Genomic DNA, 72,089 nt, shown 5'->3' on the forward strand with positions numbered 1-72,089 from the left:
GGAGAATCCTGACTAGCACAGAGAGGAAGTCTTTGGATGACTCCGCCCCAGCTCACAACCTCAAGTGTTTTAGAAACCTTCAGTAAAAACCTCCCTTCTGAACTGAATCAATTCACAGAATTATGAGAGAAAACACTAAATTGTCATTTTAAGCCACTAATTTTTAGATGGTTTTCAACGTGGCAATAGATAACAAGAACACTGTAATTAAGTGTTAGATTTAGACAGTTGCACACAAGACCTCTGCAGGGAACCTACCATTTTCATAATACTAAGTCACCCAATAATGTAATATGATATTTGCCTTTTTCACTATGTTGACATTTGCACTGATGGTGCCAAACCATTGGTAGATAAAACTGGGTATGTCTTAGCCTGAATCAACGGAGTGACACCAAATGATATGAATAAGCATTATGTTCTCACTCAGCCACATATAACTTTTTAAAATTTTTTTAAATCCAAGTTTACTTAAAAATGTGCTAGAAGAAAGAGTCAAAATTATTAACTTTATAGAATCTTGACCCTTGTGTATATGCATTTTGAGTATTGCGTGACAATATGGGAGGACCCAAAAAAGTCTCTGCTTTATACCTGCCATTTTGAGGAAAAGCAACTGGTGATTGAACATGGAGATAAGCTAGCTGCATTTTTCATGAAACACCATTTTCACTTGAAAGAACAACTGACAGACAAGCTATGGTTATTCAGACTTGGGTATCTGACAGGCATTTTCTTGGAAAGGAATGAAATAAGCTTGTCACTTCAAGTCAAACAACTGACACTATTTTTGCCAGAAATAAAATTCAAACTTTCAAGCAAAAATAAAAATTTTGAAAAACTTGTATCTGCCATAAACCTGGCAGCTTTACAATACTTACAAACTTTTCTGATGAGTTCAGTGATGTTATAAACACATGTGATTTTTTCTGTATTAAATAATGAAGTGTGTTAATATAGGGAAGGTCTGCCTAATTCAGTGAAGCAATATTTTCCAATTGACCAACACATGATAGCAAAAAAAGGTCACATAGGAGTTAATACCCATTCAAAATACAATATAGTTCAACAACTTTTAAATGTCAGAGAGTATGCAAAATTTACCAATTTGTTTTCAGAGCCCACATTGCAACTAACCATAAGAAATACCCACTTGTTGAGTTTTAATGTAGTATCAAAGAATTATATCCCTGATTATCTGAAAGGCTGTTAAGACACTCTTCCTTTTCCAATTATTTGTCTGTATGAGGGCACACTCTCTGTATACTTCAACCAAAACAACAGATTGCTATATTTTGAACATAAAAGTGGATGTGGAAATTTAGCTGTTTTCTATTAAGTCAGGCATTAAAAAGATTTACAAAAGTTTAAAACAGCACCACTGTTCTCCGTGAATATCCTTTGTTTTGGAAAATAGATTGTTTTCACACACATACACACAGATGCACACAAATATGCTATTTATGTTACCATGTATTGGCTGTATTATTTTTATTTTAAAATAAATACATATTTTTAAAAAATTCTTAGTTTTTACTTCTCTTTTTTTCTCAGTTTTAACTTCTACTGTGGTAAATAGCAATACCTATCTAATCCACATAAATGAAAACACATTGAGGTTTTCAATAACTTCTTTTTATTAAGATTCTCCTATTTACTTATTTGAGAGAGAGAGCATGAGAGGGGAGAAGGTCAGAGGGAGAAGCAGACCCCCCCACCCGAAGCTGGGACCCCGATGCGGGACTCAATCCTGGGACTCTGGGATTATGACCTGAGCCAAAGGCCGTCCCTTAACCAGCTGAGCCACCCAGGCGCCCTAGCTTTCAAGAACATAAAGGAGTCCTGAGAACAATTTGAGAGCCACTCCTCTAAAATAAAACATCACTTCACTCCATACACATTTGATCTGATTATACATTTACTATGAGGTAAGAGATCATATGACCCAGGCAACAAAGAAATGGGCCAAGAATCAGAAACGGGCCTATTAAAAATCATCTACAGTTGGCATCATAAGAGAAATTACAAGTGTATTCAATGTAGAACAATGTAGAATGCTCTGATGGTCACATATCAGAGGCAAACCCAGAGTAGTGCTCTTTAATTTGTTGCATCTACAATGTTATTGATTGCTGATAAGCTCTTTGTACTAATTATACACAAAGACTTCATAATTTATATTTATACCCAGAAACATACAGTATTATGTCACAGAGTTGTTATCGGATGTTAACCCAGAAATTTTATCTTTTGTTGTACCCTATTGTCACTAAGCAAGAAAACTAGATAATAAACCTCTCCTTCACATTTATAGCAATGTCATTCTTGGCTTGACAGCATGTCTCCTGAAAAATGTCACCATTAGTTCCTGTCTGGAGAGTGGATTTACTATTCCCTGGCTCCAGACACTTAATGTTCCATAACAACATCTTTATGACATTTTTACAATCTTATTATTACATGAATGGCAAAGTAAGACTACCAGTAATAGGATGTATGGGGAAAAAATTAAGTACTTAAGAAAGATATTAGAAAAGGTACAATTCTGTGTTATACTTGGATTCTTCTTTAGAAAAATTTCAAACACCAATTTTCATCTGAAGCTTTTCTGGAGCAGGGCCCTTGGTGAGAAGTCTGTTGGTAACTCAGAGATTTATTTTTAGTCTGAATTATAGATAACCCCTTTGTTCTGTGTACAGCCCACACACTCATGAAACATTCCCTCTTTTCCTAACACAAGAATCAGTTGCTGCAGTGCTCTGGGAAGAGAGTCATATTGTCACTACCAGAAGCATGACTCATCTTGATAAGGAGCCTGCAGCATTTCATCAAGATAGTGTTGCCATGGCAAACAGATACAGTATCTAGTTCCATGTGAATCAGGGAGAACAGAATTAACACCTCAAGTGTATAAGGAGTTAGACTGACATAAATGCATGCATGCATGCTAAGTCAAATACTACTAGAGTTATGTCTTCCTTCTCTAAGGGGCTCAAAGGAAATGTTATCAAAACAATTTTTTTTCTGGTTGTTTGAGGAGTGTCAACTGTTTCCCAAAATGATGAAATAGCAGTATTTTAAACATACATTTTCTTACTCCTTCTGGCAAGTGAAGAATATTTCTTACTAATAGTACTTTCAGACATGGGAAATGACATACCTTTAAATATTTTATGCTCCTTAAAAATTCCCATGACTATATCACCCACTCTGCTTCAAATGTGTACTTACTGAGAGACCCTTTAGGCTAAAAGCTTTACTAATTTAAAAAAGAGTTTTCCTTTATTTTTTCAGAATAAAAAATTGTTAATGAGAAAGCACGGACTAAACTTGTGCTCAAAAAGAACTGTATATTAATTATGAAAAATTGGTACTGTTTATAACTTTAATGTTTCTTTGAGATCATTGTAAGTATTAGTCCCTATCTGCTTTCCCACGGGTATATCCACAGACATTAGAAATTGAATTTGGTTCCCTGGGAATGTTAAATAGATCCAACAATGATATGGTTCAGATTATCTATGAAAGTAACATGTGAAATAATAAAACCCCGGAAACTAACTTTCTCCATTAAAAATATTGCTTTTAGGGGTGCCTGGGTGGCTCAGTGGGTTAAAGTCTCTGCCTTCAGCTCAGATCATGATCCCAGGATTCTGCGATCCCAGGATTCTGGGATCTGGCCCCGCAGGGGCTCTCTGCTCAGCAGGAAGCCTACTTCCCCCTCCCTTCCCCCTCTGCCTGCCTCTCTCCCTACTTGTGATCTCTCTCTGTCAAATAAATAAGTAAAATCTTAAAAATGATCTCTGTCGGTCAAATAAATAAAATCTTTTTTTAAAAAAATATTGCTTTTAATGTAAATAAAGTTGCTACATTTTGAAATTAAGGTTTGTCTCAAAAAAACAGGAATATAGTTATTTCTTGATTCCCTGAGGTAATGGCTATAAGGGAGAGCCAACAAACTTAATATACTTAATATAAATATATTTGGTTGAAATGAGATATATCATTTCAGTATATGTGCTGCCAAAGCGAGCGCGAGATATATCATTTCAAAACACATTTACAGCTCTATAAACATTACACCAAAAAATAAAAATAATATGGCAGTTTAAGTACACTCATTATCGCATAAATTATTTCAAAAATGGCCAAAAGCTTACTATCTTGTCCCAAGTATTCTGTCATTCTTTTTTACCTTTTAGCTTTTTTGTCCTTATGGGTCCACTTTGGTCTCGGGTAAATTATCTTTCCTTAGCCCTTTCTCTGGAGACTAATTTCCCCAACTTGACTCTGCAGTGTTTATATCCACAAGGACACAATCTCCGCTTTGCCTTCAACACACATTCAGTCCCAGGGTCTCTCAAAGTATTGGCAGAGAGCGGGAGCTGCTCAGCTGCAACTAATTTGAATGGTCAGAGAATAACTATTCTCTGCTGCAGTCGACATAATGTAGCATCTGTTGATCACTCTGTAGTCCCAAGTAATAGACAGATCTTCAGCTGTTGATGATTTGGGGTCTTAATTTTAAATGATATGTCGCCAGATTGTTGGAATTGAACCCAAATAGATCATTCCATTAATTCACTTATACTTTCATTTGGCATTTACTGAAGGTCTATTACATGCCAATCACTAACTTTAGTGACGTCTTAAATAAATCCACACATGAATATCAATCATTTTACGTAATGTTTGAATGTCATATTTAAGGTTTTTGGGGGAAGGGTTTGAGCTTTGGTTGCAGAATAATGGCAATCAATTCCAGATAGCTCAAGCCAAAAAAAAAGGGGGGGGGGGGGAGCAATTGATTGGAAGCATAGTGAAGTGGCTCATAAAATTAAAAGAAATGTTGAACAAGCAAGTTTCAGAAAATAGAGAAACCAGAACAACCCAGTAATCAGCAGGGGTATGTATATGTCCCTTTGAGTCAGCAGCCTCAGTCTCTCATAGCTCAAAATGCCCCATTTCTAGGAGAGAAATGCTGATTATTTTATTTGAGTGGACAAAGTCAGGTGGTACAAGCAGGGCTGTTAAAAACCCATCTGGAAGACCTAGTTGTATCTGGGCATGATCCCTAAATACAAAGTAGCCACTTGAAGATCAGAGCTAGCCCTGGACAAAAATCAATACCCAGAGAAGAGCCACAAACAACACAGCCTGGGAGTAGGAGCTTGGGGACCCTAACCAGAGGAACTGGTTAGTAAAGACGACTGAGTTTAGAAACACCACTGGCTGAGTAGTAGTTTGCTAGATGGTTCATGACATTAAAAAAAAAAAAAAAAAGGCATTGAGAAAATGAAAAATATAGCACTTCTGAGAACACTTGGTTCATTGTGTCTACATGAAGAGTACTTGTTGAATAAGTTGGGGGATTGTTAGGATGGCGCAATTAGGATGGAAGGATTCTGAATGCTATGAAGAAAGTCAAAAATATGTTTGCACATCCTAGAGCATTTGCCCAGAATATACTTGAAAGAATCCTCATACCCATCCTCTTGGCAAACTTAAGCTAATCTTTGAAACCCAGCTGGAATCCCCACACTGTGTACTGGCTTCACAGATAAGCCATGTGCTACCTATATATACTTTTCATTCATACCTTTTATTGCACTTATCATGTTTTACTGTTATAATTCTGTTTATATGCCTATCAGAGTAAACTATGGATGTGTGAATGGCCCAGCATATAACTTAATTTCTTGTATACAGAGGTATTCACCTAAAATTTTCTATAAATCAACTGAAGACAAAGGGGAAATCAAAGGATTATGAGATGGGTCTGACAGACTCCAATTTGTATGAAGTTCTGTGGTCATAGATTAGAGCAGGGTAAGACTGAAGACAAAAGAAGAGGTTTGTGGAAGAGCCTGCATAAAAATGCCGTGAGCTACAATGAATGCAATCGAGAATGGTGAATTGTGAGTAAATCATATTAGAACTTAAGAGGTAAAGAAATGCAGATTTCAGAGTTGGTGAGGGGATAAAAATGACAGTAACAATGTTTAAGGTAGCAAATATAAGTAAGGGGGCATGTGGATGAGGAAAGCAATAGGTCTCATTTAGGAAATGTTGTATGTGGGATGTAACGGGGACATCCTAGCAGATTCAAAGCCAGACCAACTGGTTCCAGAGGGTGTGCTTATAGCCCCTAAACTGTGCAGTTTAATTCCTAGGGATGTTGTGAGCGTTAAATGTGTTAACAGTTATAAAGGGCTTAGTATAGAGTTAAGGAATTGCTTATTGAAGGTTTGCTGCCATTGATCTTAAGAGTGGGAGACTGTAAATCTTCACCAAAAATATCAAGATTGTGTTTCCACTGCTCAAAGCCAGCTTTTGATGACTTTGATCAACAAAGGACATGATAGGACTTCTTTAAAAATCTGGCCCCAGCATACAGCTCAAAAATGCTTTCTCTTTTACCTTAAGTTAGATCCATCTTCAAGGACAATGAAAAGCTTATCAGGTCAGAAGGTGTGACCAGAAAAAGAAACTCTAGAAATGATGAAGTTATTTTTATAAAGCTTTTCCTCTCATGATATTTCTATTATATTCTAGAAACAGGAGTATTAAGCAGTTAAGCATAAACATTCAAATATAAGATCTAGGAATGTGGCTCAACTAAAATTTTCAAACTTTTATAATCATTAGTTTGTACTGAGATTCTATTTCACATTTATAAAATTCAATGATGAGAAATAAAATGAATGATCAGTCAATCTTTTCTTGGAAGCAAGGTTTATGTGTTATTCATATTAGTAATTCTAGTGTTGGCACATAGCTATCACATAGTGGGTGCTCAAAAAATTGTTTCTGAATTATTACTACAGAAATATTTTTGAAAAGGCCCTTAAAAAGTGTATCTAGCTAGCTAATTTGTTATGCCCTGCTTCTTATGGAAATTTTGTCTTAAAAGTATAGAAGTTCAAATAATTGGGGTGCTTGGGTGGCTCAGTGAGTTAAACCTCTGCCTTTGGCTCATGTCATGATCTCAAGGTCCTGGGATTGAGCCCCACATCGGGCTCTCTGCTCAGCAGCGTGCTTGCTTCCTGCCACCCACCCCCCGCCTGCCTCCCTGCCTACTTGTGATCTCTCTGTCTAATAAGTAAATAAAATCTAAAAAAAATAAAAAGTTCAAATAATCTAAACACATAGTAACTAATAGTATAACTTTGTTTGTCCACCTGCTAAAAATTATCTAGTTAACAGGGGACTCAGGCAAATTCACATCCTCCTGCCATTGCCATGGCACTCACATAAGAATAAATAAAAACAGGCAAAGAAATACTAAAAACTAATAAATGATAAACATAATAGGCCATGTCCAGTTTGGTCTGACATTGATCACAAAAAGAAAGAAATTTCTTTGATTTTGCCCTCTTCTTGCCCCATAGATAATAATAAAAGAAAAGATGGTTAATCAAACTGGGTTGGCTTGGTATAAAGCAAGGGGCTGAAAGCTATAGCCTTCTGCAGGGTCATATAAGGAAATGAGTTCAAAGTCTACATTTTCAATTAATAGCTCCAGCAATTATTCATTAAACCTGAGTTCTGAACCACCTGAACCAAAGCAGGCACCAAAAAATAATCCATAAAACGTGATAAACAAGATTGATCCATTTTATCTAGCACAATAATTCTCTGAACCATCTTTGACTTGCTAAGCAATAAGAAAAAGTATTTAAATCATTTGGCTCAGTTGGTTAAGCGGCTGCCTTCAGCTCAGGTCATGATCCCAGTGTCCTGGGATCAAGTCCCACATTGGGCTCCTTGCTTGGCAGGGAGCCTGCTTCTCCCTCTGCCTTTGCCTGCCACTCTGTCTGCCTGTGCTTGCTCTCGCTTCTCTCTCTCTGACAAAAAAAAAAAAAAAAAAAAAAAAATCTTTAAATCATTTCTCATAAACACTCAGATTCTCAGATCTGCAAATCTTACCTACAAGCTTCTGAGTTTCTTCAAAATGCAATTAAAAATTTTTTAATGTGAAATATGTCCTTTTGCTTTTCATTTTCTGCAAAACACTGTGGTATGAACAGTCTAATATTCAATGCGCATTCATTTCACAATCTAAAATAGCTAAATGCAATTAACTCTAATATGTTTGGTGAAGTGTTTTCCCAAGCGGAACAAATATCATCCTACAGATTAAGGGATGTAAAATGAACTACCAACCTTACACAGAAATATGCTGATTTGATTTTTTTTTAAAGTTTAATGGCATTTTATTATAGTACTAATCCTTCCTCCTTTTATTATCTTTAAATATTTAACTGTCCACTGTCATGATCTCTCCAAGTTCTTTGAGCTTAGCCTCAGCACAGCTGGGCCACTCTAAGAGCTCCCAGTTGTATAACTAATGAGTAAAGACTATGGGAGCAATGATCTCGGGAATATGTTGGTCTGCTGAATAAAGAAAATAAGCTCGAGCTCTCTAGGTACCTATTTCCTTTCCACAGTACTTTCTGGACTATTATATAAGGAAGAAATTTAGGTTTAGAACATGAGTTCAAAGGAATCTAGGCCAGGACACTGTCTTCAAAAACCCTGAACTTCGTATCTATTTGCCCAAATGTATTTCTATCTTATGTCATCATCTCTCCATCTATAGAACTACTCTACCACCAGAGTTCCAATATCTGATACATTCTGGGACAATGCCTACATTGTCCCTATATAGACAGGCAGGTATTACGTAGATACTAAAGTAAATAAGATAGTCTCTGCCATACATGGCCAGGGTCTAATGTGGAAAACTGATGTAAAAAAAAGTCACAATACTTTACAAGATATAAACATAGTCTTTACTGTGTTCCAAAGGTATCCATTTTTCTTCTCATCCTAGAAAAACAAATCAAAACAAAACAAAAAAACTAACATCATCTATAAAGTCTTCCTCATGAAAGAAAAAGGAAAATAAAAGATCTCCCCGATCTAATGACCCATCCACCTCTCACCGAGATTTTAATCACTAAACTAAACCCATTGATATTCATGGTTCTGTGTATACTTTAACTATGTAGGGTTTTTGGTCTTATCTCATATTTGCTCACTGTGCATATGGCAAATATATAGCATGACAGTTAAAAACTGAGTCTCTGAAGTTTTCCTCTCTGCTTTGAAACCCAGCTTGACCATTTACTAATTGTGTTCCCTTAGGAAAATTACTTAGTCTGTCCATGCCTCCATGCTCATCTGAAAGTTTGTATAATAGCAATTCCTACCTCATGAGGTTGTGTGTTAACTGTGTTTTAGAAAATAATTTCCATAGTTTAGGATACTTTGACATCTTGGGACCTAGTGCACCCAAGATGGGGCTGACTCTCCTAAGGTTAGCTAATTCTCTGAGAGCAAACAACTTCCCTGTGAGCACAGCTTTGATATGCAAACCAGCAAATCACAAATCCATCCATACCTCCACCCACATCCTTTGATCAGGCTCCTGCCATCCAGGACACTATCTGCCAGCCTTAAAACACCACAGGGCGAGATCCTGAACAACTAGGAATCACCCCTAGAATCCAGAGCCTATAGAAATCATTCAAATTCTCCAATCCTAAACCTGCTCAGTCTGCTTTACCTTGCCTTGCCCATTATTCCTGTGAAAACCGTGATAAAGGCTGTTGTCCGTGCTTTCCCCTCACCCCTCTGCCTCCTGACTGGCCTCTGTACTCTCTCATATGGCCCTGAGTGGCACTGTGTACTCCTTCCCTCTGGGAACTGTGGGTAACCAGCTATCCCATCAATGACACTCATCTGATCTGTTGGCTTCACAATACCTGAATAAAAATAAAACCCACATTTTAAGTAAGTTATTAAAAATATTCAAGGGGCACCTGGGTGGCTCAGTGGGTTAAGCCTCTGCCTTCAGCTCAGGTCATGATCTCAGGGTCCTGGGATTGAGCCCCGCATCGGGCTCTCTGCTCAGCAAGGAGCCTGCTTCTCCCTCTCTCTCTGCCTCTCTGCCTACTCGTGATCTCTGTCTGTCAAATATATAAATAAAATCTTTTTAAAAAATATTTAATTATATATTATATTCATTGCATATAAACATCTTAGGACAGTGCCTCACATTATAAACACTCAAATATCAACTATTTTGCCCGGTCTTATTTCTACAGCAATACAAGCATATAGATATTAAATAGCCAGCACTTATTTTCCTTTTACTCAACTTACATTATTCAACATTTCCTATTACCAAGAACTATCTTGGGCATTGAGGCAAAACAGTGAACACATGGTATGGTCCTTACCCACATGCTTACAATCTTGTTAACAAATGTAATATTCTATGCTGTTTTCCTCTTGTTCCTTAGTAATAATTTCTAACTGCTGGGTTGATAGTCCATGCTTAAAAACTTTTTAAAAAATCAAATCAACTTTAAGGATTACATCTTTCTAAATACTCCTCTTTGTATTATTCTAAGTACTTTTTTCACAGTATTAATTTCTGTTGTTCATCTCTATACCAGTCTTTTTCTCTTTTACCATTTGATGATAAGGAGAGGAGCCTAGAACAATATGGTAAATGATAATCAAGAGAAGTAGTTATGGGGCGCCTGGGTGGCTCAGTGGGTTAAGCCTCTGCCTTCGGCTCAGGTCATGATCTCAGGGTCCTGGGATCGAGCCCCGCGTCGGGCTCTCTGCTCCGCAGGGAGCCTGCTTCCCTCTCTCTCTCTCTCTCTCTCTGCCTGCCTCTCTGCCTACTTGTGATCTCTGTCTGTCAAATAAATAAATAAAATCTTAAAAAAAAAAAAAAGAGAAGTAGTTACATAATATCCTCCCATTCACATATTTCAGGCATTGAAATTTCAAATGGCAACATTATGCCATTGGTTCACAGCTAGTCATCAAATAGAATCCAAATAATTTTGAGCCCTTATTTTTGCATGGTCAGTCTCCATTTGTATAGTTTGATTTTGTTCTTAAATGTCTGCTATGTTATCTGTCTGTGAACTTCTCAGCTCTTCCTATCTGGTCACCAACATGTTAAGTATACTTTAGAGTATCTGCCATGCCATTCCCAATGTCACTAAGTCTCCTAAATGACGGTCACTCCTGCTGAGGAAGCTTCACACCCAGTAACCTTGATAACTCCATCCACAGAGATGAAAACATGATGCAAGATTAACCAAATCAGAACCTTTCTCTTCTCTCCCCCTCTGTCTCACATATACAAAGACCACAGCCAGCTGGTGCTGGGCAACAATTGTGTGTAACCCCTAGACTGGCAACCATGTTCATTTATTCAAAAATATTTACTGAGCACATGAGCCATCCAAAAGCTTTCCTGATGAAGGAGAGTGATCATAAGCAAACAACTGGAATTATTTCTGGATCTAGATGGCCTTGCACAAAGGAGAAGACTAAGAAGGGATGTAAAATGACTGGACCTGGGATACGTTTTGCATTCACGCCTGTGTGCTTTGAGGGAAGGAACTATAGAGAAAAGATCCCTCAAAGCAGTAATTCCAAGCTTCAACTTAAAAAATCATAGTTGCCCATGCAAAGGGGGAGGGAATGAACAGTTTAGGAAGGAGGCACCAGATGTGTAGAAGCTCTGAGATAGGAAGGAGTTTGTAACATGAGTAAAATGGAAAACCATTCCACCAGGCTGGACCCTGCTGAGGAATGGGCGGACCAAGCCTTGAAGGCAGGCAGGGGCCAGATCAAGACCAAGACCAAGATCAAGACCAATCTTATAAGCTGTCTTAAGGAACTGCAACAATGTATAAAAATATGAATCAGTAGAAAAATAATAAGGAAGAATGAAGCAAGTATAAGAGACCATGAAGTCCCTGAGCCATGCCCACCTTCAGTTCTCTATAACCTCTCCTCTTCAATCTACTCTCCACGCTACCACTACTGTGATCTTTGTTAATACACACCTTTTTCAAGATTTTATTTATTCATTTGACAGCGAGAGAGAGAGATTGAGAGAGAGAGAGAGCAGCGCACAAGCGGGGGGAGTGGGAGAGGGAGAAGCAGGCTCCCTGAGGAGCCAGGAGCTGCTGATAGGCAACTTGATTTCAGAACGCTGGGATCATGACCTGAGCTGAAGGCAAATGTTTAACTGTCTAAGTTACCCAAATATCCCTATAAATACACATCTTCCACCACTTCCCTGTTTAAAAAGTACGATGACTGTCCATGTCTTAAGGATATAGTCCCAGTATACAATACACTTTTCTAGAATCATCTTCTGCCACTTCATCCCCTACACACTATGCTTTAGTTATACCAGGCTATTCATTGTTATTTAAAGATGGCATTATATCTCTTCACTTTTGCTTATGCCCTTTCTCTTGTATGTCTCGTCTACGTTGGAAGTTATCTGCAAGGATCAGATGGCATCTCATCCATGAGGTCTTCCAGACTATATTTTCTGTACTCCAATAGCATTTTATCCATGTTTTTATATGAAATACAGCATTTTAAGTTTATGTGCATATTCTACCCTCAAACTATGAGTTTTGCATGTTTATTTCATGTTGATTTTTCACTGTACCTAGAAACTAGTCCATAGTATTCAAAATGCTTAATGAATGAATACAGACATCTTTTGGCTAAAACTAAGACTTTTTATGCATTCCCAAACTGAGTTTTATATATAATCATGATTAATGACCTTTTTCCCACTGAGTCATCCAGTCACTAAACATTAAGATGCAATAAGAATAAAGAGAGCTCTAAATTATATATTACAGATACATAATTTTTGCTGGTTATAGATTTTTCTTACCTAAACTATGTGACTACATTGAAACTATTTATATATTTAAAACTATGAGATAATATATGAAAAATGTTAATGAATCTCTTTCTCTAAAATAAGTGGTTGAAGAAAAGTAGTGAAGCAAAAGATAGGTAAGAGATAAAGAAAATCATTTCCCTTTCATATTTAAGGACAGAAACAACAGAATATCCTGGGGATCTTTAAAGACAATAAAAGCTACCTATCCAAAATAATCTTAGGAAACTTCTACAAATGGGAGGTAAAATGCAATAAATAACCTTTAAGGGGTCCTAGCAGGCCTCTGATACTTAGATTGTGAGCCCTTACAGAAATCAAATACTGGGGTGCCTGAGTGGCTCAGTAGGTTAAGCATCTGACTCTTGATTTTGGCTCAGGTCATGATCTCAGGGTCACAGGATCAAGCTCCATGTCGAGCCCCATGATGAGACCCCAGTTTGGGCTCCCCACTCAGCAGGGAATCTTCTCTTCCCCCTCTGCACCTTCCCACCTACTGCCCTCCTGCTCATTCTCTCCCTCCCCCCTCACTGAAATAAATAAATCTTGGGGGGAGGGGGAGAATTCAAATATTGTCAGAACCAGGAGACCTTATTCTGGACACAGTTCTGATACATATAAATTCCTGGATCTTGGAATTCACTCATCTTTCTCAGACCAATTGTCTATTTGCTAAGTAATAAAGAGAGATTACACAAAATTACTTATAGTTCTTATATAGCTTATGACTGTACATCTCAAAGACAGTATTTTTGTAAGACTCAAATATAAACTACTTTCCATTAAAATACTGATAAAACTGACCATAGAATATTTTGATACTGTCTTACACATACGTACGATATTGTAAGACACTACCCCTTTTGAAAATTGACCCTCTTTGGCGTCATCATTCCACATTCTGCTAATGCCCACTGGTTGTAACATAAACAAAAATGCTGACACTTACAGGCAAGCTGTTTCAGTAGGAATGGCCTCTGTGCACATTTGTGCCACTCTTTTTGAAGAATTCCAATAGCAAATTTTCCTTCCGGCTTAGCATCTTGCTGACCCAGTTTTCCACACAATACTGCCTGCAGCTCCAGTCTGCTGAAATAATGATTGTACCCCTATCACCTTTCCCCTACTAAGTGAGGAGCTCCCTCTCTGCGAGGGTTGCTGTTAATGAGAGGCAACGATGTGCGTATGCGCTCCCACTTCCCACAGCGGAGGCCGACATCTTTAGTCGATCTTTTACAGAGAACTATACCAGACTTCACAGTTCTCCTTAGCAGAGCCTTACATAGAGCCACTAATAATCAATTAGGGTTGGAATCTGCGATGGAACTTGCCACTGTAGGCCAGATGGTCTCAACATCTACCTCCTACCTTTAATCTAAAATAACTGGAGAATAGATTTTAGAATCTATTCTGAAATCACTGAACAAGTTCAGAAATATGTTGAAAAAACTAAGCCTAATTTGAGCTGGTTCTCCTGGTTTCATTAAATGTGTATAATTAGAGGCTATAGGATATTAAGAAATCTTAAAAAGGGCTATCTTCTTTTCATTTTATAACATGGACTCAGTATTGGAGGAAGATAAGATCCAATTGCCTTCCTTTCCTTCCTTAATGATACTATTATTGACTATATAACTTCCTTAGTCCATAGGTCTAGTGCAGAATATCTAAAATTTAGCAACAGCTATGGAAAATTTAGGCAAGTTTCTGATATCCATTAGGATCATAAAACAAACATCTCTATGACCTAATCCTAGTCACCTGGGATATAGGCAAGTGAAACAAAAATTCAAAAGCATTAAACTTAAGCTACCACCATGTTGTATTTCTTGTGACTAATAACCTCTCAGGCAAACACTTTTCAGACCAAAAAACAGGGTGACCAAAAAATAAAGTTTGCTCTCTAGTCCAGAATAATTTGGGCTACATATATACCATATATATAGACTACAGACTACAGACTACAGACTACATATAAACCATTTTTTTAAAGATTTATTTATTTTTTAACAGTATGGAGTTATCTCAAAAAAGTTGAAAATAGAACTATCCTATGACCCAGCAATCATATTCCTGGGTATTTACTCTCAAGATACAAATGTAGTGATCCAAAGGGGTACATGTGCCCAAATGTTTATAGCAGCAATGTTCACAATAGCCAAACTATGTTAAGAGCCCAGATGTCCATCAACAGATGAATGGATAAAGAAGATGTGGCATATATATATATATATATACAATGGAATACTATGCAGCCATCAAAAAACCCGAAATCTTGCCATTTGCAACGATGTGGATGGAACTAGAGGGCATTATGCTAAGTGAAATAAGTTAACCAGAGAAAGACAATTATCATATGACCTCTCTGATATGAGGAATTTGAGAGGCAGGGTGGAGGGTTGTCAGGGGAAGAAAGGGAAAAAATGAAACAAGATGGGACTGGGGAGGGAGAAAATCTCAGGAAACAAACTGAGGGTTGCTGGGGGGTGGGGAAGGGAGGTATAGGGTGGCAGGGTTATGGACATTGGAGAGGGTATATACTATGGTGAATGCCATGAATTGTGTAAGACTGATGATTCACAGACATGTACCCATGAAGCAAATAATACATTATATGTTTAAAAATTTTTTTAATTTTTTTGGAGAGAGAAAGAGAATGAGTGGGGAAGGAGCAGAGGGAGAGGAAGAGAAATCTCAAGCATACTCCCCTATGAGCAGGGAGCCCAACACAGGGCTCAGTCCCAGGACCCTGAGATCATAACCTGAGCTGAAATCAAGAGCCAGCCACGTATCTGACTGAGCCACCCAGGCACCCCTACATATAAACCACTTACAAACAAGTGAGCAGTAAAAAAACGCCCCAGGATTTTCTAGCTGCCTACATTTTGGCTTGGTTTCCCTCAGCAAAGTGCTTGAATAAAACCTTACATATACACCAAGTTGTTGATTGATGTTGATCAAATATGATATACACTAATACCCTTTTACTTCATCAAAGAACTCATGGATTTGGAAATTTTGAATGAGTATGTGAAATAAGAAAGAAGAAAAACTATCATTATTTTCTTGACAGAGAAAAAAACAATTTTCGGAGGTACCTATATCTTCTTTAACTTATTCCAACACCAGTATAATGCTGGGCTGTCCAACATGGTAGCCACAAGCCATTTGCGGTGACTGAGTTCTTAAAATATGGTGAGTACAAATTACATGTTGGACATAAAAGATACACACTGGATTTTGAAGCCTTATTAAAAAAAACAAATATAAATAATGCAAAACATTTATTGAACACTTAGGCTTTAAGATCATATGCTACATACTTGTCAGATCTTAACAACCCCATAATAAAGTGACCAGTGGTCCCAGTGTATCTGCACTGAGGGTTTTTTTAATATTATTTATTTATCTGAGAGAGAGAGAGAGAGAGAGAGCATGAGGGGAGAAGGGTCAGAGGGAGAAGCAGACGCCCCACTGAGCAGGGAGCTCAATGCAGATTGGATCCTGGGACTCCAGGATTATGACCTGAGCCACAGGCAGACACTTAACCAACGGAGCCACCCACACACCCCCTGCACTGAGGGGTTTTAGCATGTGAAAGTTCAGGTGCAAAAAAAAAAAAAAAAAAACCTAAAAACATCCAGAGCGAAACAGGATGAGCTGGTCAACTTACCCATACATTAAATATAATTTACCCCACTCTACAGATGACAACAATTGAGGTTCAGAGAGTTTCAGTGATTTGTGCAAATTCACACTACTAAAAAGTGGCAGATAAGGGATTCCTCTTGTGCCTGGTCTGCATTATACAGTACAAAAAATGTATTATACTCTCTTCCCATCAGAGAAGATTGCTGTGTTGTTTTTTATTCATTTCTCCAGTTTACACATGTAAAATACATAATGTGAAGTGTTATGTCAAAATCTGAAATAACAATAGCTAATGTCAGGGTCTGTTGATTTATTAACTTCTTATTAACTCTATGAGACGGATATTGCTATTACTCCCATTTTACAGACAAGGAAACTAAGGCACAGAGAGGTTAAACAACTTCCTCATATTACAAAATTTCCAGCAACTGGATTCAACAGAGATAGTCTGGCTTCAGGGGTGTTAAGCGGTGTTGTTAATATGGCCCTTCCGAACTGCTTGTCAGTGAATAGAGCAGCGCTGCCAATCTCCAGTACTGCAAAGGGACTGGAAGAGCTAGGGGGAGCATGGAGATGTATCATGCTAACCTGGACTCCAAATCCAGCTGTAAACACTACATCCCATGGGATTCATATGTTCGGGGTCCACAAAGAATAAGGGCCAAGCTCTAAACACTTTTCATGTAACATTGTCATTTTTTTTCTTTCTTTTTTTCTTTTTTAAGATTTTATTTGTTTGTTTGTCAGAGAGAGAGAGAGAGAGGAGTCAGTGTGAGTGTGCACAAGCAGGGAGAGGGGCAGGCAGAGAGAGAAGCAGACAACCCATGGAGCAGGGAGCCCGACTCAGGATTTGATCCAAGGACGATGGGATCATGGCCTGAGCCAAAGGCAGATGCTTAACCAACTGAGCCACCCAGGCGTCCCAGGCTTTTTTAAATTAATTTTGATTTGTCTTTTGGTTCACCGATGTATATTTTTCTGTTACTTTTAAAAAGACATGGATGATATCTTTTTTGAGAATTTGTTTATGTGAAAATAAATTTTGCTGTCTTTATTCACAAAAGAATTGTTTTTTTATAAAATTTTTGCATTAAATCTTTTTCCCTCTGAGTTTTATAGAAAATTAGTACTAAGTTGGTTGTTTCATTCTCTTCCTCCCAATATATACATAACAGAGGGATCATCTGATGTCATCGTGATTTTTTAAAATTTAAAATCAGTTAATTAACATATAGTGTATTATTAGTTGCAGGGGTAGAGTTTAGTGATTCATTAGTTGCAATGAACACCCAGTGCTCATTATATCGAGTGCCTACCTTCATGTCCATCACCCAATTATCCTATCCCCCAACCCCTCCCCTCAGTCAACCCTCAGTTTGTTTCCTAGAGGTAAGAGTTTCTTATGGTTTGTCTCCCTCTCTGATTTTGTCTTATTTTTCCACCCCTTCCCCTATGTTCACCTGTTTTGTTTCTTAAATTCCACATATGAGTGAAATTGTATGATATTTATCTTTCATCATTTTCATTGTTACAGAGGAGCTACTTTTTATGTCGTCAACGCTTTTGAAGTATTCTGTAAATTTACTGGAATTTTTTTAAAGTATTGCCAAAATGTGCCTATCTATAGATTTCTTTGTATTGATTTTTGTCTGGAACATGGAGAATCCTTTTAACTGCCATTATCAACTCAGGACATTTTTCAACAATTACCTTTTATGGGTGTTTCTGATCTAATTATTCTAGTCTCTAGAACATGTATAATCTTGAGATTGACTTTCCATTCTTGGGTTGTCAGATCTATTATTGCCCTCCTCATCTATTTTACTATTTTGCCTTTTTCTGTACATTGGGAGAGAGTCACTCATTGTTCACATTACTAATTCAATTTTCTGCAGTGTCAAATCTGTCTTTTACTGTCTCCAGTGTGAATTTTAATCCAGATAATGAATTATCATCTCAGCTGGCATATATATATATATATATATATATATATATATATATATATATATATGCGGGGCTCCATCCCAAGACACTGAGATCATGACCTGAGCCAAAGGCAGACACATAACTGATGGAGCCACCCATGCAGACCTCTCTGCAAGGTCTTTCTTTCCCAGGTAGCTTTTCATAATTTCTAAAATGGATTTCCCTTTCTCTTTAGTTACTCAACACTGAGTAATTCATGTCTGTCTAGACTCTCAACATGTATTGATAGAAAACATTTAGTTATTGCAAATGAGCAAATTAACCCTTGCCCCCGCCCCAGCTCTGTTCCAATACAATCTCTCTCTATGATCTATAATGTTATGGCAAGTAGATAAACATGTTCTTGGGCCCACTCTCAGTATACTAGTAGCTTTTAATCTCAGTATACTAGTAGCTTTTTATACTAATACTAGTAGCTTTTAATCTTTTAAAGTAGTAGCTTTTAACCTTTTAATGAGGTCCCTCTGCATTGAAGTGGGACTTTCCACTACCTGTCACATTCACTAGCTCTCCCATCCTCTTCACAGTGGAGTCAAGACACTATAGGTCACAGAAAGGAGTGATACCAGGTCTCCGGGCATCCTTTTTGCAGGACTTGACTTGTATGGAGCATGGTTGCTAGAACGCAACATGAAATCTCCAGTAAACACTGTACACAACCACTCTCTTCCTGCCTAGTATCCCTTCGACTGCCTTTACCATGTATGTGGGACTTGGGGGGTGACAAGAAGAACAGTGTAGCTCTGTCCCAGGTTTTTGTGGTTCGGACCCTCTGAAGGGAGTGCACCTGGAGGGAAGAAGTGATAAGGTGACCTGAAGAAGAAAAAAAAAAATCATTTCTCTACCCCTTTCAAGGAGATAAAATCAGTAAAAATCATAAAATTGCGAGTCTATTTCCCACACTTTAAAATCCCTTCTCACCGTTCTTCCAGTTACCAAAACTTCCTCTCAGATTTTGGCAATAGGTGAAGTTTTGGTTTCATGCCGTGGTTGCGTTGTGAGAATTCCTCTTCATCTGTGCCTTCACAGGGACTAAGAGTCAGGAGCATCTGCAGGGAGGACAAGCTCGAGGACTTTTAAACAAGAACAGCTTTAGTTCAGCCAAGACTTTGCACCTTTTATTTTTCAAGAGTTCCTGGTATTAAGTATAAAATAATTTTCATTTAAATTTTTTCATGATTTTTCTTAGTCTTTGAAGTTCAGTAGAGTAACAACTCACAAAGCTTTTGATCTCTGATGTGGCTGTACAGTGACTCTTTGAACACTCTGGGCTAGATAATTTACATATCAACCTAAATATCATCAAAGATTCGTGAAGCATTTTTGAGTGTTGTACAGAAAGTTTATGTGGTTTTGACACCTCTGCTGAGTCATCTAAGATGTAATTGTGTCCCCTGAAAATGGCTGTAGTGACACATGACCCTGCTGCTGTGTTTATTAGGACAGCCACATCAGAATAACTAACTTCTACAGTAAAGTGTTCCCCCCCGCCCCCAACACTATTGAATTTCACCCAACAATGTGAAAGCGGTACTGCATGGACAGAGCCATCCTAAGCAGACGTCAGGGGCCTACTTTGCATTGGCAGGAGATGATGTGAAAGGACATTTCCATCTCCGCCATTACAAATAAAATATTTGCATTAGCAACATTATACATGCGGATTCTGAAACAAATTCAGCTTAAAGATTCATCATAATTAGAGGCACTGTGTTATTAGCTACTGTAGTTTCCTGTAAATTCTCTATGATTCAGCCTAAATACTACTTCTAAAATATTATACTTTTTCTTGATTTAGCTGTACCTGCAGCACTGCCATCCGAATGGTCCTCTGATGAAATCTTCTCTTCTTGAGAATATGTTTAAACATCAAATTCCTAGAATCAACGTGCATTATTTAAAAATGTTTACATTGTAATACCATTCTTATGTAGTACATTCCTCTTGAGACCAAACATTTTCTCCAGCTTCTTTTCACTAATGTGAAGTTTCCGTGAATTGAGATCCCAGTACCTCAACCACAAATACCAGATAAATCATGGTATTAAGTCTATGATAAAGGCTTTAATTCTATTTTCTTTTAATTAAATTGATTGGTATATAAATACGATTTTGTTTTTGTTTTTAAGAAAAGGAGCATAGAGAAAAACTCATAGATTAGTTGTGGTCAGTAGAGCTACAATATTTCTAATAATAAATGGAACAAAAATTCAAGTGGTTTTTGTAATATGCTCACTGATGCATATCTACTGCCAGTAAAAATATTATGAACACCATAAATTTGGCATTTTCCTAACTACACTTTAGAAAATTGACAAATATCATATGTAGCACTACACTAAACAACCTAGGAGATTGGAGAAATAAATTTTAAGCAGCATATACGATGCAAATGTCTGGATTTAGTTTAAAAAAATAATAGAACTTTTTGTAGTATTACCTATTATAATTCATAGTTTAAGTATGTACCATAATTATCTCCTTGCAGTGATTTTACTTTTTATTTTGTCATTATTTCTCAGATTTTCTAAATGGTACACATTTTCTGACTATATCTCTATTTGATATGTGAGATAAGTGTACCATTTAGAAACACAAAAAGTTCCATTATAATAGAGCACTTCTATTAGTCAGGTATTTTATTCATACACATCGGTTACATAGATATATCTCATATATGGATCTGCATAAGGTTTTTTTTTTTTTTTTTTTTTTTAAAGATTTTATTTATTTATTTGACAGAGAGAAATCACAAGTAGTCGGAGAGGCAGGCAGAGAGAGAGAGAGAGGGTAGCAGGCTCCCTGCTGAGCAGAGAGCCCGATGCGGGACTCGATCCCAGGACCCTGAGATCATGACCTGAGCCGAAGGCAGCGGCTTAACCCACTGAGCCACCCAGGCGTCCCGTGCATAAGGTTTTTAAATCTTCTAAATATTTTGCAGTGTTTAAAAGTCCTTTATATGATGAATCAGCAATTTACATGGAGGTGAAATGAATGACTCCTGGGCATTTATAAGTTTCAGACAAGCTTCCCACTCCTACCCCACATGCTCCTTGCTTAACTACCCTCACCAAGAGTCCAGCTGGTGGGTATTTGGGAAATAAAAGTTAATTTTAAAATTTACCTAGGCAGAGCATTATTGGAAAAGGAGATCTGCCAGCAAATTCATAAAGTATGTCCAAAGAAGTTTTGCGTTACTCACTACTATTTCAAATTATATATTTCTCTCTTTTTTTTCTTTTGTTTTTGTTTTTTTTTTTAATTTTTTATTTTTTATAAACATATATTTTTATTCCCAGGGGTACAGGTCTGTGAATCGCCAGGTTTACACACTTCACAGCACTCACCATAGCACATACCCTCCCCAATGTCCATAACCCCACCCCCCTTCCCCCAACCCCCGCCCCAGCAACCCTCAGTTTGTTTTGTGAGATTAAGAGTCACTTATGGTTTGTCTCCCTCCCAATCCCATCTTGTTTCATTTATTTTTCTCCTACCCCCTTAAGCCCCCATGTTGCATCACCACTTCCTCATTTCAGGGAGATCATATGATATTTGTCTTTCTACGCTTGACTTATTTCGCTAAGCATGATACGCTCTAGTTCCATCCATGTTGTCGCAAATGGCAAGATTTCATTTCTTTTGATGGCTGCATAGTATTCCATTGTGTATATATACCACATCTTCTTTATCCATTCATCTGTTGATGGACATCTAGGTTCTTTCCATAGTTTGGCTATTGTGGGCATTGCTGCTATAAACATTCAGGTGCACGTGCCCCTTCGGATCACTACGTTTCTATCTTTAGGGTAAATACCCAGTAGTGCAACTGCTGGATCATAGGGCTATATATTTCTCTCTTAATTGGTAATGTTTCTATTTTAAGACAACTGACAGCTATGGAGATGTCAAACATTAATTTCACATACTACTTTGAGTTTGAGTGGCTCATTTCATCAGAAAATCAAAATTATTTTCACCATCAATTAATAAAAGAAGGTATTTTATGGTGGTTACAGTTTTTATCATTATTGTATAACACACATTCTATCAAAATCTTATCCATACTTCCTTTTCAACATCTGCTTCTAGAATATGACTGAATTTTAATTTGTTGCCTTCATTTTACTAAGAAATTTTAGCAAAATGTAGAATGTAAAAATGTTGAAGATAGCACAAGAGTATTATATCTTTATTTTCTGAATTTTTAATGCTTTGACACATCTTGCTGACACTGAAGGAACTGATCTTTGAGGGTTAGCTAATTCCTAGAGATAGCAAATAATTTGCCTGGGACAAGCTTTCCATATGCAAACCAACACATTTACAGTCCATCCCTCCCTGACAATCTGCCAACTACCTCCTCTGTTGGCTTTCCCATTCTGGGCCACTACCACACCCACCCCCAACGCAGGGACATCCACTATATCAGAGCCTGCTGAAATCATTCAAACTAACCCATCCTAAGCTGGCTTACCCTGCCTCACCTATCCCTCCCCACAGAACGGAAGAATGGCTCATGACCACATTTTCCCCTGTCCCTCTACCTCTTGACCGACCCCAGGGCTTCCCCAGGTGCCCTCTCCTCTTGGAAACCCAGCAATTATCCTTTCAATGACAATAGTCTCCTGAATTATTGGCCTGGCCATACCTGAGTAGTCATAAAACATGCACATTTTAAAACACATTTCACCTACATGTCAGTTTTTTGTTTATAAAAATTTCCTATTCGTTAAGAAGCTCATAATGTGAAATATTTTTTTTTTAAAGATTTTATTTATTTATTTGACAGAGAGAAATCACAAGTAGATGGAGAGGCAGGCAGAGAGAGAGAGAGGAGGAAGCAGGCTCCCTGCCAAGCAGAGAGCCCGATGCGGGACTCGATCCCAGGACCCTGAGATCATGACCTGAGCCGAAGGCAGCGGCTTAACCCACTGAGCCACCCAGGCGCCCCTGAAATATTTTTTTTTAATTAAAGATTTTTATTATTTATTTGACAGACAAAGATCACAAGTAGGTGGAGAGGCAGGCAGAGAGAGAGGAGGAAGCAGGCTCCCTGGCTCAGCAGAGAGCCTGATGCGGGGCTCGATCCCAGGACCCTGAGATCATGACCTGAGCCGAAGGCAGAGGCTTTAACCCACTGAGCCACCCAGGCGCCCCTCATAATGTGAAATCTTGAAAGATCTTCAAGGGCTGAAACATTCCCCATCTTAATTCACTGCCATCAACAACTCTTTTTCTTTAAAACATTTTTTAAAGATATTATTTATTTATTTGACAGAGATCACAAGTAGACAGAGAGGACGGCAGAGAGAGTGAGAAGAGGAAGCAGGCTCCCTGCTGAGCAGAGAGACTGATGTGGGGCTTGATCCCAGGACCCTGAGATCATGACCTGAACTGAAGGCAGAGGCTTTAACCCCCTGAGCCACCCAGGCACCCCATCATCAACAACTCTTAAAACTATTTGTACTCCGTATCAAAACGGATGATTGTTACTCTGTAGACAGCATGTCCTTACTCTAATTCAGATCTGTACACTAGAGTTTCTCAACTAGTGTGAAGCAAATGGGTTATAGTATGGGAAGAGACCCATCTCTTTACCCCTCATGACTCCAGATGGGGCCCTGAGAAGCCAGGACTCCTGGTGAACTCTGGCTATCAATACCCTGCCCAGGCTCTTCCAGTTTGCTATATAAATATTAGTATTTTCTCTGTGTGTAGCATCTTGAAAAAATTGATAGTACTACTTTAAACTAATAATCAGTAAGGAGTTCGGACTGTGGGGTCCACTTCCAGGTGATTCCCCAGGCAGATTTAAAAGGTAGACTCCAGGGGTGCCTGGGTGGCTCAGTGGGTTAAAGCCTCTGCCTTCAGGTCATGATCCCAGGGTCCTGGGATTGAGTCCCATATCAGGCTCTCTGCTGAGCAGGGAGCCTGCTTCCTCCTCTTCCTCTCTCTCTCTCTGTCTGCTTCCGTGCTTACTTGTGATCTCTGTCAAATAAGTAAATAAAATCTTAAAAAAAAAAAAAGGTAGACTCCAGTGTATTTTCCATTTTCATTTTAAATATTGATCTACAATAATGTTTTCTTAACAACACCAATGCCAATGCCCAACAGATTTTTTGCATTAGACTTAAAATCTCTTAGGATCTTTCCACATGCAAGATAGATTGTAACTCTTTACATGGCCCAAAAGGCCCTTCATGGCACCACCCCTGTTTCTCTTTGCAAACACTTCCCAGCAAGCCCCAGCATTTACTCATTGCCTGACTGAACCCCTAACATTTCACAAAAATACCATGCTTGCTCTTTTTGTCTTTGCTGCTCCATTTGCCTAAATGTCCTGTTCCTCTGTTGACCTGGCATTTTCCTATATTTTTCAAGATTCCATGTAAACATAACATTTATTAAAAAAAAAAAAAAAAGATTCAATGTAAACAGAAGTGTCACTACCAAGGCTTCTTGGCAACTCCTGTCCTTCCCTCTATGTGCACTCCTCTCACTTCCTCTCTCCCAATTCCTGGGAAAGTTGGTTCATCTTCTCTAAGATCCCAGATAACTATGTGAAAACTTCTACTGTTGCACCAGTACACTGTATTAAAGGTGTCAGTTTATAAACCTTCTGTGTTATGAGATATTCAGCTCTTTATAAGATCGGAGTATGTCTAACCCACTTTTTCTCAAACTACATAGCAAATGTACCAACTAGTGGTTACATTTAGTTTTATTTGCTTAGTACTCCCCTCCTTGAAATCAACTGCACCACCACATTCCTCCACTGTTCCAGAACTGCTTTCTTTCATTTCTTTGTTTTCATGGCCACAGGATTTGGTTTTTGAATATGTATGTGGCCTAACATTACCTCTCCTGGGATATAAATATCAGTAAATTAGAAGACTTTCCTTTCTGTGTAAACTAGGAAGAGATGGTCCAGGAAAATACTGAGAGTCATGGGTACAAGACACAGACCTAAAGATAGTTCAAGAGGATGAAGCATGATCACAGAAGCAGAAATGAGAGGGAGAAAAAGAGTCCTGGTGCACTGCAGACCTTGGTTTGGGGTTATTTTTTTTTTTTTTTTTTGCTTAAATTAGTTCAACTAGAGTTTTATCATGACCCCAAAATGCTAACTAACAGAGAAAGAAAATCAACAAATGTGAGAGAGCTGACAGATGAAGGAGAGAGAGAAAGAAAATTAAAAAGTCAGATGTCACAGGAAATCCTTTCAACTTCACTCAACTCACTCAGTATGCAAGTTTTCCAAACTTCTGATCAGAATTATTAGTGTTGGGTGGCAATCATGTGTCAAATCTCCAGGGTGAGATATAAAAATCTTTGTAATAAACACAAGAATCTACTATCCAAATGATAAAATAACAATCAGAAGAGACTTTTAACACTCCATGGTTTTAAGTTAAAACTTCCCTATTTATAAATTCAGAAATCTTCCAGAACTAAAAAAAAAAAAAAAAAAAAAAGACTAACATTATGTGGTTATGTTAATCTCGCCACTAATTTCTAAAAGTTTTTGACATTATTATGAGAGAAGATTAAAGCAAACTGCAAATTTTGCTCTCTAAATTGACCAACAATTGAAAATATTGAAAGGTTAATATAAAAGGCTTTTAGAGTCTGATGGATATTTTGCAAGCTTTGAAATAGATAATTATTCTATATTGATTTTTTTTTAATTTTAGAGTCTAGCAAATGATGTGTAGGATTTTCAGATATATACAAACAGCACCAACCTGTCTACACTTCCTCTAAAAAATATACATTCTTTCCATATTGACTCATCAAATTGACAACCCATTGTATTTTATCTTTATGGAATATGCACTAAGAGCACTAAGCTAGATGCCGCAGGAGCTGCTGATCCAAAGTAATTTTTCAAATGGAAATTAATTCAGCAATCTAGGGAAATACTACCACAAAACAATGCCTTACTGAATCTCATTAAATCAATTTGGAAAGGCATATGGGTGGAAAGGTAAAAATAAATCAACAAGATTAAAGAGGAAGTAGATTGCTTTGTAACAAAGAGAGAGGAGGTATAGTATCCGGTTGCCAAGAAACAGGATTTCAAGAAGGAATTATTTGTCTTCCTTATAGAATGAGGCAATTTTGAAGATTAGAGCAAAATACTGTTTGCATACGGTCCAGTTTATACAAACTGCCTTTCCCTCAACAAGACCTACTCCATCTTCCAAGAGGGAGATGAGCTTTCACTGAAGGAGCCATTGCCTAGCAACAAGATGCTGAGAAGGCGAGCTGAGTCCTCTCCAGAAAGAGCTCCCTCTCTCTCCTCACTGCACTGCAATGACCTCTAGCACAGACTGATGCCCTTGAGAGAACCACCTTAACAACCAGAAAGCTACGGGAGAATAGTTTTGCTAAAATCACTACAAGGTCTCTGGCTTCTTTTGTTTGTAAGCAGGTCACACAGTGCTCATGCTTCTGTGCTTAGCACTACACAAAGCATTTTAGCAGACATGCTTTTACTCCACGTAAGCCCCTGGCTCTTGTCGGGATTGAGGCATATGACTAACTACCTGACTAACTACAGGCCTCAGGTCTAGCTGGTCTTACCTCACTGCCAGATGTTTGCTGAAAAGAACTGAATGAACTCGATTTAATCTTTGCGCTGGCCTCAGTGTTACACCCACCAGCCCCACCCTACCAGACACAGGGTAGCCAAGCTTCTTTTAACCCCTTATTCGCAGTGTGACTAGTCCTCTGCTCCTTCTACCCTTCACTCCCACCTCCTTGATAAAGATTTTAAGTATTTTTTTTTTTAATTGGGCCCTAATAAGCACACGGTGCTGGATGCTGGAGATAAAATTAGGAACAATTCATAGTTCCCGTGGGAACTTCTAGGACTCCACGGGAGGAAACAGGAGAAGCAGTGGGCAGGGTGCCTGGAGATGATACCTCCACTGTGAGACCTAAAAAGCCTGCAGAAGCTAGTGGGGCAAAAAGGTGAAAGGGGCTGCAAAGTGAGGTGGAGTGGAGGTGGGGAAGAAATCAGGCAGAGAGAACAAAGGCATCAGGAGATATGGATCCCGAAGCCAGGGAGGTACGTTACCCTCTCTCCTGATAGCTCAGTATTTGTAAATTTTTAGTTACAAGTCAGATTGACTTAAAAACTTCTTATTGCAACCTAGCCTACAACCAAAAACAGCTCACAAATCTAGTACAAAAGCTGTCATATTTCACCAGTCTCTTATTCAAATTACATTTCATCAAAATGTACACCCACATGTTTCCAAACAGGGGACAGGGCTTGGAATGCACTCAACGTAATTATTCTTAAGGCTACAGGACAGTAGAACAGAGTATTCACTCGTAAATCTTTTGTCAAATTGTAAACACCCAAGAAAAATCAGGAAATGGATTCTGAGCCATTCAGGCACTACCCTTGCAAATGTCTGTATTCACGTGTACTTACCTACTCCTAGACGCGGGTCTTATTTTTCTTTCAAAAGGAGGAAAATAGGCATGCCAGTTGGCTATGATTGTTTCAATAGATAAAACGTTTAATTTCTGAAGGAGTGTTTCTGAAAACACTACGCCCAAAATTAGAGCTGCAGGCTTCTCTCATGGGCTCTTTGGAGCCGGGCGTCTAATCTGCCTCTCTGCTGCCCCCATGTGAGTTGACAGAACACAGCAGCACAACAAACCTTGCCTCAGAACAAACCTGCCAAGCCATAGAACTTCAAGAAAGGAGGCATCACGTGACAAACACAAGCCTTTCTCGCAGATTCCAGGAATCTGGATTTTGTTGTGACTCAATCACTGTACAGATGGGTTTCTATTGACTAATATTTTCAGGGATCGTTTCAAAGAGAGGATAATTTTTCCAATATCTAAAGACAGCTCAAGAAATATATTTAAATAATACGAAGAAGAAGGAAGGATTTAATTGGCTAATTAAAGCTCCAACTTATATAATTACAGAACAGTTAGTGCACAGCCAAGAACTAAACTTCACTGTTTTTTTTTTTTTTCCACCCTAGGAATGCTACACCATTCCTTGCTAATGGAATGGTATACATCAAGGACTTCATCTAGCTTTCTTATCTTACTAAAGCGAACTATATGTATTTCCTTCTAAAATAAGCTATATTTGGTAAGTTGTATTCCATACAAAATGTGAAAGAAAAGTTCTATTTTGGGGCTGACTTTTCTAGAGTGCCCTTCAAATATGCCAATCCTCTCATCTTTATTTCTATCCTGTGCCTTAGAGATTACAAGTATTCCTAACCCTTCACATAATCATTCCTTGGCAGATGGTCTGCAAATGGTTCCCTAGCTTCTCTTATAGACTAGAAACTAACCTTTCAATGTTTCACCCATCTTAAATTAAAATAATTTCTTCTGCCCCCAAACTTTCTTCCATACTGATTTTCCTATACTTCGGGTTTCCTTATCTTTCCAGTGTGAAGACTCCAAAGCTATTTTTGAATCCCTTTCCCCTCTCCTCTGTGTTCCTTTTCAACCTATCAATGCTAGGAACCCTGCCACAAGCCTGCTTAGCACTGACTGGAGATTCCTGATGAAAAGGAGATGCTTAGTAAAGATTTTTAGATGGATTTTTGATGGATGGATGGACTGATAAACGTATTGGGAGAAAAAGATAATAGACCATCAAAATTTTGGAAAAGAAAAAAGGCTAAAAGGAGGGGTATGCTATAACAGGGAGATGGAATCTAATTCAAGATACAAAAGGGACTGGTTATCATGATGTGATTTTTAAGCTAATCTTTGTAAGATAAGAAATTGTGAATCAAGTAAAAAGAAGGAGGAAAGGATTCCAGCCTGAACGGTCTGTTCTTAACCTCTGAGGTAGGAAGGAGCTTGACATCTTCACATAATTGCAACATGTGCAGGGGAGAGAGGAGGGCAAGACGATCAAGTATCCAAAGTGGAGAGCTGGTTGAAGTTTTTTTTAATCCCCCTTTGGCATATTGGTAGCTTTTTTTAGCAGGTGAATCATACATTCATGCCAACTGCCTGTTCCTCATTTGAGATTTGAAATCTGAGATTGAAATTGGGTCTTACAGCACATGTGATTAGATTTTATCCTAAGAGCAAAGAAAGCTGTGGAAGAGGTTTAACCAGGGAAGTGACACATTCTGATTTAAGCTTATAAAGTACACTAAAACCCTTCCATAACACCGTAAGTGTGGTCCAGAATTTTCATTGCCACAAAAATGTGTTGTTTTGTTACAATTAGGTCAATGAAGTGAACTGGTTGTGCCTACTAGGACAGTAGTGGGAGTCCGGAAGTGCTGTCCAAATTTCTCCAAGTTGGGGCCTGGGTCCCAACCTCATTCAGCACCACCTTGTGGCAACTGTTAAGTCTAGGTTAAATATCGGTTGGAATGATTCTGCTGAGTGCTACAGCTGGGATTTCCAAGACAGTAGCTGTTATGTCAAGAATCTCATGTTTTACTGACACCACATAGGGATGGCTGAACTGGAAGAAAACTGGAGTGGAAGTTCTCATCCCAAGACAATCTATTCCCAATCTATTCCCAAGACATGAGCTCCTGATATTTCCTCAATGGGCATTACCTTCCTTTCTTTGGGTCCCTCCACCAAAAGATGAGAACTTCAGCCTCCTGTTTGGGAGTTGGGGAAGGATAGAGAATAGCAACCAAGCAGAAAATGCATTAGATCCAATTTCTCTGAATTATTGGTGCTTGTTGTGGACTTTTATGGTAACATTCCAGCTGTTCTATGGAAACTGGATTATAGGTGTAAGAGAGGTGGTTTAGTTAGCAGATCAGCAGGAGGCAAGTGCAAGAGCTCAAATAAGAGATGAAGGTTTCCTTTTCCTTACCTTTCTATTTTTTTTTAAAGTTATCTCTATGCCTAATGTGGGGCCCGAACTCATGACTCTCAGATCAAGAATTGCATACTCTACCTACTGACTCAGTCAGGCGCCCTGAGAGATGAACGTTTCTTAAACTAAAGGGGCAGCTGCAGAAATGGAGTAAGGTGGAAAGTTTGAGGTATTTAGAAAGCAGAATTGGCTGGCTCAGTGACTGCCTAAATGTCACGGGGTAGAGGAGGAAAGTGTCAAGAAAGACCTGCAATCACCCAGGTTTCTACCCTGAAAATACAGGTAGATGGTGGCTTAGTATACAGATATACTTGGGAGGAAACATTTTCAGGAAGAGGTCATGAGTTCTGTTTTGAACATATGTTTGAAGTCCCCTGAGACGCTCAAGTGAATCTGTTGCTTAGGCAAATGGCTCTGCATGTCTAGATCTCAAGCAAACGGGTCTGACGAGAGGTAAAAATTTGAGACCTATTGCTATGGAGAGGGTAGTTGAAGTGATTGGAAAGAATATGACTGCATAGCAAAACAAGGTAGATTAAAAAAAAAAAAGAACTAGGACTCAGGAATGAGAAAAGTAGGGAGAATATGGGAATATGGTGTTCTAGAAGCCAGAAGAAGAGAACTTCCCAAGATGGGATGAATAGGAAACCATGCTGAAAGTTGTTCTGAAGTCAAGCAAATGCAGACAGAAAACGATCTGATCCATCGATTTGGAGAGCAGGGTGACCTTAGCAAGAAGGGTTGTGTGGAAGATGACAGAACAAAAACCAGCCCAGAGTTATTTGCTAATCTATTGAGAATTTTAAAATGAAAAATGATGTGTTTAATTTTATATGGTTGAGGAGATATAAGCAGTTAGCCTAAGTCAGCCTCGATATTTCTTTGAAGCACTTTAGTAGTAAAGAAAAAAAGAGGCAGGGCTAGAGGTGAGAGGAAATTTTCTTTTTAAGATGGGATAATTTGAGAATATTGAGAGGAAGGTGCCAAAAATGGAAGGAAGCAATGACAGAGGATAGAGAAAAGATCCAAAATGTAAGATTCTTGAGGAAGTGAGAATGTGTGGCATTGAGAATACAGGAGAGGTTGGTCTTTGATCAGAGAAGGAAGGGTTCTACTGTTGCCTAAGAGAGGAGGAATACAGATGATATCGGTCTCACAGAGTCTGTGGTTGGAAATTCCCACAACCTGGGTTTAAACTCTTTTGTTAACCTCCAAACTCTTTTGTTAAACCCTTTTGTAAACCTTGCATTGGACCACTTTCTGTCCCACAACTTTCAGCACAGTTTACCCAAGCCTTCACAGACAGGCACCGTCGGTGGTTATATCTAAGAGAAATTAGCAGAGTACCTTTCACATTACACACACACACACACACACACACCACACACGTGCACGCGCACGTGCACACACACTCACACATTACAGATATATGTAATATTTTGCAACAGACATACAGAAAATTAAACAGGAAACAAGACAAAAGGTCTTCAAGAAATCACTTCTGTTACGGCATCATGCTTAAACTCATAGTCCCATTTGCACACAAATGTTCAAAGCATATTCTCAATGGAAATACAGTCAAAAGAAGCCACTTCAGAAAGTCAGAACAATAAGCTGAATCCTGTGCCTTAACTAATTGCATAACTTTGAGCAAGTAATTTCTCCTTTGGGTCACAGGGTCCTCACATGTACAAAAAAGGAAATAGATCAAATAATCTCCCATTTTTCCTCTGGTATAACATTCTATAAATCCTTTTTTTGAGAATGAGGCTGATTATGGGTGAATAGGCATTTTAAGATTACAGAGATAGCTACCACAGAGTGATGATCTTACAATTCATAGTCCTTTTTTTGCATTTATTATGGACGGAAAAAAGTGCTGAGTGGTGATTTCATTCTCTCTGAGCCACATCGCCCTTCCTAGGGAAAGCCGACTACCACATTTAGAATATGAAGTGATTTAACTATAATATTCTTCAACTGCTTGCAATTTGAGGCAATGTTTGATGACGAATGATTACATAGATAGCCTCATGGTACCACCTAAGATGAAAAATCTGCTTTTAGATCAGACTCTAAGCGTCAAACTATTCCCATAAAGAAAAAGAATTCAACATCCTTATGGTTAAACAGCAAATAATGACTCTAGTGACAATAACAATTATTTTACCCTTGCAACTTAGAGCAATTTCTGTGTTAAATAATCAGCTCACATTTTGCTGAATTCCTTGAAAAGAAGCAACACTTTAAAATAAAACATACACATAAGACTCAGTTTATTGATTACATGAGGAATGGACTCTTGAATAAATACACAGAACTAAACCCTACTCACCTAGTCACTAATAAATATGTAAACAAAAACTAAGATTAGTAATTATGTGGTTAGAAATTAAGGTCCTGACTCAAAGAACGATAGCACCTGAAGGAGGGAGGTCATTCTTCTAGTGTCATAGGCATAATGGTGGCTCTTCGCTCAGCAGGGAGCCTGCTTTTCCTTTCCCTCTGGTACTCCTCCTGCCTGTGCTGATCTCCCTCTGATAAATAAATAAAATCTTTAAAAAAATTTTTTTAATGAAGAGATTATTCTGGTGGTTTCAACATATTCAAAAGGACCCTTATAAGAACAAGGCAGGAGGGGCAGAATCAGGGAAGGTGATGGGCCAGTAGAACCAGAGGTCAGAGAGATGTGGGCACATGAGACAATTATTTGCCACAAACTGTTTTATCTCCCTTCCTCTGTATCAATTCTACACACAGCTTTTAAAAGAGGTCAAGGAACAAATGAAAAATTACGTGAATATATTTGTATTACTTTTTAAATGGCTCCGATAAGTCTTTTCATGGTTACTTCTAGGTAAACGTATTAGTTTCCTCTTGTTGCTATCACAAGTTGCCACACATTTAGTGGATTATAAATACTGCTTAAGATTTTTATAGAAAGAGTCATAGTGTTTTTTACCGTGTGCATGTGTGTGCAGAAAATACCTGAAGTTCTCACACAAGTGTGGTTCAGTCCATCTCAACAAATTCTTTCATCATTCTTATAATATCCTGAATTAAAGCCTCCTCTAGATGTTAAATAGAGAAAAATGAGCCATTCACATCCACTTATCACCAATAAATAATATGCAATTTTCTTCTGGATAGAAATAATTCACAGCTGTCAATTTCTGATGGGATCCCACGTTGTGGTTGGTGCTGTACACAGCACTACGAATTCAGAGTCAAGGATGAAGGCACTGCTAGTCTCAAGGAACTCGGGCCACCCTACAGGAGAGGGCGATTTCAATTGTTTTGTAATTTTTTATCAAGCTAGTGTATCAGGGTAATATTTCAAGCTATTTCTATCCTACAACAGGTAACAATTTATCTGCCTCAAAATTTCCTATGTGCCATTATAGGTCCACGTGGACTATTTTATTTAGAGACACACTGTATCTTTGAATAAAAGATTATAGCTCCTAATAAAGATATAATCTTAATAGAGAATTAATTTTTAAAATGCTTTTTTTTTTTAAAGATTTTGTTTATTTGACAGAAAGGACACAGCAAGAGAGGGAACATAAGCAGGGGTAGTGGGAGAGGGAGAAATGGGCTTCCTGCCCAGCAGGGAACCCGATGTGGGGCTCGATCCCAGGACCCTGGGATCATGACCTGAGCCAATGGCAGATGCTCAACGACTGAGCCACCCAAGCACCCCTTGAAAATGCTTCTTGACAGTGCATGACTTTCTTGCATGACTGCTTATGGAACTCATTATTAAAGCCTCATTTAGTCTCCAAATGTACAGTGGAAAATATTTACTTCACTTTTTTCATTAAAACCACAAAATGAATGTTAGCTGCCAAGAGATACTATGTACCAGATCACCCAAAGATAGCAGGTCTCTCTCATTTCCATGGAGCCAAGGGTCTTATGGAATCTAGGAATCTGTAAAAGAGCTTCAAAGAATTTGTTAACCCCTGGAAACTGCAAGCAATGGGGTGTGTGTGTGTGTGTGTGTGTGTGTTCCTATGCACACGTGTGCACCTGTATTCTTTCAATTATAGGGTCAGTAAATGTCATCAGTGCTTAAAGGGGTCTATAAAGAGAAATACTGCCTCTCTAGTAGGTATAACACTACTCCTGTTATACCATGGTCAAATCATTGAATCTTTTATTGATTCACATTTAACCTTCCTAACGCAGTCGAAAACTGATTCCCTTCAGCCCCATATTCCTTAGGGCTCCACTGGGATACAGATGGAGAAAATAAATCTCTGGGCCTCACTCTCTTCTCACCCTGACCTCATGCCAGAGCTCTGAGGAGCTGAACCTAACTGTAAGCCAAAGTGTAAAGTTGCTTGGTGATCCCTCCTCACAGCCTATCCTTGCACGTCTATATGCGGAGATGCATATAGAGAGTAGATCTCTATAGGGAGGAGGAAAGAGGGGGAGGCCTGGTAAGTAAAAGCAAGCTATCTGGCACCTGTCCTGGGGTACGAAGTTCTTAAAGTGACATGTCCTAAAATGTGGTCTTTACATCCACTTTTTCACCTCCTTCAAATTCTTATCATACACCTTCTCTTCGGCGAGACCTTCTCTCATCGCCCTATTTGAAGTAGCAAATCTGCCTGGTATACCCCTGCCTCTGAGTCCCCATTCCCCTGCTTGGAGTCCAATGGGAGCACTATCACCATTATACAGGCTTTGCACCTCTCCTGGCTACTTTTTTTTTTTTCCTATTGTCAGCCTTTCCCCCACTAACCCATAAGCCCCAAGACAGCAGGAGATACTTTGTCTCTTAGAGCAATGGACCTCGTCCATGCTGGCATCAGCAATGTCCTGTACCCAGTAGATATTCAATATATACTTATTAAATAAGTGAAGGAGAGTGTGAATCAACTTTGGAAAGCAAATCCTTGTGCTGTGTTTTAAAAATGGAAACGGGCCTATTAATACCAAAACTGTTTTTCTTGTTTCAACATCACTACAAAAGCCTACTGCTAGTTGTCTCTATCTGAACTTGATCTCCTAAATCTCTCCCTTTTCATATTTCACTTTCCTTATTTAATCAGCTCAGATACCTTTTCTATGTAGTCTTTCCTGTTTTGTCAAAAATGATTGCTGTGTCTGATGAGCTTCCGAGGAGAGTATCTGCATCCTTCATAACTCTCCCCATAGTTATTTGCATGCCTATCTTACCAGCAAAACTGCATTGCCATTTCCTCCAAGGAAGGGTCTGTGATTATGCACCATTCATATTCTACAGCACTGAGCACAGTCCACTGCCTGTAATGTGCAGAAGAGCATTAGCCCTGGAGTCGGAGGACCTGCACTCGACCCCTGCCTCTGTGCTCCCTGCAACACACTCCCATTTTTAAGGGCTCTAAGCTATGTCATGGGGTAGCTATGGGGGCTAAATAAGATGATACATTCAAACCATTAGCCAATAAATGCTCCACAAAGCGTACCCATCAGTAGCTTAGTATGCATTCAGTGTCTGATAAACAAACGAATGGTAGCAGTAGGATATGGAAGAATGAAATCCATACAAGAAAAAATCTTCTCATGGCCTTTTTCAATGATGTATGGTGGGTCCCTTATGTGAACTAGAAAAGAAATCTGTGCAAAGAGTGCAGGCTCTTGAGTCAGATGGCTCAGGATCAATATCATCTTTCCTATCTGTGTGACCTTGACCAGGTTCTTCTTACCTGGTAAGTAAAAGCAACTCTACCCTTGAGTTTTCTTACCTATGTACCCATTGAGAACAGAGCCTGGAAGCATTAAATGATCACTATCATTAATTATTATTATTTTTTAAGATTCTGTTTATGACAGAGAGAGATAGCGAGAGAGGGAACAGAAGAAGGGGGAGTGGGAGAGGGAGAAGCAGGCTCCCCACTGAGCAGCGAGCCCAATGTGGGGCTCGATCCCAGGACTCCGGGATCACGACCCAAGTGGAAAGCAGACGCTTGATGTTTAATGACTGAGCCACCCAAGGACCCGATCAATACCGTTAATTATTATAGACCCTAAAAGAGATACCACACTGGAAAAAAAAAAAAAAAAGTTTTTTTTCAATACGACATGCTGTTAGACATTCACAAATTTTATAAATTTAGTTTGCATGCTAATAAATAAAGAGCTATAATTAATCCTTTTGGAGCCTCTCATTGCCATGGTCTTTTCATTTTAAGATGGGATTATACCATAGACATTTAAAGAGAAAATTACTTCAAAACAAGCAATGTTCCAAGGAGGTAAAATATAACTTCAAAAATCCTTTTATGTATTTGTTAAAAGTAATCCTCAAAGCAGCTGTTATTAAAACTTTCTACATTCTTTCATCCAACAGTGTTATTTCACAATCATTAATAATTAATCATAGGCCTCTGATTCATTCTTGTACACTCTAAAAATAGAATACCACGAATAGGCTTAGAACCTTAGCAACAGAATATTGAGTATGCTTTCAGCCTACCCTAGGTACCTACTCACATTTTGCAAACAGATCTGTCCCAGAATTGCTAAACTATTAGGTATTTCGTGGCAAAATCAGACATGTTTTTTCCTATTTGCAGTTATTTCAAACTCGTCTCACTAAAAGCCTCAACCTTTCTTCCACTCTCTCTTTGCCTGGCAGTAGAAACAGTGAGCTTGTGCTACCACCTTGAGACCCTGAACGTGGAACCCATCAGATATGAAACCTACTAAATCAGTACCAACCTGGCCAGTCACCTGATGGAGATTCTGGTATCTACCACGTGACAGCTATTTGAACAAGCTCTGATGAATGAGTAAATTAAATGAGAAGTGTCATTAATACTGGTAACATCTAATCTTTACTTAAATTTTAATTTAACTTGTCCAATAAGAAGTGTAAAGCGTTATTATATATTTTTTACAATTATGAGTTCATTTAACCTTCATAACAGCCCCATGGAGAAACCAATGCAAACGTTAAATATATCTCCAAGAGTCACACATGTAATAAATGGGAGATCCAGAATTGAAACTCGGGCAGCCTGAGTCCTGAATCCAAGAAACCTAGGCCGTAAGCAGTCCAATGAACCAGTAAACTACAGGTCTGGTTAATAAATTTCTATTTAGCTCTTGGCTTAACAGTGGGACAAGTATGGGGGATGGGTTTGGAGTGTGTTTAATGTGAGTATATATGTGTTCCTTAGGTTCAAAATATTCAACTCATCAAGTGGTAGTCTATGTATGGATTTTATTAATATGAAAGAGTGCAAAGAGTTAAACATAAATGTGGATTTCATAGTCTGATACAAAGCAGCAGAGGCAACAACTGAAAAGACTCAAAACTTTACAAGTAGTCTTGAGCTCACCTATGAGTAGAAAAGAGCATTTCCTCTTTTTTTCCTCATGAAGAAGTAGTCACTTGCTCTTTCTCAGACAGACGGATGGATAGATAGATAAATACATAGATAAATAGACAGATGATAGATAGATAAACACTTAGATAGATAACAGACAGATAATCCTTACTTCTTCATGCCACCCAAATTTCTCTTCTGTTCTTTCTCTCTCCCCCAGATAAGATAACTTCAAGCCTGACCTCATGAATGTCTCTTTGGACACCTGCAGTGTCCAATATAGGAGCCATGAACCATAAGTGGCTACATGAAGTGATTAAAATAGGCAAGTAAAAATAAAAGTTCCCTAGTCCATTCACCACATGTGGCTGGTAGCCATCACTGGACGGCACAGTTACGTGCCATTCCATAAAGACTCTGCTCTAGAGAAAGATGGGAGCCACTCTCAGTCCCATCCCTGAAAGTGGTAGTGATTTCTCTTTTCTGATTTACCTTATTTTTGTGTCCTTACAGAACTACACAACTAAGTTTAAGAAACCATCTACTATAAACACTGAAAATATTTGGCAACATTTACTTTATCAGCTACTTCGTTTAGTCTGCCAACATTCTCTGATCAAAATCATTGGCAAGATTCCATGGATTTTTAACGTTTTTTTTTTTTCTTACATGACATCCTTCCAAGTAGCTAGAATTAGAAAGCTTAGTATATGTAATTTTTTAATCAAAGAAAATACAATGCATGGCTTATTGTTTTCTTTACCTAAAAGTTTCATCTAGCCTCATGCATTATTAGGGAAAAAATTACCTCTTCCATGTTGTCTATCTTGATACATGCTCGCCTCACTCTATCTCTCAGAATTGTACCCAAATGCATGAAACAATTTCTGTATTTAATCTCCATAATATATCACTGGTAGACTGGCAACAATTAAGCCATGAGTTAGCAAGTAATAAAATTTAAACATGATTATTTTACCATAAATATTATAGTAGTTCCCATCAAATGATGGTGACTGCTTAAATTCACATCTCTGCTCATCTTCTCTAAAATCTCACAGATCCAAAAAGGAAGCAGATAAAACCATCCATAAACCATGCCTACTATATGACTGGGAGACAGAGATTGTGACAGATTTCAACTTACATGTAAGTAGGGTATAAGTATCCAATCTGGCATAAGCCAGATCAAAAACCAGAAGATAGTGGGGTACAGCAACCACAGAACCCACAAAGATATATAACATCACTCCCATGATGTTCCATGTGGTCTGGTCTGGAGAAATGTTGGGAACAAAGATAAGACCTGCTAGATCAGAGCACTGGGCCCTGGAGAACTGAAAGGATGGGGCAGAAAAGTGCACAGCAGTCCTGGAGAAGGTATGACCTCTGGGGGAAAGGGAGGGCTCTGGGTGGGCACATCCCTCGGAGACTTGGTGGTAAAGGGAGCAGGAAATGTTGAAATTAAGGAAAACAAAGAAACCAAAGAGAATCAGAACCAAAAGATACACCACCTTGCTTCTCCACAAAAAGGAAACTGTATTTCTCTATCCGATAGAATAACGCGTTCTCAAACAGAAATCTCAATAAGCCTCTCAAATACCTCGCCTTTGCATGAGGAATCAAGGTGATGGAAAATAACTTTAAACATGTAACAATCCAGAGAACACAGTCCTGTTGAGCCTTCCCCGAGGAATCTACTAGAGGGAGACCTTCAGCCAGCTGGATATGAATTGAAAAACTTCAGCAAAAGAACCTTTGGTGAGCACTGAAGGTACTTAACATTTAAGTACAGATTTAAGACTATAATAAAGGTGGGGGAAAAGAGGAAAGAATTGTTAAATATTCTGACAGAATTTAAAAATATAGCTAAGCAAAGGGGAGGAAAAACAGGGAAAGGAAGGGAAAAAATGAAACATTTTCTGAATACTGTATAGTGATATCATCTTAAGCTGACAGATCAAATAGTAGAAACCTAAATAAGGAATAAAGGGACTGAGTTAATAAAGGTAATCTTTAGAAAAAGTACAAATTTTCTTAAGCCAAAGTAAATACTCTGTCCATTCCAGACCCCTAAAAAAAAAAGAGCAAGGAAGCAGACCACATGGTGAAGCATAGTAACTATAACAAAATATACAGTAAATATAAAAAAAATAACAGAGTTGATTACTGATGTGACCAAACATATTAGTCATGAGTCATATCAATATATGTAAATGAGGGTGGGTCACCTGGGTGGTCATGATCAGCTCAGGTCACGAGCCCAGGGTCCTGGGATCAAGCCCCATGTAGGGCTCCCTGCTGGGTGAGCCTACTTCTCCCTCTCCCTCTGCCTGCTGCTCCCCCTGCTTGTGCTATCTCTGTAATAAATGAATAAATCTTTAAATGTATATATGTAAATGAGGTTAATTTTCTTACTAGAAAGATTTTCAGATTGATTCACAAAGTGAAACTCAACTGTATGCTACATACTATCAATATCCTTAAGGGGTTTAAGGAACGTTAAAAATAAAGAGACAGACAAAGTTTTATTGGGCAAATATAAATAATAAAAATGCAGGGTTCCCTGCAATCCTTGCAACCCTGCCAGCATGGCTCAGGTTGAGTCTGACAAAGCTGCTGAGGATGCTGAGACCTCAAAACCGAGCCAACAGATGATGAGATGCCCTTCACCTACAGCCACTAAGAGCAAGCCACTGTGGGTGACACAAAACACAGAGCAGCCTGGGCTGCTGGATCTCAAAGTCAGACCAAGCAGGATGCCTGCAATCAGCTGAAAGGGACTTTCAGGGAAGAATCTTTGAAGGCTTGCATCAACAAAGTAGAAGATCTGCAGAAAAAGTATGGGGGCACAGGGGTGGCTCAGGTCTTATCTCCAGGTCCTGGGATTGAGCCTCGCATCAGGCTCCCTGCTCAACTGGGAGTCTGCTCCCTCTCCCCATGCTCATGCTCCCTATAGCGCGCATGTGCGCGCGCGCTCTCAAATGAAAAAATAAAATCTTTAAAAGAATGAAAGAAAGAGAGAGAAAGGAAGGAAGGAAGAGGGAAAGCAGAAAAGAAGGAAAGAAAGGGAGGAAGGAAGGAAGGAAGGAAGGCAGGCAGGCAGGCAGGCGGGCGCCTGGGTGGTTTAAACCAAATTAAATACTCTGTCCATTTAATCTGGGGTTAAGCCTCTGCCTCCGGCTCAGGTCATGATCTCGGGGTCCTGGAATAGAGTCCCGCATCGCATCAGGCTCTGTGCTCAGCAGGGCACAGGGAGCCTGCTCCCCCCGACCCCCGCCGGCCTCTCTGCCTGCTTGTGTTCTCTCTCTCTGTCAAATAAATAAATAAAATCTTTTTTAAAAAAGAAAGAAAGTATGGATAAAGGACTGGATTTGGCTGCTAGCAGTTCATTTATCTAAACTGCGATAATGCCTTGTTTTCTGATACTGTGGATGACATGAAATAATGAAAATCACCTGTTAACCGAGGTCCTGAAGATGGTAAAGGATAAATCTCTGACAGGGTAGGAACTGAAATGGTTGCTGGCCTTTGCTGAGTGGTTTTTATCTGTAGATCAAAAGTGCATTTGTTGTTTAGTGGTCTGTAAGCTGTGATTATTATTGTTTATTTTGATGTGCAAACTGTCTAAGATTGCACCACTGGCCACCCCTTCAAGCTGGTTTCTCTGTCTCTTCCACATGTCTCCATTATTTGAGTATTGCTTTCTGGTATAAAAAAAATTAAAAAAGAAAAAAATGTGCATTTGTTACTTGAAATACATACATATATACATACATAAAGGCAGAGTTGACATCTTATAAATCATTACAAAAAGCATTAAATGAAACAAGGAAAGACATGTTGAAATAACAAAGGTCATAATTCATAACAAAGATAATATTCTTAAATAGCCATGAATATAGCCACCACATTTATAAAACAGAAACTCCAGGAAATACCAGGAGAAACAATCAAAAACAAAATAATATTATAAAACTTTAATGTATCTTCCCAGATCAAGAAACTCAAGTGGACAAAAAACAAGAAAGGATGTAGGACACTTCTTACATCACAAATAGAGTTGATCTTATGAATCTATATTGAATTTTACCACCAATAATAATTTACATACCTTCTTCTCATGGTCATATGGAATATTCACATAAATTGAGTATATATTATATCATATAGAAATCCTCATTTTCATAATAGAGAAATAATTAAAATAGTATTTTCTGATCAGAACATGATATTAATAGAAATGAACAAGAAAATATCTAAAGTGTCTCTTCCAGGTTTACTGCAAAACTTTCTACTGAACAACTCTTTTAGTAAAAGGAAAATGCTAAATTAAATTTCAGAACTTTTTAAAAAAATAATGATAATAAAAACAGAATGTATGGGATATAATTAAAACTATAATTCAAAAAATTCATAACCTTAGACACTTAACATCAATTAAAATGAAACAGTAAAAATAAATGAATAAAATTCCCAACCTGAAATCCTAGGAAAAACAAACACCCAATACTGTAAAGCACAAGAAAGGAAACAGTAAAAATAAAGCAGAAATTAATTATTAGCAAGATATTAGAATTAATAAGTTAAAATGCTTGTTCTTGGGGATAGAAATCACTTGGTAACTTATTCAGGGATGAAAAGGATTTAGGAAAAGCATAAATATACATAATAAGAAAGAATTGCTAAAAGAAAAGGAATTAAAACACTGAAGAGACTATTTTATACAACTCTATGCAAATAATACAAAGATGAAATCATAATTTCCCAGTAAGTTTAATTGATCAAAACTGAGACCATTAAATAGAGGTGGCTTAAGTAGACTAATTTCCATAGGAAAAAGAAAAAAGAAAAATTATCCAAATCCTACCCCCTTAAAAAGGCAACAGGCCCAGATGGCTTCACAAGAGAATTCCACCAAACCTTCAAACACCAGATGATTCTAATTATGCTTAAATTATTCCAGAACACAGAAAAAGAAAGCATACTTCCCAACTTTTTTTTTTTTTATAAAGCAAGTAGAACATTGCTAATTAAACCTAATGAAGATGATACGAGAAAAGAACAGTTAAATCCCTCACAGCCTCGAACACGAGATTGTACTTTCCCAGCCCCAAAGCTTAGGGAAGGAAAAGTATGGAGAGCTCTGAGGTCAGCTGTCCACAAGCACCAGGTATCTACACTGCCCTTGCTTGTCCTTCTGGGGGGAGACCTGAGCCAGCTTTCAGTTGCCGCAGGCACAGGGCCTGGCATTGCAACTCCGAAAGGAAATGAAGGAAAATGTTTTTATTTTAGCCTTCTACAACCAGGCTGAGCTGCCTCCTGTCCCAGGCCAGATCTACCACCCAATGTGAGCTCTAAACAGTTCCCTTTCCCCATCCCTCAACTCAGGGTTTGCTCACTGTTTCCTCTGTTTTTCTCTCCCTTGTTCTTGGCTGGGGAGTGGAAGGGGCAGGGGGGCAGGGTGTGCAGTTATGGGTGTGCAGGAGGGGAAAAACCAGTAGTCCTACTAGGTCCACCTCTTGGGTAGAAACAGAACTTCAGCAGAGAAAGGAGATTTGACTAGTTCGACTAAAACTCAGAGTTCTTTAAAGGAGTGGTGGAATGTAAAGTTAGAAAGTTTTTTTCAAAATAAGGAAGGTGGTCAATGACTTGATTTAGGGTTTAAACTAGATTTGGTAGATCCCTGAAGGTTTTCCAGCAAAGGAAGGCTTTCATTAATATCGTGTGATAGGAAGATCAATCTAATGATAATCATTTAGACGAATGTCACAGTTCTAGAGTCCCTTCCTAGTCTTAAGTACAGGCTTCAAGCCAATAGCATCCACGACTCGGAGAACTTGCTACAGTTCCATATGCAGACATATGGATCGGAATCTGCGTTTTCATAAAATCTTCAAGAAATTTATGTGTACGTTAAAGTATGAGAAGACGTGACCTAGACATCATAAAACACCACCTGAGAAAAGAAAGCGTAGGTGCAAGAGAAATTGAACCTCAGAAAAATGGTTAAGATCAGAGAAGACAATTGGGTTTCAAGATTGGGTCAAGTGGAGTATGTGAATCCTGGCCCCACGTGCAGATTCATCATGACTTTGACTGTAATGAATGGCTCACAGCTGCATCGCTGCTTCTTTCCAAAATAACTGAAATTGTTAAATCATAGTAATATTTCAATTTGGAAAAAAAAATCAATAGAACTCCTGCTATTATTCCTTTAACTCTCGAAGATTTTACATGGCTTGTGTTTTTAATGAAGCCATCCATCTGATTTTCCATTTTCTCTCTTACATTCTGGTAGATTTAGAGTCTTCCCCCAAAGTTCCCTTTGTCACTAACCTGGGCATTTTTCCAAGCCCAAAGATAGTAGTGAAAATTATAGGCTCTTCCTACATACTTTTCTTTTTTAAGCAACTAGAACTGGGTTCCATGTTAGCAAGCTTCAATCTTTCCCTATTTGTAGAGTTTTTTTTTAAAAACATCACCTTTTTTTAAGCACCTCCACAGTCCTGATCAAAACACAAAACCTTCAAAAGGAGCTAAGTTCAATAGTGTGCAATTAAGAGTGTTGGTTTATATGGTTTCTATAATTTCTTACTGAATATGCATGCAGTTTTATAAATATCGTAATAGAATTACTGAGATATGAAAGCATCTTATACATTCAAGAGCTGAAAAAGCTACTCATTAATACAGAATGCTGTCGATTTGGTTTATATGATATAAATAATACAGAAATAACAATATAGAAATAGAAATAATAATCACGATGAAAGCTGAGTCCCTCTGTGTAACACAAATGCACCCTTAGAATGTTTACCTCCATGCTAAAGTTAAAATGAAGAAAATTAGGTTGACCTCACAACATCCTGGTTCACTCTCAGCAACAACAGAAAACTTACCTACAGACATGTTTAATAATTAAATATAAGATTATAAAATGAATAGTAATAGAAAAAAACGGTTTTTAGAAGTATCTCAGTATTTTTAATGCCCTTCAGAAGAAAGAAAAAATTCTTGCAACCTAATAATCTTTATGTTATAATAATTACATATTCTCTTCCTTTGGAATCTTAGTCTTGCTCTTAAAATGTCTATCCTTTTTTTTAATTCAGTGTAGAAAGCTATGAAAGGTGATTTCTTCCCTAAAACCAAAACCACAATTAAAAGCTTCTTACGTATTCTTCCAGAATTTTTTTCTATGAGTATACTAGTGTCTACATAAAATGTCTGTTTTTTTCTCTGAAACTCACTCTCACTTCCATATTCCCCTTAAGCCTCCCATATCTGCACCTTTTTTCTCATTTTGTGTTCATGACCTACAACAAATAAATTTTCATTTATCTCTCTGATTAAAAACTTAATTGCCAATATTTCGAGTTTCAAAAAAACTCAAAAATAGGTGCATAGAGAGAGTTCAAAAACTCTGTCGGTCTCTGTAATTCTTCTACCTAATTAATTTTGTCACTTGTCTATATATGAGGATACATGATCATTTCTCCCTGAGAAACTGATGGGCACAAACTCCTTCTTTATCCCTTATTAATGAATTTTTCTCAAAAGCGTACATGTGCACTTTCTGTTGGGATATACTGCTTAAGAGCAATTATGAGGACTCTACATGGACTAGCTCACTTTCCCTTACATTGATTGCTCAGACTTTACATTGCTTTTGGACTATGTTAATGTCTTTCCTTTACAAAATTCTTTGCTATAAGATATTAAAGAGATAGACACTATCCATTCAAACATTTGTTATTAGAACTGCAATACTCTTACAGAATGATTGTGACTATATAGGAGAGGATTTTGAAATTACAGTTAAACAGTTGTTACCAGAATAGACTTTGCTCCTAAATTATGCAAAATAATTAACTTTGTCATTTAAAAATCTCAGTGGATTCCAGAAGTTTTAATTGGTCAAGGCAAAGAAAAAGATAAGTGAGGCAACATATTCTGGATGGGAGTCCTGGGAATTGCCTGTAGGGTAATTAATTTTCAATTGAACAGAAAGCAAAAGAAATGTTTTTGAAATCCAGTTGGGTGAATAGGGGAAAATATTCATAGTGTGCATTTATGCTGATGTATGCTATGATTTTAGAGAATGAGCCAATTATGAGTGGGTTATTTTTTATGGTCAGTGATATAGATATTTCACAAATAAATAACTTCATCAATCTCAATGGAATTGATCTAAACAGGAGCCACTCTCACTCTCTCTCTTATCCCAAACGAAGTATTAATCTCTACAACTCTGGGCTTATCATGAAATGTGTGTGGATGTACCCCCATATTCAAGCAACCTAAAGCTTCCCCTTTAAGTTTAATTTCCTTGGTTCATTTTAAAGATTTTTGTTTCTGTAAAGAAAATTATGGTGGTAATCGTATTTATTTGGTTGATTCTTATTCATGATTCGTAAAAAATTGCCTTGTGAAAATTACCTGAGGCTTAGCACTTTCTGAGGGAAAATAAACATGCCTCTTTTCAATTGTGCCCTATTTGTTTTTTTAGGGCAGAATGAAATTTGAAAAAAAATTAATTCTAGCAAATGTCCTATCTCTTCACATTCTTTTTAGCACATTAACACAATTATATTAAAGTAAATTGCTCTCCAAATCTTAAAATCAGATAATCTGCTTATTATTCAAACTATTCCATACAACAGAAAAAGAAAGTTCCTCCAAATTATTTTATGAAGATATGGTAATCCAAATTTTAAAATTCTGATAAAATAGTTTTCAGATGTGTAGATCAATGTCTCATAAGTATGGATGCAAAATTTTAAATGAAGCAATAATGAGTCAACTCAGCAGTATGTTAAAAGACTAATATGGTAAAGTAGAATTTCTATTAGAAATAAAAGTATTGTTCGAAATTGGATTATGTAACAGCACATAAACCAATATAAGCAAAAAAGCATATGACCTTCAGATTAGCAATAACTAAAAAAATAAATAAATAACCCCAGTGCTGGCAAGGATGAAGGGAAATAGATATTATTTACATCAAAGCTGAGAGTTTAAATTACCACAAACATTTTAGGAAGAAATAATAAATTATCTATTAAAATTAAAACCTCATATACTTTTGAACCAGAAATCCTATTTTTAAAGCAGATGACCAAAAAAAAGCATCATTGTAGTGGTATTTCTATAATGATGTTTATTGTGGTGGTATTTATAGTGATACAAATGAAAACTGAACAATCAACCCTCTAACACCACCCCAGTCAGAACAGCCCCCCGCCCCCATCTGTAAACATCTGTTGGAAACTGAGAAATACCAGCACTTTCTAAAGCTTAAATATGCTGGCACATTATATCTTTAAAAGAATTCAAATATTTTTGGTGGCTCAGTCATTAGGCGTTTGCCTTTGGCTCAGGTCATGATCCCAGCATCCTGGGATCAAGTCCCACAGCAAGCTCCCTGCTCAGCGGGGAGCCTGCTTCTCCCTTCCCCCACCATTGTGCTTTCTCACTCTCTTTCTGTCTCTCTCAAATAAATAAATAAAATCTAAAAAAAAAAAAAGCATTCAAATATTTTACCTGAAAATCTTACAACCCACTAAATCCAATATCCTACTAATAAATCACTTTTTTTTAATGAATCACTTTTGACAAATGATTTGTTGTCACGAAGAGCCTAGCTGCTAATGGATATGGCATTATAATATTTATTTGACAAAAATAATACTAATAGTAGAATTAAGCTGACTTACAAAACAAAGTATTTTTACATATAGAACAAAAAATATATACCGCTACTCCACAGATATTTACTAAGTGCCTCCTACTTTTCAGGTAGGTACTCTGCTATCTTCTGAGCATGTTGCAAAACAGATTTGATGCTGGCTTTCAAGGAGTTCATGATCGTGAGCAAGACCAACATCAATCAAATAAATAAACAGGTAAGTGTGTTCACAATTAGAAATTGTGGACTGGATGCTATGAAATAGAATAATGAGAAGGGGTTTCATTCTATAGATTAGGTAGTCAGTAATTGCCTCTCTGGGAATATGGCATTTCATCTATTAGGGTTGAGAAGTCAGCCTTATAAGAGTAGGGAACAAGTCCTCCAGGCAAGTCAAGTAGTCTGTGATTTATTTATGAGGCTGGCTTATTTTTTTAAATGAATCACCATGTCTCATTGGTACTTTATTAGTGCTTAATATTTACTTACTGAATCCAACCATGGACGCATGCTATTCCATCCCTCTTGGCAAAGGGTTATGTGTTGAATTATGGTATAAGGGGGCGCATAAGAAACACTAAAATATTTTGAAAGTGAGTACCACGTCTTTGTTTGCCATTTGATTATAAAAGGCCTAAGGCATGTGCATAAAAATTGACATAATTACATAAATATACAATTAACCCTTTATATAGTCATGTCTTTGTGGCTCCCATCTCTTCTTTCCCCATGTCCATAATAGTCCACAGTTCAAACCCCAACCCTCCCTATCATTCCATAATTCATTCCATGAGTCCTATCTGAAAGAAGGAGTTGTGAGGGTTCATAGGGGTCTGAATCAGAAAGAGTGAGGATCTGAAGTTTGTTTGAAAAGTATTCCCCAGTTTGAGGGAGCATAGCCTTCCTCCCCCTCTCTATTCAAGAATAAATAAGGTGTTTTATGATGACTATCAGGTAACTCAGTTCAATAAGTAGAGCATTCATTGTGTACATCCTACATGCTTAACCCTGTACCCAGCTCTGTGGGGGAATCCACTCAGCTCACCCAGCTCACTACAAGCCATGTTCTGTGGCTCTTTGGAGCCTGGCCTTCTAGTTGTGTAATTCCACATCTTACCTTTCCTCTCAGACCTGCTGTTAACTGAGCTCTTTTGAACATGCCTTCCTCTTAAATCTATTTTCTCCCTAACCAAAGTCCTGGACTCTTTGCTTTCCTGCCTTATCTTCCTTTACTCACCCCATAAATAGCTTTCCCAAAAGTTTCATAATTGGTCATTTAATGGGGCCATCTCAAACCCACTTGGAATTTCTACCAACAAGCTCAAATGGGTCCCAATTCCATATTTCTGCTCCAGATCTCTCTGCATAGTCCACATTCTGATCTCCTACACCCTCCTGACATGATATGGATGACTTACATGCTCATGATAAAACCAGACTCTCAAATGGCCCTGGAATATATCTTCTTCTTCCATTTCCTATACTCACAATGACTCCTTAAACCATTCAAGAGTCTGAAAGTGATCCTAGTCTCTTCTCTCGTTTTCGCCTTCCATATCTAATTGATCAATAGATCCCAACAGTTTTGCCCTCTTAATATTCCTCCATTCTTCTCTTTCTTTCCTTGGTGAGGCTCTTAGATCTGGCATGGAGAAATTCAATAGCAATTATTTAACTAGTCTCTGCCTTCCCTTTCACTCTCTCCACAAATCATTCAATGTACTCTCCATAGTTCCCTCAAAACAGCTGTATTAGAATATCAAAGTACAGCATCAAGTTAAATGTGGTGTTTAATGACAATAGTAAGAGGTTAAGAAATTCAGGAAAGAGAAAAATATATCCATTTTCCTTCCCATGGACTCCCTCTGAAAGCCTTAGGTTTCTAAGAAACAATGTCACCTGAAATATCTCCCTTGAGAACTCTCCAGAAATTTTAGCCAAGAAATTCCCATCATTGGAATTGCCTATTTGTGAGGGCAAACAAAGTAGAGAAAAGGACAGCATATCTAGTGATTTACAGGAAATTATACACGTATGTTTCAGGACTAGTTTCCCCACTAGTGCCCTAATTTAGGTTCTGATAAAAATGAGACACAAAACAGGAAAATTGGAATAGTGATAAAGAGTGGTAAGAATAATTTCCATTCTCTAGGAATGGAAATCAGGGTTCTACACACCCAGATACAGCGTTTTTCCCAAAGACACCCTTCAGATAATTTACCAAAAACTCTGTGTTTGTCCCATTGGTATCACCTCCCACATCATTTCATTCAGGAAATTTCCATTGAACATCACTTCTATGTCCTATCGTGAGCACTGGAGGGTATGAAAGAGAATATAACCCCATGTCCTCAGGGGCTTACATTCTAATTGTGGAGATAACACATGCGAACATCCATCCATGAAAGTATACTAAATGAGAAGCTGTAAATATAAATGGTAACAGGAAGTAGGCAAGTGCAGTAAGATGGACGGAGAAGAGGCTAGAATAGGCAGGGTCCACAGGCAAGTCCAGGTGAAGGTGAAATGGGGTCTATTGTGGCCAAAAGATCTTGTGATATACACACATTGGTGTGTGCAGCATGTCAGAAGTGGGCCCCACCCAAGAAGGTGATAATATAGGCCAGAACAAAGTGCATATAAAAAATGTACTTAAAAGCAAATCTGGGGCACCTGGGTGACTCTATCGGTTAAGTGTCAGTTCTTGATTTTGGCTTAGGTCATGATTTCAGGGTCATGAGATCGAGCCCCATGTTGAGCACAGAGCCTACTTAAGATTCTCTCTTTCACTCTGCCCCTCCCCTGCTTTCTGTCTCACTCTCAAAAAAAAAAAAAAAAAATCATATCTTGTGAGGGGCTTTGTAAGTAAGACACTTAAATTTTATGTATCCTGAAAACTTCTCAACCATGAAGACAAACAGCTTGGTCAAATTCTCTGCCTAAGGACTGATGAGTCACATGGAATCATTTCTTCCGCTCTTTGGAAATCAGTCAGGGAATGGTGGGTTTCACTGCAAATATCTGAAGATTTTCCACACCCACAAAGCCCTCTAGCTACAGCTCAGCATTTTGTACGGCTACACCTGGAATCTTAAAAGAAGTAAAACACTGCCCTCTAGTGTCCAATGTTCAAAACTGAAAATTAAGCACTCTACTTCGTGTTATTCGAGAGCAGCCAGGGCCTAGACCGAGCGCAGTATCCAGTATTCAGGTTTTAAGTGGGTTTGCAATTAAAAGGACTAGAGCAGCTTGATATGATACAAGTAAATCCTTCAAGAAATGAAATTCAGAATCAGACTAGATTACAGTGTTTCAAAATGGGGCCTAATACTCTAATTACCACCATGACTCTGCATATATGCAAATTTTTCCTCTAAGGCATTCAACCTATGACTTAAAAATCCAGAAGTCTTAGGGCACCTGGGTTGCTCAGATGTTTAAGTGTCTGCCTTTGGCTTAGGTCATGACCCAGGTCCTGGAATTGAGCCCCATGTTGGGCTCCTAGCTCAGAATCTGCCTCTCCCCTCACTTGTGCTCTGTCTCATTTGCCTTCTCTCAAGTGAATAAATTAAAAAAATTTTTAAAAACCCAGAAATCTTGATTTCTGGTGCGAGCCTCACCATCTTAAAAAAGCACATTCATTTAGACTAACGGTTCAGTAGGAAGTTTATCAGAATCTACCTCTTGACCACAGCCTCATGCGTTCTTTTCCTGCTCCAAATTTTAAGAAGACTCGATTTTGCATTTGTTCAGTTCTTGTTTCCTGTTGGTAAGCATTATTTCTAGTCCCTTTGTGGCCTCGGGGATGGGCATGGTATTTAAAGTGTGTTTGATAAATGTTTGAATGCATGCAAGAATGAATAAATGGTAAGTGAATAATGAATGGACAGATGGATATGTGATAGGTGGTGAAATAATCACCCGTACTTAAAGCAGAGGGGGAAAAATACTATTCATTGTGCAAATACAAATACACCCTCAATGCTCACCGCACTGGTTCAGAGACTACAGCACGCAACTAATAATATATATACATATATTATATATTATAAATATATAATTACATTCTAATTGCAGAGATAACACATGCAAATATATATATATATATATATATATATATATATATATATATATGCACACACACATACACACACACACACACATATATATCAGGAAGGCAAGAATGGCTCCAAATCAAGCCTGGGAGCACTACTGGACTCTGTTGACATCAGAAATGGACACTTTGGCTCTGCTGCTCCTGGTGTAGGCCCTGTAAGGATTACACAGATGCCAGAGCACAAAAGCAGGAGAGAAGAAAACTTGAGAAAGTTGGAGAAGATTCCTCGCCCCTCTACCCTCAGGAAATGGTCTTCAGTGGACCATAGAACTAAATACACAAGTCACTGCTCCCTTGAAGCTGGATAGAAACGTCCTGAACAATGGCTCCTATAGGTACCACAGAGTTAATCAATCCTTGAGTCTGATTCAGTCACTCTTTCTGGTTTAGGTGCCCGTGAATGCTGGCTGGGAATGGTCAGTGATGTGGCGGTGGAGATGTAAAAACGCAGTGATATTAGATGCCTGCCTGGTTCAGACTCTTTCAGTGCTCCACGCTTGGAAGTGTGAATGTATGCAGTAGGTATTTATAGTCGCTGAGAGACTTCCCCAGACAAGCTCCCACTTCTCCCCTTCAAGGTGAGCTGCTCGAAGCTCTCTACTCCTCATTCCTATTCCTCTAAGCAGTATACCTCAACTCTTTTGTTTTCAAGAGCTCTTTTAAAGGTGCCTTGACTCAGTCATAACAGGACAGACTTTGGACAAATATTTGTATCTACTTCTGCCTTCCAGGACCGCAACTGTAAATAAGAAACTTGCCATGGGCACCCTGACAATTAGATGATAGGCCTGCCTTCTGGCCAGGATTCTGTTTCCCTAGAGAACAGAAGTGGAAGGGGTAGGAAATAAGAGGCAAAAATAGAAAAACTAAGGGAAAGTGATATACACAAACACCACCTACAAAACCAGCAACACACAGACATGTGTGGGGTTCTAACTGCCCAACTCTCCTCTAAGGATGTTTGAGACTGGCGCCATTTTCTATCCATGTACTAATTACCTGATCTTTTTATACCATAGTGCTCAGGCCTCTTCCTTAAAGTACTCCAGTGGTCTCCTCAGTGAATACCAGGACCTTTTTTTCTCAGTGCTTATTCTTTTTGGCCTTTTTCAACTTATGACATTTCTGATATTTTTGATCACCCATTCCTTCTGATTTTTCTCCTAAGATTATCATTATTTAGTGGGAATCCAAGCCACTTCCTTTTTTTTTTTTTTTTAAAGAATCCAAACATTTTGGTATGTTTTAAGTATGTACTGTTACTAAATTAAAATTTCAATACCTACTCACAAAACATAGTGATGGCATTTCACTTAGAGAGCATGTCAAAAATCTAAACTTGAAGTTACATGTGACTGTGGGAGCCCACGGTGGTAGGACAGTGACAGGCTTTTCCTGCCTCTACACCTGGCTTCTACATCTCTTTCATTAACTGCGCTTCCTCTTCTTGCTGCAAAATTCAGTCTTCAGTGCCAGTACCTCTCCACTTACTTTCTTTTGGCCTCCTGAACCTGGCCTCCTAAGGCCGATTGTCATTTTATACTGGTAACTCCCCACCTGATTTGCCAAACCTACTCCAAGTCTGCTACCAACACCTCCAGTGTCCTGCAACACATTTAAATCTCCCCATCTGCAAACTGAACACATCACCCTCTCTCTGGGTAGCAAACTAGCTTTCCTCTTTCTCCTGTCTTAAATCTCCTTTCAGCAGAAGCTGAGGGTTCCATAGAGACTAGCTGCAGAGTAGGTGCTCATCCTAGCTGAGCTTTCCAAGCTGGGCATGATGCTCTGATGCATCACCAAAGGCCTTTGGCAGGTGAACAAAGCTAGTTATAATGTGATGGATAATAAGGTGTTATGCCATTCTAGCACAGGAAAGTAAAGGGCAGACCCTGAGCTTTACAGAGAAACCGGGGTGTACATTATGCATGGAAAGGAAATTTTTAAGGTTGTTCAAAGAGTTTAGACATTTCTTCATGCCATAGATCTAAGTCTTATTCATTAGTTACATGCATATCATGGTAATAAGATGAAAAATATTATTTTAAGTTACATTTAACTTTTGTTTATTCTTCCATAAATTATTCACTTTGTGGATTTTTGTAGGCAATTTTTAGTCCTGGTATTATAATGATCTGTCAGGGATCTCCTTATGTTCTAAGATCATCCACAGCACCATATGCAATCTGTCCTTCTATACATGGAATCAACTAGTATTGATCCATGGTATTGATGGCATTGATCTAACCAGTGGATAGCTTTTCTTAAGCAAGTTATTACAGCCACCTGAATGTTCTCATGAAAGACATGCCATGCATATTACAAGGAAGCAAATTATGATAGTTTGGCAACTCCCCTGTGAAAACCCTACCTTAGTTTAGACATTATGATTGCTTGCATTCTGAGGTTTGTATTTAATAGAAAAGTGTGCTCCTTAAAGTCTTAGTGAGTACCCCAAAGGAAGTAAGATAATCATGATTAGACAGCACCACTGAACCACAATTTATATCCTAAGAAAAGTAATGAGAATGGTCAGAACTTCCCCATTTTAGAAGAGTCACCCAGTCTTAGAAACCCAGCTGTGGGAAGTAGACGCTCTTTGTAATCTGCCCCAAAAGACAGAGTGTGCTAAGCTACCGATGAGATGAGAATCCGGACTGTTTAGATAACTGGTGACTCCTATCTTCACACAGGAGATGGAAGCAGTTCGTAAAATGTCTGAGTAGGACACAGTGTTGCATTTTGGAGGTAAAGGACAACTGAAACCCTTTGTAAAGTCTCTATCAGTGGACAGGAATTTCTTTTCCATTGTAATAAAACAGACCTGAGCCAGAGAAAAGAGACATCCCAAATTTGGGCATTTCCTAGGGCACCTGGATGGATGTTCTATAGCCATGGAGGGTTACGTCATCATCGTCAGTTGCTGTATAATTAAAAGCACAACAAACTTTAAGTATGAGCAAGATGTAATTATGAAGAACTTCCTCTTATATATGACAAATTAGTATGTTCTATTTCAACACTAAAGATAATTTATTTTTAAACTCTCCGTCTTTTCATGCTGCGCATAAATCTTCCAATAGTACAGAATTTTAAAAAATAAAGCATTGATTCTGTTTACAAAGCAAATATATTACAATATTAAACATATTTAATCTGCAGGAATATGAACTGAATGGAAATCAAATTTCACTCTAATTTTTTAAAAGATTTTATTGATTTATGTGAGAGAGATATATCACAAACATGGGGGAAGGGTAGAGGAAGAAGCAGACTCCCCACTGAGTAGGGAGCCCAATATGAGGATCGAGGATTGATCCCAGGATCCGGAATCATGACCTGAGCCTAATCATGACACTTAGCCACTTAACCATCGGAGCCACCCAGATGCCCCTCAAATTTCACTTTTAGACCGCAGATATTTTTCCAAGAGAATTATCAGGATTACGGAGGGGGTTAAGAGACTGGATTTTTCCAGAAGACAGTGTTCTCTTCTAACAAAATTTCTATCAAGGAATTTTTGTTTTGTTTTTATTCTAACCTTAGCAAATTTGTAACTCAGTTTCCATCACAAATCAGAAGGAAGCTTTGGTGGATTTACCCTGTAAGAAGAAAACTGGTAAAGAGAAAATAGTATGATATAATACATAATTTGACATTTGCCAGGAAAATTTTGTAAATTTATTCTCATCTGTATTATATATTATCAGCTCTGATAAGTTTTTCTTTACTCTTCTATTTTTTCTATTCCGAATAGAACCTATTCCTATAAACATGCCCAAATCTCCACCAGCCAGCTTAAGATAATCTTGCCACTACCTTAAATTGCCTTGTTATCCTCATTGATCTCATCACATGCAAACTTTTGGAAGGATTCTGATACTTCACATGTCCTTCCTCGATTTCTACAGTTTCCTTAATCCCTGGCCTCCACTCTTACAGTTCATTTGAAATTTGTGCCGAGCTCAACCACGTTTTCTCTTCCTTCATGTCTCGATATTTGACCCTGCTAATGTCCTCCTTTTCCTTGGACCTCTCCCCCCTTTGGGGGCACTTTTATTCTGGCCTATCTCCTGCATCTTTCTGACAGCAACCCAAATGTCGATCAATGGATGAATGCATAAACAAAATATGGCATATATCTGCAGTGGAAATTACTAAGCCTTAAAAAGTAAGGAAATTCTGACACATGCTACAACATGGATAAATTCTGAGGACATTACACTAAGTGAAATAAGCCAGTCACAAAAAGACAAGTATTGTATGATTCCACTTACCTGAGTTACCTTACGTAGTTAAACTCATAAAGCCAGAAAACAGTGATGGTTGCTAGAGGCTGGAGGAAAGGAGAACTGGGGAGTTATTCTTTAAAAGATAGAGATATTTTTAAAAGTATATATCTCAGTTTTGCCAAAGGGAAAGAATTCTGGCGATGGATGGTGGTGATTCAACAATGTGAATGTACATAACACCACTGACCTGTACACTTAAAAATACGTCAGATGCTAAATTTTATGTTATGTGTATTTTACCACAGTAAAACAAATTGGGGGGAAATTATTCTGGTGCCATACTACTCATCCTAGCACAAGTGTGTATCTTTCCTTCCCAATGCAATGTTTTCTTATAATACTACAAAGTACTCATCTTCTCAAACACCCATTCACACTGCATAATCCTGGTTATTTCAAATATAATCATTCCAGTGGTGGGCATAGATGCAGTTAATTCCATCTGGTACAGACTGAAGGATGGCTTACCAAACCTTCAGATAACAAAAGAAAAGCAGCAGAATCCTAAATAACCTAGCTGGTGATCACTTGCCCACCTGGTGTTTATATTTACTCACCTCACTGACCAGCCATCTGTCTTTTGTCTAATGAACCTCAGCCTTGTTAATCCACCTAGCAGTAAATATGTTCACAGCCGGCTATCACCAAAAGGTGCCCCAGCTTTAACAAGGCAGTTTGCATTTGTATGGAGCAGTAGGAGTCCAGACCTATGCTTTTAAGCCACTCTACCACGTGAAACTTAAAGACACTTTAAAAAATATAATTTATATTCTCAGCAATATATTAATATTAATTGCAGTTTTATTACATAGATTTGAGAATCACTAAACCTTTTTATTTTTTTAAATTCTTTTTTTTAGATTCTTTTTTTTTTTTTTTCAATTTATTATTTGACAGAGAGAGACCCACTGAGAGAGGGAACACAAGCAGGGGGAGTGGGAGAGGGAGAAGCAGGCTTCCCACTGAGCAGGGAGAAGATGCCAGGCTTGATCTGAGTACCCTGGGATCATGACCTGAGCTGAAGGCAGACACTTAACAAGTGAGCCACCCAGGCGCCCCTTACTAAAACCTTTTAAAGAAAAATCTGAATCATTAAGATTGAACTTCATAAGGCTGAAAATGTGTATGTCAAATTTAGAAAGCAAACAGCAACAATGAACAGCAAATTTGACTCTTTTAAAAGAAAAAGTGCAAAGTCAACTTGAGAGATTCTTTGAGAACTACAATAGAGAATGTGGTTGAAGATAATAAAGAAGTTAAGAGCCTTGCTAGACTGTGGTGCATTCATACTTGGGAATATTACTAGTAATGAAAGGGAATAAGCTGTTAATACCTGCAACAATTCAGATGGATTTCAAGGGCATAATGATAAGTGAAATAAACCAATCTCCAAAAGTCCCATACTATGTGATTCCACTTATCTAACAGCCTCAAATTACAAAATTATATCAGTTGAGAACTGCTTAGTGGTTTCCAAGGGCTAGGAATGGTAAGGGGTCAGGGGCATGACTATAAAGAGAAGGAGATCTTCGTGTAGGTAGAATCGTTCTGTATCTTGATAGTGGTGGTCTATGCATGTGCCAGATTGGCTCAGAACTATGCATATATCCTGCACCAAATTCCTGGTTTGACACTGTAATACAATTATGTAAGGAATAGCATCAGGGACATATGGATGAAGTACACAGGACATTTCTCTGTACTATTTTCTTTAAGATTTTATCTATTTATTTGACAGAGAGAGAGAGAGTGAGAGTGCAAGCAGGGGAGGTGGCAGGCATAAGGAGAGGAAGAAGCAGGCTCCCCGCTGATCAGAGAGCCTGACATAGGGCTGGATCCCAGAACCCCTGGATCATGACCTGAGCCAAAAGCAGAAGCTCAACCAACTGAGGCACCCAGGCGCCCCATCTCTGTACTATTTTTGTAATACACTGTGTATCTATAATGATTTCAGATAAAAAGTATTAAAAAAAAAAAAAGATATGTTCACCAAATGGAAAGGATCCGATATGCACATAAGGAAGGAAGAAGAGGAAGAATGTAATAATCAAGAAGGAATAGAAAAAAATATGCTAAGCCAAAGAAATATTTGTTTCTATACTGAAAGGGCCAACCAGGCAAAAATCAATGTAGTGTATAGTCCACAGCTACAAATATCCTTGAAATTTATGGTCTTCAAGGATAATTAAAAAGTCCTATAGGCAGAAACTACAACCAATAGGCAAAAGGAAAAGTAGTTGGGAGTTAAAATTACACTTTCTTTTTATAATACTAAATTTTGGTGGTGACAAGAGTGATTTCTATGCAAATAGTTCTGAAAATGTGAAATTACTTCAAAAGCTTGTTTAAAATACATATTCCTGGACCTTATCTCCATAGATTCTGAGGCAGATGGCCCAAGAATCACATTATTTGAGTAAGACTGGTCTACTGAATTTTGAAAAGAAAAGATTTATGGTGAAAAAATCTTAACTTAGCCAAACTTTTATTAAAGTGAGAAGGAATCAGAAATTGTAAATCTCCAAAGACCTTTTTTGGAAAAGGTACTTATAGGTGAAAAAATATTACAGCTGATGAAAAGAACACATAAAAATTATAAACCCTCAAGAGGGGATATGGTATTAAAAAATTGGTGATGTGTAATGCACCCCTTAAAATAAGCATTAGATTTTAATCAGTAGTTATTAACATAGCTACATTATACAGTTAATCTATCTTGGGAAATATTTCTTGGGAAGGAAAATATACAATATAAAAAAGGAGATCTTTATATCAAAGAATTTAAATAAGTCTTAACTAATTAATGCATGTTGGGAAGGAGAAAAGGAAAAGTAAGTATTATGAGCCTCATCTGATACAGGAAAATCAGTGATAATCATATTTTTGTCATTAATTTGAAATTATATATATGTATATATACATGTAGGAAACTAATTCAACACTGTGTATCAATTGTACTTCAATAAAAATTACATACTTTGTAAATTACCCTGTATACATAGTAAGTTATGCATGTATATAGTATGTACGGAATGCGTATACAATATATGTATTTATAACTATGCGTATATTAAAGCTAAACACTGTAGAACACAAATGAGACAAATGTACTATACATTCTGCAAATACTTGTAGGAAAAAAATAACTAAAAGGAAAAAATCTTTAATGATATATAATGTATAGCAGAGAACAAAACAATTAGTATAAACCATAAATTAAAAATTAAATGGCAAAATAAGATCAAACACCACTTTTTATGGTAAATGTAAGTGCCTTAAAAGGAAAATACCATCAGATTGGATAAGGGAAATTAAAGTCACTGCTTCTTAAGAGAGCATACACATAAACAAATCAACAAAGAAATGTTGGAAATAAAGGGGTTCAGAAAGTTTCTCCAGTCAAAATGGATATAAAAAAGTCAGAGGAGCAGAAAGGCAGAAATTAGAATCAAAGAATCATGTATGTGGCAAAAAACAAAAAAAATGAAATGGGATAAAATGATTATTATACATCTATAAAAGTTACAATGTGCAAGGCAAATATAAAATTATGCCATATAGCAAAGAAATATATAGAATATAAACTATTAAGAAAGAAAGGAAAAATTCACTTAAAATTTAACATAACTCTTGGGGCACTTGGGTGGCTCAGTTAAGCATAAGACTCTTGATTTCAGCTCAGGTAATGATCTCAAGGTCCTGGTATCAAATGTTACGTAGGGCACTGGGCTCAGTGGGGAGTCTGAGGATTCTCTCCATCTCGCTCTGTCCCTCCCCACTGCTCATGTACTCTCTAAAATAAATAAATAAATCTTTAAAAAAAAATTAAGATACCCCTGTAATAGGTATAATATGAAGGAGATGAAACAGAATTTCAAAAGAATTAAAAAATTCAAAGAATTGTAAAATATCATTCACAGTCAGGATTAAACATTACATTATATAGAGAATTTCCTACCACATCCACAAAGCAAATATTAATATTGACTCTATCAGTTTTGATAAAATAGCATTTTTACTCAACCTCCCCAAAGAGCATATTCTTTCCATATCTAGTATGCAATCCAGGATGTTAAGAAGTAATTAATATTCTCTAATTCTTAAAAATTCTTTGTCCTATAGATAGGCATTATACCTGATTTAGTCGCTGTCTGATAAGAGTGTGAGAGACTTAAAAATAAAGCCTACATCAGCCTCTCTACACACTTTACTTCACCACAACTAGACTGAGTAAAGGTCTCTAAATATGTCCCAATCTTAATTCTTGATCTTATAAAACACCCTATATGGTGAAAGGACTGTGAAATTAGGAAAAAGGATTTTTTTTTTTAAGATTTTACTTATTTATTTGACAGACAGAGATCACAAGTAGGGAGAGAGGCAGGCAGAGAGAGAGATAGGGAAGCAGGCTCCCCGCTGAGCAGAGAGCCTGATGCAGGGCCCGATCCCAGGACCCTGGGATCATGACCTGAGCTGAAGGCAGAGGCTTTAACCCACTGAGCCACGCAGGTGCCCCAGGAAAAAGGATCTTGACAAGAGGAGATTATGCTGGATTTTCCAGGTAGGCCAGAAATGCAATCACAAGTGTTCTTGTAAGAGAAATGCAGAAGGAAATTTCACCATAGAAGAGAAAGCAATGTCACCATAGAGGCAGAGATTGAAGTGGTGTGGCCGGGAGCCAAAGAACGACACAGCCCCAGAAGCCAGAGCAGACAAGGAATAAACTCCATCCTAGACCCTCCAGAAGGAGCATGGCCTGGCTGACACCTTGATTTCAGTCCAGTGAATGATTTCAGTCTTTTGGCCCCCAGAATTGTGAGGGAATAAATTTGTGTCACTTTAAGCCATCAGGTGTGTGTTTTAAACCCTCTGCCATAGGAACTAGGAGACTGACTGTACTCAGTATGCCCACCTAGTTCTCTCTCTGGGACTCTCAGTGTATCAGCAACACTAACATTATTTTCCTTGTCAGCCAATCACCATGAATTTCTTCCCTTCTTACAACTATATCTAAAATCGGGGAGAGGAAAGAAATAGTCAATTTTTATCTAATCTCCCTTTTGGGAAAATAAATGAAAAATATCTCTATAAGAGAAACATAACCTGTACCATCTTAAAGTAAAATTACCTCAGTTTATATTCTTGTCCTTTTTTGATCCAACTGCTGGAAATGAAGAATGTATCTCAGCAACCTGCAGACAATGGAGATAAGAGAAGTGTCAGAAGAACACAGTGCCTAAGCCAAGTCTTTGAAAAAGATTTCTGGGGGTGCCTGGATGGTTCAGTTGACTCTTGATCTTAGCTAATGTCTTGATCTCAGGGTCTTGAATTCAAGTCCTGAAAAGATTTCAGTACATCTCTTTGACCAAACTTAAAGTTGCTAATATATTTTTCATCATGATTTTATCTTTAATGAATACTCTTGGTGAAAAAGTAATGCATTTGATAAATGTAAAGGCTATTATAAAGTCATTTAACCTAAGAACCATGCAGTTCTTCCTTAAAGAGTTCCCCTACCTTGATTTACACAGATCTTAACTTTCAAGAGATTCAACATGGCTGCTTCTGTAAAAAAGGAGATCCTGTAAGTCCCTCAATGTTTGACCTGAAGGGACGTTAAACGTTTCTTTTGAGGCCAGTGTCGACTGTAAGAATTAGATTGGGCCAGTTCAGTTAATGCTTCCATGCTTATGTTTTTCTTCCTCAATTTTTAAAGTCCATTCACTGCTCTTGAACAAATAGGAAGGAAACACTGTGGACTATCATAGTCTAGCTAGAAAAACAGAAACCATTTCCAGTATTCACAGAAGAATGGAAAGCACAGGTGGTCCACAGAGAATGGAGAGCCTAACAGTTGCACAGGAAACTGTAAACTAACCTTGGACATTGGCATCATCCTGTAGCTGGAGGGACCATGGGAAAACATGCAACTCCTGGAACCAAGAGGCCAGAACAGCCCTATAGAAACTAGAAACTGCTGTGCATCTGGATATAGTGGAGGCTGGAGCCACAGAGGAGATAAAGCTGCTAGAGAAGCCATCCTAGGCTGAGGGGGAAAGAGAGTGTCTTGATTTCCCCCTTTCCCTCTCCGTGCCCTCCAGTCTCCCCAAACTGACTTAATCCTGCTGATATTAAGCCTGGAAAAGTCAATCTGCGGAGGATTATCTGTGCCCTCACAGTACAGAGCATAGCAGGAGAGAAGCCAAGGACAGATCTGAGGTCAATCAGGCCCAGAAGGAGCATATCCTCTAATAAAATGATTTTGTAGCGTTAGATAATGTGTAATAGCATTTAATTCAACCTTTCCCTTTTCAAAGAGGAGATGAGGTCCAGAGAGATGAAACCATTTACCTAAATGCACACACAACAAGCTTTTAGGCCCCAGCACACAGCGTGCTCTTATTAGGATCTACTGTTTATTGCAAAACCATTCTCTTTTTAATTTAAGCCACATTATGAAGTGCATGGTAGCTGGGCCCATTTCATATTCACTTCTAGTACGATTGATTCAGTATTTGGTGCCTGGAAAACACTCAAGAAAATATATATCAAACTGATATGAATTGAAAGAGAAAACAAAGCCCATAACTGAATTTAAAGTAACTTTAAATAATTTTCCAGTCAAATATGGGTCACTGGACATGTTAAACAAAGGAGACTGCTAGCACACATTCTCATTGGCCTGTGATGGGTTACGCTCTCCACCATTCAAACTGAAGCAATGATATGATCCTCTTCCAAATATCAAACTGTTCTTTCATTTGAAGCAATTGATAAACAAGGATTTCGACAATGCAAAGCTGTACAGGTTGTATAGAACAGAGATATACAATATAACACAATATAATAAATATTTTATGTGGTCATGTGTGGGAGGCGTTGCCTAGAGCGTTTCCTTCACAGTCATGACTATGAAGCAGAAAAGGAAACACAGGAAAAAATATACCCAAAGAGGGATATTTAAATAGCATGGTGGGCAGCTGGGGGAGCGATGACTAATCCTGCTGCTAGTAGTGGTTAGGAAACAAAAGACACAAGTTGGCTAGAGATCTTCTGTTTTCTTCTGTTACCACTCCTCTGTAAAGCTGATGCTGGAAGGGAGGGAGTTGGGGAAGGAGAGATGAGAGAAAGAAATCAGGGAAGGTAGGCATTAGAGAGAATGCAAGCCAAAAGCCCATGCCTTGTCTTTGTCAAACAGAATATACATGTTTATAAAGCTCATTTAGAAGGCAACCCAATGGGGCTGTCTGGATGGCTCACTCGATTAAGCATCTGGTTTTGGCTCAGGTCATGATCCAGGAATCCCGGGATCTGGCCCCTCATCTGACTCCCTACTTGATGGAGAGCCTGCTTCTCCTTCTGCCCCTCACCCCGCTCTGCTCTCTCTCAAATATATAAATAAAATCTTAAAAAAAAAAAAAAGCAATCCAATGTAAGTGGAAATAATGAGACTTCTATATTATTTAAAATTTGAACACTAGCTCACTTCCCTATCTGTAAAAACTTAACATGCATTGAGCTAATATAATAACATCTGATGGAAGTCAAAGAAACTACAATTCAAAATTTAGGGCAAAAGTAACTATCAAATAATTTGAAGTGAAGAGAACCTGAAAGGTGAAGAGAGAATGGCTAAATAAACAGAGAGGGTTTCCTTAGAAATTTCCAATTATTGGGGAATATTTTAAAGGAAGCTTTCTAAGGATGAGAGAAGCTTTGACCCCCAGATATCGGCCACTCAATCAGTGGCTGCTAATTTAGCAGTGAGTGGAAAAGAAAGAAATAAATGTGTAAGAAAAACACTAAATTTTTTTAACTGGAGATTATTTTTCTAGGTGTCTAAAATAAAATGAAATTTTTAGTAGTTTACATGTTAATAAGTAAGTCTGTTTTTAATAATTTATGTCAGTGGATTTGTGTCAGAAGAATATATACAATGGGATTAAACAGAAGGAAATTAGTATTAGACCTAAAGATACAGTACAGGAAATGAGTAACTTATGGCAATTACAGCTACAGAGACTTTACCTTTCTTTTCTTATGAATAAGAATATAACTTTAATACCCTGTACACGGGTACATAAACTTAAAAAAATCAGGAAAGACCATTCAAAATTTGCATAAAATAGAATAAATTCTAGTAAAAAAAAAGCATGTTCATATTTTATTTGCATGCTAACCAAAAGATAATGGCATTTCTTAGAAAAAAGACAATATTAAAACTCAAAATTATAGAATTCTATATTAGAATGCTACATCATCCTTGTACTTTTCTTGCCCAAGATATTTTGTCTAAATGTAATATTTAAGAAATAATCTGACAGGGGCACCTGGGTGGCTCAGTGGGTTAAGCCTCTGCCTTCGGCTCAGGTCATGATCTCAGGGTCCTGGGATTGAGCCCCGCGTCGGGCTCTCTGCTCAGCAGAGAGCCTGCTTCCTCCTCTCTCTGCCTGCTTCTCTGCCTACTTGTGATCTCTGTCTGTCCAATGAATAAATAAAATATTAAAAAAAAAAAAAAAAGAAAAAGAAATAATCTGACAAATTCAAATTAAGAATTATCTGTAAAAGGAATAACCCAGACTTTGTTAATATAAAAAAAGTAGACAAACTGACTCCTGGCCTGCCCCCTTGAATCCATATGGTAGGAATGAATTGCCTTGGCTTGCGTGTGGGTGGGGCTAATCCTAGCCAATCCAGTGAGGAGTAGAATTGACAAGCCATTTCTCACTAGAATATTTCATTGTGGAGAAATCCACCAGTCTTCTGTCTTCCCCACCTGTAATTCTCTAGGTAGTAACTGCCCTATCAAATTATTTCCTAATTAGTTCCAATATATCAGTTCTGAGCAACTAGAAGATCCACTATTTATGAATATAGTATATCAAAAGGAAAGGTTCTATTTTGTAGAAGGTATTAGTCCCTTTGCCAAGCAAATGAAGATCAATTTTTCATTAGAATTTAATCTTAAGGAATCCAAGAACTGGAAGCCAATGGACAACATGTGATTAACGAATAAATTAGCTGAGCTTTATTCCAAGAGTTGCCACCAAGAACATCCAAATGCTTTGAATTTTTTTCATTTGTGAAAAAGATTACTTTGGGACAACGAGGCCTAAAAGAAGGATCAAACCCTTGTAGTCTTTTTACCTAAAACGCAAAATTAACATGTTATTTGAATTATTTATTTATACTCCCAACCTTATTTCAAAAAGGATTTAAAGTAGATTCCATATTATTGTTTTATTAACACATTAAGAATCCCTTAGTAAACCCATGAGAATTATTGAGATCTCCCCTATTATAATTCCTTGTTTTGGGCGCCTGGGTGGCTCAGTGGTTAGGCCGCTGCCTTCAGCTCAGGTCATGATCTCAGGGTCCTGGGATCGAGTCCCGCATCGGGCTCTCTGCTCAGCAGGGAGCCTGCTTCCTCCTCTCTCTCTCTGCCTGCCTCTCTGCCTACTTGTGATTTCTCTCTGTCAAATAAATAAATAAAATCTTAAAAAAAAAAAAAAAAAAGATTTTATAATTCCTTGTTTTAAGCATATTGTAGAATTTTTTCTCTCAAGAATTTTATACAAACTGAAGTGAAAATCTCTTCTTTGGAATCCAATAATACTTAGAAAACATAGCAACAAAGAAAGAGGAAGAGATCATAATTAGAGGAAGTAAGTGTGTGCTTGACTTCTAACATGACAAGTTTTCTGATGTCCTGTTCTAAATACCAAAATAATTATATTTACTCAAATATAAAATAATCAATCTCTATAAAATAAGGATTATGATTTGATTGTATGTATCTTAGATTATTATAGAGTATGTGTGAATTAATGATATCTTTTTACCAACTAGTAGAAAACATTTAATATCTGTTATAGTTTTAACTTTCCAATATATATGTACATGATCTAAAATATAAAAATATCACTAACCTTACAGTATAATTAAATACAAAAGGTGATTAACTTTAGTCAAATACATTTTTACACCCTAATTTTAACTCCTCAAAAACTAGATAAATATTTTAAAATTACTCTTTTTGTAAAATACAATTCTATAGGGTATACAATTATACTTATGGATTTTCAGAGGTCTTCATAAGAAATCATAAATTATTGTGGACTTCCCAATTATTGTTTCATTTCATGAGGTATATTGTAAATTTTGACCAAAAAATTGTATCGGATAGAGCATGGGGTTCAGAATTAGCCAAGCCTGGGCTTACCAGTGATGGGGTTCAGGACATACAACCCCCAAAATGGCATCTTGGCATACTGAATATCTTAAACTGAAGGAGTCTGAGAAAGTGGCAGATCCAGGAAGGTACTTGCATCTCCCCACCACTTCCCTTTTCTTCCCTGAAAAGGGTCATAGAACTCCCATGTGGAATGCACCCTCCCTGTACCAGGAAGAAGGAATTCTTATCACCAGAAATGGATAACTGGGGGCTGAGAAATCTGTACAAACAAACCTTGTCAAGCTAATCCTTATCTTCCTAACTACTTCTTTACCATTTGTGAAGACTCCCATGTACATGTAAAAATTCAATAAACCATGTATGGTTTTCTCCTGTTAACCTGTCCTTGGCATTTTAATTTTCAGAGCAAACCTGGGACCACAGAGTCCAGGAAAACATTTCTGTCTCCTACACCAGCTTAACTAAGCACATATTGGATAACCCTGGATAATTTATCTACTTAAATTGAAGAGCAGGTAAAGTGCCTACCAGAAATCAAGTACCTGTTAATTAAGCCTTACTTCCCCTTTCTTGAACCCAAATTTCTAGTAAATGTAAAGAGAAACAGGCACATAGAAGAAAATTTTCTTCAACTAATATAAAATATTTCAGGATTTTTACTCATTTATCTTAGTCTGTAGTTTGCCCCACAACTATTTTCTTGACTAAGGATACCAAAACTAGACATTGTATGTTTTTGTTTCTTTTTTTTAAGATTTTATTTGTTTATTTGACAGAGAGAGAGATCACAAGCAGGCAGAGAGGCAGGCAGAGAGAGGGGGAAGCAGGCTCACTGCTGAGCAGAGAGCCTGATGCGGGGCTCGACCCCAGGACCCTGAGATCAAGACCTGAGCTGAAGGCAGAGGCTTAACCCACTGAGCCACCCAGGCGCCCCTAGACATCGTTTTTATCTCTGAATTTCAAGTCAGTTGTTAAGAGCTGTGATTAAACTACTCAAGTCTAGAATCTTGGAGAAGGGGTGCCTGGGTGGCTCAGTCATTAAACATCTGCCTTCAGCTCAGGTTATGATCCCTGGGGGCTTCCTGCTCAGTGGGAAGCCTGTTTCTCCCTCTCCCACTCTCCCTGCTTGTGCTCCCTCTATCACTGTGTCTCTCTCACTCAAATAAATAAATACAATCTTAAAAGAAAAAAAAAAAAGAATTTTGGAGAAATAATGAACACTGACTACAAATTTAACTGATTATCACATATTCTATCTGGTGATTTGAGAGTCCGCTTCTCCTTGTACACTGTAATTCAATGAAAAGATAGAATACAAAACAAAACAAGCACTTAGGAATAAGAAAAGTACAGACTTCAAACAGGCTGTTAGTGTAATACGCTATATTAGAGATGAATAAGAATTAAAATGTGCCTCAAGGGCTATTTCCTTCCCTCTTTTTTTCTGTTAAAAATACTACAGAGGAGGGTTTTTTGTTTTTTGTTTTTCTTTTTGGGGTTTTTTTGTGGGTTTTTTTTTTGATAAACAATTCAATCAAAATGGCCAAATCAATGATGTCTAAGGGAGTTTCCTGTTCTTGACATCTAAGCCTTATTATAATGCTCTATTTCCTATATTTCCTTGTTTAAATAGATTCTTGCTCCAGGCAACTTATGTATCTGAACTTCTGTTTAGAAACCAGAGACTCTTATTGAATTGTTTCTCACTGGCTACTTGATGTTAACAAGGCACTAAAATGGGACTGACGCCCTGGGTTGTGCAATGGGGTGTTCCAGCCCATCAGTTAGCTGCACACTGAACACACACAGCTCATCTGCGTCAGGGCTAAATGCAATTAGGGAACCCAGAGCTAATAAACAGACTACTTCTCTTTTAAGCAATTCACCTTGGAATCGGTTAACCCTTCACTCTTTATAAAATAATAACAAAGTAGGAAACAAAGATACTACCCAATAGGTAGGTCTCCCAAAATAGATACTCATTTAATGGTTCATTGTTTTTAGTAAGCTACCTGGAAGTTTCTCATGAAGGGAAATAAATGTTGAACAATGGTTACTTTTATCACAGAGCCACAGTTTGCAATAATAAACAGAAATAAATAACTGTAACAAAACAATAACTGAATAAAACATAAATTCTACAAAATGATATAGAAAAATCAGTGTTTTAAATTTACCCAGATATAAATGTAAAGAGATTTAAACTGAGCATAAGAACATGGGGTTTCTAATCTGTTCTGCCACTAACTACTAATGTCACCTTGAACAGTTGCCTGGAATCATATTTGGTAAACATGAGAATGAACAAGTTCTCTTTTAAAATTCTTGAGAATTCGGGGGCGCCTGCATGGCTCAGTGGGATAAAGCCTCTGCCTTTGGCTCAGGTCAGGATCTCAGAGTCCTGGGACGGATCCCCACATCAGGCTCTCTGCTCAAGCAGGGAGCCTGCTTCCTCCTCTCTCTCTGCCTGCCTATCTGCATACTTATGATCTCTGTCTGTCAAATAAATAAATAAAAAATGTTTAAAAAATTCTTGAGAATTGGTTTTTAGCTCTTTTTTTTTTTTTTTTTTTTTTAGATTTTATTTATTTATTTGACACAGAGAGAGAGAGAGATCACAGTAGGCAGAGAGGCAGGGAAGCAGGCTCACTGCCGAGCAGAGAGCCCAATGCGGGGCTCGATCCCAGGACCCTGAGACCATAACCTGAGCCAAAGGCAGAGACGGTAACCCACTGAGCCACCCAGGTGCCCCAGCTCTTTCTTTGACAGCTTGCTAAGTAACGTATAAATAAGAGGGTATTATTTAAACTTAAATCCTTTATGAGTTATATTCTGTATCTATTTGTATAAGATTAGCAAATATTTACTGACATTTATTGACAAATCATAAATTCTTGTGGATTTCCCAATTGCTCCCTTCATGAGATATTTTATAAATTTTTGCAAAGGTATATGGACAGCGAATGAACTTCTGAATGAGCCAAATCTGGTTCTACCAGTTTAACTAATACATTTGTATAATCTTGGATAGTTTATGTACTTAAACTGAAATAGTCCTTTCAATTCTTTTTTTAAAAATTCTACATCTTGGGTGCCTGGGTGGCTCAGTTGGTTAGGCGACTGCCTTCAGCTCAGGTCATGATCCTGGAGTCGAGGGAAGGAATCCCACATTGGGCTTCCTGCCTGGCAGGGAGTCTGCTTCTCCCACTGACCTTTCTCCTCTCACTCTAATAAATAAATAAGAAAGCATTTAAAAAAATAAAATTCTCCATCTTTTGGGGTGCCTGGATGGCTCAGTTGTTAAGCATCTACCTTTAGCTCAGATCATGATCCCAGGGTTTTGGGATAGAGCCCTGTGTCTGGTTCCCTCATCAGTGGGAACCCTGCTTCTCCATCTCCCACTCCCCCGGCTTTTGTTCCCTCTCTTGTTGTCAAAAAAATAAAATCTTAAAATTAATTAATTCATTCATTCATTCATTTTATTCTGGATCTTTTGTGTCGTGAGTACTATAGTTGGGCAAAATATTTTCAAAGGTTCTTCATGAGAATAAATGAAACAAGATGGGATTGGGAGGGAGACAAACCATAAGTGACTCTTAATCTCAAAAAACAAACTGAGGGTTGCTGGGGGGAGGGGGATTCGGAGAAGGGGGGTGGGGTTATGGACATTGGGGAGGGTATGTGCTTTGGTGAGTGCTGTGAAGTGTGTAAACCTGGCGATTCACAGACCTGTACCCCTGGGGATAAAAATATATGTTTATAAAAAATAAAAAGTTAAAAAAAAAGGTTCTTCATGGAAGAAGATATATGATAATCAGGATCATAGTCATTAACAAAATATAAATTAAAATTAAGATGAAGTATCAGTTTATGCCCACTAGATTTTCTAATATATGGAAAGCTGTCAATATCAAATATTGGAAAGGATGTAGAGCACCTGATCACTCATGCATTATTGATGGGAGAGTAAAATGTTATAGCATTTTATAAAGCTAAACATACCTTTACCATATTACCCCAAATTACCAAGTGTTCACTAACAATAAACAACCATCCATACAAAGATTTGTCTATGAATGTTCACAGATATTTATAGTAGCTGAAAATGGGAAACAGCCCCAGTAATACAAGCAAATTAATAAACAAATTGTGCCCTATCGATTGAATGGAATACTCTTCAACAATAAAAATGAATGAATGAATGAATAATACACTTATTGATATGGATGTATCTCAAAATCATTATCCTAAGTTTATGAAGCCAGGTACAACTAATCACATAATATATGGCTTCATTTGCATGAAATTTTATAACAGGAAAATTTCATCTACAGTGACAGAAAGCAGACTAATGCTTGCTTGGACTTAGGGCTGAAGGGAGAATGACTATAAAGGTGCACAAGGGAATTCATTGGGGTGATAAGAATAGTCTATATCCTAACTGGCAAGATGGTTATAGGATATATATCTTTTTCAAAAACTCATAGAGCATACACTTCAAAAGTAGACCGCCAGATTGCCACGAGCTTAAGAGGGAGTAAACAACTTTGAGGTAAAATGATCAGAAGTTGAACTGATGAACTCTTTAAGTCCAGGAAGAAGCTTGCTTGCAATGACACCAGTCATGTATGAGCTTGAAAGAGGCCTTTCCCAGACTCTAAAGTGCAGAGTTGCCAACATCTGGGTGCAGCAAAATAAAGAGAGCAGAAAGGTCAAGGAAAGAGAGGAAAAGCCCACCAGCACTCCCACTGCCTCCCAGTCCAAAGATGCCCACCACTTTCATGGCAAGCTTTAATGATTAAACCAAGATTCTTAAAGGTCTATTACCTAATTGTTACGGGAGCTGTTGGAAATGTCATTTGGCAACAGGGGAACATTTTCCTCTGAATAAATGTTAAAGGGAGAAATAAGAAACAAAAATAAAGTTGTTTTAATTACAGTGTCCTTGCTATGCCAATGCAACTTCAAGACAAACAAGGTACCAGCACCAACCATCCCCAGCAACTCAACTTTTTTTTTTTTTTAAAGACTTTAATTTATTTGTTTGACAGACAGAGATCACAAGCAGGCACAGAGACAGGCAGAGAGAGAGGAAGGGAAGCAGTCTCCCCACTGAGCAGACAGCCCTATGAGGGGCTCTATCCCAAGATCCTGGGATCATGACCTGAGCCAAGGCAGAGGCTTTAACCCAATGAGCCACCCAGGCACCCCTAGAAACAATAGTCTTAAAACAAGTCAGACTTCTTCTTGTTTCACTGTGTTCAGTGAGAGGGACCTAAGGTCTCCTACTGAGAAAGAGACTCAACACAGAATGGAATTCCACTCTCCAGAATGGAATCTTGTCTCTAGGAAAAGAAGAGGAAGGAAAAGATGGATAAAATTCATTGAGAAGATGATAAAAGAAGAAGAAGATGATGATGATGAAGAAGAAGGGGGGGGAGGAGAAAGAGGAGGAGGAATTAACAGATTTTTATCTGACATAGACCTTATTTGGGCTGGCTGGTGATATGATGAGAAAAGTTTTTAAATGTTTGCACCACCCTCTGGTGTAGCCAAAGTGACCGCCTAGAAAGTCTGAGCTCCCCCACAGTATTGATCCCAGGACCTGATCCTCCTACTTCTTAAAGGATCAGATCATTGGATCTTGCAAAATGAATTATGAATCATTTAACTACAAAGGACTGCATTTCTCTGACTGTGAATTTTTTTTTAAAGATTTTATTTATTTATTTGAGCGAAAGAGAATGAGGGAGAAAGAACATGCTAGGGGAGAGGTCAGAGGCAGAAGCAGACTCCCCGTGGAGCAGGGAGCCTGATGTGGGACTCGACTCTGGGACTCCAGGATCATGACCTGCACCAAAAGGCAGTTGCTTAACCAACTGAGCCACCCAGGTGCCCCTGACTATGAATATTTTTATAATCACTGAAAGGAGTTAAGTTGCAGTCTTTGAATCTTACCAGCTGACATATCACACACAAAAGGATTTCAGTAGCACACCAGAAAAGTGACCAAAGAAAACCTGAACCAACAGAGAATCTATCAGGATTGTGGAATAATAATGACTTCAGAGTCCGTTATGGTTTCCATTTCATTTTTTACATGATTTTATAATTTACCTGTCCCCAGTAATATTTGGGGGGGTTAATAACAAAATAGACATATAAAACAAGTATGTATAGTCAAGTGGTACTTAAAACAGAAAAATTTTCCAAAAATGTACAAAAAAAAAAATCGTTGTGCT

At 37.9% G+C, this 72,089-nt stretch overlaps 1 long non-coding RNA gene across 2 annotated transcripts; it reads right to left on the reverse strand.

The window, feature by feature from the left end:
• Window positions 1–8,772: 8,772 nt before the first annotated feature.
• On the reverse strand, window positions 8,773–27,965 carry LOC309844394. 2 transcript variants are annotated; one of them, XR_014300653.1, is made up of 5 exons: window positions 27,831–27,965; window positions 20,187–20,259; window positions 19,304–19,447; window positions 19,082–19,195; window positions 8,773–8,832 (listed from the first exon to the last, which is right to left on the reverse strand). It is a non-coding gene; the product is annotated as an uncharacterized lncRNA (long non-coding RNA). The 2 variants fall into 2 exon arrangements; XR_014300654.1 differs by lacking the exon at window positions 8,773–8,832 and having other exon boundaries at window positions 18,878–19,195; window positions 19,304–19,517.
• Between the last annotated feature and the right edge of the window lie 44,124 nt (window positions 27,966–72,089).

Source organism: Mustela nivalis (assembly GCF_964662115.1).
Source record: "Mustela nivalis genome assembly, chromosome: 11".
NCBI lineage: Eukaryota > Metazoa > Chordata > Mammalia > Carnivora > Mustelidae > Mustela > Mustela nivalis.